General features: G+C 40.4%; 4 protein-coding genes and 3 long non-coding RNA genes across 8 annotated transcripts in view; all 7 read left to right on the forward strand.

Moving 5' to 3' along the window:
- The first annotated feature begins 13,439 nt into the window (after positions 1–13,439).
- LOC113568286 (uncharacterized) lies at positions 13,440–17,295 on the forward strand. Of its 2 annotated transcripts, XM_035530051.2 has the most exons (5): positions 13,440–13,754; positions 14,829–15,191; positions 16,391–16,515; positions 16,617–16,723; positions 16,824–17,295. In XM_035530051.2, the coding sequence occupies exons 1-5, from the start codon at positions 13,508–13,510 to the stop codon at positions 16,954–16,956; spliced, it is 975 nt and encodes a 324-aa protein (XP_035385944.2). In that variant the 5' UTR covers positions 13,440–13,507; the 3' UTR covers positions 16,957–17,295. The 2 variants fall into 2 exon arrangements, with proteins under 2 accessions (XP_035385944.2, XP_081570544.1); XM_081714418.1 differs by lacking the exon at positions 16,617–16,723 and having other exon boundaries at positions 16,824–16,936.
- Positions 17,296–19,949: 2,654 nt separating this feature from the next.
- Positions 19,950–20,991, forward strand: LOC118242018 (uncharacterized). The gene is made up of 3 exons (XR_004776500.2): positions 19,950–20,073; positions 20,586–20,796; positions 20,922–20,991. It is a non-coding gene; the product is annotated as an uncharacterized LOC118242018 (long non-coding RNA).
- A 374-nt stretch (positions 20,992–21,365) lies between these two features.
- Positions 21,366–22,226, forward strand: LOC145657890 (uncharacterized). The gene is made up of 2 exons (XR_014123820.1): positions 21,366–21,446; positions 22,126–22,226. It is a non-coding gene; the product is annotated as an uncharacterized LOC145657890 (long non-coding RNA).
- A 2,650-nt stretch (positions 22,227–24,876) lies between these two features.
- On the forward strand, positions 24,877–25,918 carry LOC145657889 (uncharacterized). The gene is made up of 3 exons (XR_014123819.1): positions 24,877–25,000; positions 25,513–25,723; positions 25,849–25,918. It is a non-coding gene; the product is annotated as an uncharacterized LOC145657889 (long non-coding RNA).
- A 270-nt stretch (positions 25,919–26,188) lies between these two features.
- Positions 26,189–27,153, forward strand: LOC145657975 (C-type lectin domain family 4 member K-like). Its single transcript, XM_081714851.1, has 3 exons — positions 26,189–26,204; positions 26,249–26,373; positions 26,475–27,153. Exons 1-3 carry the CDS (start codon positions 26,189–26,191, stop codon positions 26,583–26,585), a joined length of 252 nt encoding a protein of 83 aa, XP_081570977.1. The 3' UTR covers positions 26,586–27,153.
- A 2,605-nt stretch (positions 27,154–29,758) lies between these two features.
- LOC118242001 (CD209 antigen-like protein A) lies at positions 29,759–31,522 on the forward strand. Its single transcript, XM_081714852.1, is given in 5 exon segments — positions 29,759–29,951; positions 30,464–30,668; positions 31,200–31,324; positions 31,426–31,472; positions 31,474–31,522. Coding segments are annotated over 5 exon segments (486 nt in total). The 5' UTR covers positions 29,759–29,891.
- A 29,859-nt stretch (positions 31,523–61,381) lies between these two features.
- The window catches only part of LOC113589650 (uncharacterized), a 16,546-nt gene continuing 5,838 nt past the window's right edge, over positions 61,382–72,089 (forward strand). Inside the window, exons 1-7 of the mRNA XM_027029406.3 lie at positions 61,382–61,609; positions 64,642–64,983; positions 66,024–66,166; positions 66,235–66,341; positions 66,439–66,572; positions 71,218–71,427; positions 71,944–72,089. The exon at positions 71,944–72,089 is cut by the window's right edge and continues 64 nt beyond it. Of these exons, the coding sequence (XP_026885207.3) occupies positions 61,477–61,609; positions 64,642–64,983; positions 66,024–66,166; positions 66,235–66,341; positions 66,439–66,572; positions 71,218–71,427; positions 71,944–72,089 (1,215 nt within the window). The 5' untranslated portion in view covers positions 61,382–61,476. The remainder of the gene's footprint in view (positions 61,610–64,641; positions 64,984–66,023; positions 66,167–66,234; positions 66,342–66,438; positions 66,573–71,217; positions 71,428–71,943) is intronic.

Below are 72,089 nucleotides of genomic sequence, written 5' to 3' on the forward strand. Positions count from 1 at the left end.
CCTTGTGAAATTGAGTGGGAAAAGAATTCAATCTCTTATATCCAAGCTTCAGTATAAACCTGACTCCCTTTCACATACTTGTATTTTGAGGAGTTTATATAGGATTAGTTCTCTTGTTTAATAGTAGTCTATGGGATTAGTTGGTGTAGCTAAATTAAACCCCAGATGAGCAAACATCAAATTTATGTCCTAGGGTGCAAGTCCCTAAGGTAGTGCAGTCAAATTACTTATAGTAGATTGCAGACAGTTTGGAGCAACTGCTCCCTACAGTGTCCCCTCCTATAGTGTGAAATGCACAGACATGTGTACTTCAGGCTTATATTAGCTGAACATTCACATCAACATATCTTTACACTTACATAATCTTGTAATTATGACATTACAAAAAAGATGCGTACAAATATGTGGTGTGTGGACAGGATGTGCAATTTTAGTGCTGTCAGTTAAGGGCTTTGGGGAAGTTGTTCCAAATTGTCATGCGTGATAGGCAGAAGACATGTTGAGCACAGTTTGAGATGTTGAGGTTTAATGAAACCAATAAAGGGGAAATCCAGCGGCAGAGCCAGAAACAGGCTTAATCAACCAGGCAGTGAATGGGCAGGCAAAAGAGGTAAACAGAAGAAACCAGGTGTAACGTTGAGCGGTAAGGAGGCAGACGCATGTGCTGAGAGGAGTGAGATTTAATAGGGGCAAATCCAAAATCAGAGTCGTTTATATGGTCCAGGGTCATAGAGCCGACATGCAGAGTACGAGGAAACATAATTAAACAAAACCAACACACGAAGGCATACACACGGGGAACAGGCTAGGAACTAAGGCTAGGAAACACAAAGACTAAGATAAACACAAAGGCACGGAGTACAAAAAAAACAACAACCATAACACACTCAAACATTAATTCAAACAATGAAACCATGAAACACTGAAACAATGAACAGCCATGACCAAGGCACACAACAGGGTTTAAATACATGAAACAAGGCACAGGTGTAAGCAATCAAACCAGGTGAGGACAAAACAAAACTATGGAACGGAACTAAACACAAAACAGGGAAAACGTGGAACACGGAAGATGGAAGGGACTGATCGTGACACCAGGCATAGGATCAAAAACTGGAGAGCTGGGTGACTACAGTATAGAGCAGCTTCATAACAATAAGGTAGGGCAGAGTGAGACTTCACAAAGAAAGCTACAAATGAGTTTAATTACAGATTAGGCATAATGAGATGCAGGTGAAATCTATAGACTGGGGATGGGAAAGACACAGAAGGATCATGAGGAATGTAGTTATTGGGAGGCATGACCTTATATATATATATATATATATATACATTGACAATATATGCTATATGCAAAAGTTTTTTCCTGGTTGGTATTTGGTATAATTATGGTTAATTGTATTACATTTTGGTACAGAGCAAGCAAAGAATGAATGCAGCTTGAAAAAAAGTGTTTACTACACTCAAGTGGGTGAACTATGGAAAACAAACAAACTGAAAGCCAGGAAGAAAAAAAAACAGATTGGAAATAATAGAACAGTCACTTAGGAAGCTGGTATCTCTGGTGTCAAAACAAATGTGAAGCAATGAAGGTTCTTGTGGGCTTAAATAATATCAGCTTGGACAGGTGTACATAATTGGGGTAATAACAAGGTAGTTGGGGGTGAAGGGAGGTTGTGGGAGTGATTGTGATGTGTGGGAATGTGGGCGTAATAAATTATTTTGTTTATCAGAGAGAGATCCAAAATGATGTTAGTACAAATTCCTAAATTATTAACATACCTTCTAGTTCTGAATTAGCAACAAATAAGTTGTAAACAGAATCTATAACTCCATTCAGCCCTGCTAAAATAAGATTTTGTGCAGCTGTATGTTGAGATTTTATTACGATTTGTGTGGTTGTACTCCACCTCTGTGTTGGAGTCATGTCTTTTGGGGTGGGATAACAGAACTCCCTGTAGTCACAACACGTACAGTTCAGCAGAGAAAAAAAAATTGATTGTTCCATGTCCATGAAGCTCTGCGTGTGCAGCAGAGAAAGGCCAGAGGAGGCTCTGTCCTCTTACATTTTCTGTGGGTGTGTTATTCATTTACAGATTTTTTTTTTTTTTCTGGTGAATTAAATTTATGTCCAGTTGTTGAGGGTGATATTTAAGCATAGATGGAATGAGGGAGCTTTCTTGAATTCACACCTCATCTACACAGTGGTCCTCAGTCTATCTATCACCCTTTATGTGTACACACAGACACACACACCTAGTGTGAGTGAGTTTATGCACAAGCTAAAAAATATTAGTGGTTCTAGAAAACATAACTGGTGCTGTCATGCCCCGGACACTACCCAGTTAGGAAAACACACACAACCACACGCACATACCACACACCCACTCATACCACTTTCCTTTCCCAATAACTCACTTATTAAATCTTGCTTTCACCTGCCCCTTGCTTTCCTCACACCATTTAATCCCCACAGGTGCCGTCCTCCAGCCCTTTGCATTTGGCCTGCTACAGCCTAAAGTGCAAAGCCTGGATCCTTCCTTCCAAATTTTTTTTGGCAGACTTTGTTTCTTTTTATACTTTTATAAGCATTTTCCTTATTTGCCAAAATAAAACACTGCATCACTGGTGTCTCACCCTATGTTAAATGTCACAGCTGCATGTTTAATGTATAGAAAACGGTCTACCTGTGGCATTTTTTTTCTAGGTGGATTTTTTTTTATAAAACTGTATTTGGAAGAGTTTATGGTCTATTTGGTCTTAACTATAGCCTAAGTTTGGATTTCTCTATATAAAAACCCTAAAAAATACTTTGAACAGACTGAAGGTGTGGTGTCTCTTAATCACAGATCAGCACATTCTCACAATGTTCATAAATGGGCCTCTACATCCCTACCAAAAATGACATTTCTTTCAGGATTAATAAAGTATTATTACCTTATCTCTTATCTTAAATCAAGTTTAAGAGAATCATTGCAATCCACTATGCTCTTCTGAAGTATAACCCTCTGCTTGTATTTTTAATTTTAGAATGACAGCTTTCCCCTTTCACTCCTTGTGTCATTTGCTCATGACTTCAGAGGTACACTAATAACCAGCCATGTAATGAATATCTCACATATTTCAAATTATGGATGATCCTTTTTCAGTCTCTGAATCCAACTGAGATGGAACCTCCCCACCCTTCAGTTGGCATCTAGATGTGGCTCAGCCTCAATGCCACCTATACCTGGACCAGTCTCTTCCACCATGTCGTCTACCACCATGAAGTTGTTTGCCTCCCAGCCCACCTGTCCCTGGACCAGTCTCTACCACTCTTTCTAAGTTTTGGTTCCTCTTGAAGCCTCTTCCTCTCAGCCTCAGGAAGTTTTTCCTCACTACTGTCATCTTTGGCTTGCTCTATTGCAGCTTGGAGACATACATGTGTAAAGCTGCTTTGTGACAACAGCTATTGTAAAAAGTGCTAAATAAATAAACTTTGCTTTGTTTTGCTTTTTCACTGTTGTAGTAATGTCACCTTATGTATATGGTGATGCCCTGAATATGTAAGGCTGTTTTATCAGCAACCTACACAGACATTTATGTCATCATCTAACTTAATGTTTAATTTGTCTTTATTTCTGTCACGGTATGACCCCTCCTTCCATACATCTTCCTGTGTGTGTGTGTGTTCGCCCATATGGCCACGCCCTCCCCGTGTTCCACACCTGCTCCTCGTTTTGTATCATTATTGTGCATGTATAAGTCTCTTGTTTAATTGTAAATGCTGTCTGTGTTTAAACTTATGTGTGCCTAAGTGCTACGTTCTCTGTTTTTTGTAAATAAAGGTATCGATCTGTTTCCCACGACTCATCCCCGCATCCTGCTTAGCCTCCACGTGTCACAATTTCATTGTATGCAAATGAAAGAAGGTTTCTGGTTTGTTATTAGTTCAAAATATAGTACACAAAATTTGGCCTTTATACTTGGCCTATATGTGTGTATGCAAAATCGCAATATGTACAGATAATACATCTTTACAAATGAAAGTTCAAAGGGCCTGCATAAGTGAATACAATGCAACTGTTTTAACAAAAATATTCATATATATTCATTCATATATATAAGGTCATTCATATCTGAGGATCTATTAGCTATAATTGTGTGTCTGTGCTTACCTGAGGTCATAGTTCCCTTTTCACTTCTGGTCATGTAAGATTCCAGTACATCATCATTTATGTAGATGTCTTCATATACATTTTTACTGTCACTTGAATCAGATGATCTGTTATCCACCCTATTTCCAGAGTTTGCATAGACTTTGTTACTCATCTTTAAATCAGTTTTCGTCTTTGACAATGCTGAAACAATTAGAACAGTGAAAATGTTTTAAGGCTTAATCTGAACCAATTCTTTTTGAACTGTTTTCAGCTCCCAGAGTGACTCTTTGTATGTAGTCTGGTTAAATATATGCACTGCTCTCAGGACAGGAAGTTGTGGTGAGAGATCCCTTACATGAAACATGTACCACTTTCTGAAATGTGTCTCTAAATCTGCTTTCTTTGATGTATTGGTAGTTTTTTAGACCAGAATCTGGTCTCCTGTAAAATATCATTTTTCTCTAAAGGTCTCTGAGACTTTGTAAATTATTTTGTGAGCTTCACACTGTGCTGTTGTCCTATGTCTCTGTCATCTTTAATAAATATGTGTACTTGAAGATATCATCTCCCATCTCTCTCTCAAAGCCCTCTGACAGCCAGCCAGCAAATTCCTCTTATTCAATTCTTATAATTTCTGGTTTTTATTCCTTTTTATTTTTATCATTAACAGGTGTGTAGGGAGCAGACAAAACTCAAAACAGAAGACACACTTAAAGAGATATATATATATATATATATAAATAACATCTCATTTTAGTAAAGCAATTCCACTGTATATCTTCAGGCATTGTTTTTTCGATCATTGTTTTATGATCATTTTAAGAGATCTGATTTAACATTTTAGAATCATGTAGTTTTTAATTATCACATTCTCATATTTGACTCTTTTTTGCCTGTGTTCTCTTAGACTCTGTTAGACTTGAGGGTGGAGTTGGATTCTGCTCTGGGAGAATGGAGGTGAAGTTCTATCAGTCCTGGACCACAGTGTGTGAGACAGAGTAACTGTCAAGATGCAGAGGTAGTCTGCAGGGAACTGGACTATGGTACTCCAATAACTCTACAGGGGGCACTCTTTGAAGAAGGAAAACACCCATTTTGGAGCAAAGATGTCCAGTGTAAGTCCGGAAGACACAAACCCACCTGCATGCATGCATACACCACACATCTACACGCCAAACGCACACATATGCACCACACATACCCCTATACCACTCCTCCTTCCCAATCACTTCCTTATTGGATCATTGCTTTCACCTGCCCCTTGCTTTCCTCACACCATTTAATCCCCACAGGTGCCGTCCTCCAGCCCTTTGCATTTGGCCTGCTACAGCCTAAAGCGCAAAGCCTGGATCCTTCCTTCAAAGACTTTTCCTTATTTGCTGAAATAAAACTGCTCCTTTTTACCTCACTTGTGTCTCATTCCTGTGTAAAATGTCACAGGTGCCAGTTTAATGCATAGAAAACGGTCTACCTGTGGCAATTTTTCTAGGAGTTTTTTTATGATGTATACTGGGGAATTTATGGTCTGTTTGGTCTTAACTGTGGCTGGCTTTGCATTTCTCTCCATAAGAAAACAAAAAAAAAAATTTTGAGCAGCCTGAAGGTGTGCTGTATCTAAGCACAAGTCAGCACATTTTCACAATGTGAAAGTAAAGAAGGAAAAATGAAAATCCAGCAATACTGTGCACTACTGAGGTATAGTGCTCTGCTTGCATTTTCCTTTTAGAATGAAAGCTTTCCTCTTTCACGCCTTGTGTCATTTGTCCAAGACTTCTGAGGTACAACAATAAAGACCTATATAATACATTTCTCACATATATCAATCGAAGTATGGATGACCTTTTTTCATTGTTGTAATAAAATCACCTTATATATGTATATGGCAATGCTCTGAATACATGAGGTTGTACATCACAACCTACACAGACATAATTTAATTTAATGTTTAATTAATATTTAATTCATTGTATGTACATGAACGAAGGTTTCTGTTTTGTTCTTGGTTCAAAATGTTTGTCTATACCCAAAATATGGTCTTTATATTGAACTAGAGTATTGAAAATTTTGTTTTAACACAGGACATGTGCAGACATAATCTTTACAAGTGAATGTTCAAAGGGCCTGCATACACAAAAAGGTTAGAGAGGCTGTATAAGCTGTTTTAACAAAAATATATTACGGTCTTCATATCTAAGGAACTATTAGCTATAATTGTATGTATGTGGGTGTGTGTGGGGGCTGGTGTCTGTGTTTACCTGAGGTCATAGTTCCCCTTTCACTTCTTGTCACATAAGATTCCAATACAACATCGTTCACATAGATGTCTTCATATCAGTTTTCACTGGCACTTGACTCAGTTGATCTGTTATCCATCATATTTCCAAAGTTTACATTTTTTATTAATCTCTAAAATGGGTTTCCTCCGTTGATGAGCCCAGAACAATTAAATAGAACAGGAAAAATGTTTTAAGGCTTAATTTGAACCAATTCTGTTTTAACTGCAGATATTTGTTATCTACTGCTGTCTGCAGCTCTCAGAGCAACTCTGTGTATGTGGTCTTGTTAAATATTTGCACTGCTCTCAGGACAGGAAGTTGAGGTGAAAGAGCCTTTACACAAAACATGCATAGTTTTCTGAAATAAATCTCTATGTTTAGTTTCTTTGGTGTCTCTGTAGTTGTTGAGACCTGCATGTGTTGTCATGTAAAAATGTCATTTTTCTTTAAAGATCCTTGAGACTTTGTATATTAATTTGTATGTTTCACATTATGTTGTTGTCCTATGTATCTGTCATCTTTAACAAGTATATGAACAGTTAGATCTGGAACAGGTAAAGGTGGCTCTGCCTAATCAGGGGGTGATGGTTGGTTGATATGAACAGGCCCTGCAACAAATTCTCTCTCAGTTGCAGGCCCTGATGGACCACCTGACACTAATACCAGTGCCTCTGGCTGCCCCTAGTTAGGAGGCAGCAGCAGAGCCAGTCCAAATCCTACCCCACCTTGTGCTCAGAGCCATTGCTCCCTACCCCTGAGTGCTATGCTGGTGAGGTAGGGGGTTCCTTCTTCAGTGCTTGCTGGCTTTTGAGCAGCAGCCATCTTGGTTCCCCACAGAGTGAGAAAAGGTGGTGTACATCATCTTCCTTCTGACGGGGTGGGCTCTGGCTCCCCAGTCTGGGGGCACCAAACAGATGTATGTTTCACTGTGCTGGAGTTTACCACTGCCCTCAAGTGAACTTTTGACCATCCAGTCACTGGAGAGGAGACGATTTCCCATCTTCTTTTCCGTCTTCCCGTCAAGGGAAAAGAGCAGTGGCTGATTCCGCGATTGAGTTCCGCAATGTGGTGGCTGAGAGTGAATGGAACCCCACAGCGCTGTTGGCCACTTTTCACCAGGGCCTCAGCAAGGACCTTAAAGATGAACTGATCCACCGTGATACTCCCGCCTCTCTCAATGACCTGATCTGGTCTTGTGTATTGACAATCACGTGTGGTAGAGACGCAGAACACAGGGATCAGAGATCAGTCGAGGCTCCCGTGGAGCTCCGTGCCCCCTTAGCCCTGTTCATATGCATGACAAGCAGGGGGAGTCTGGATCCCAACCAATGCAGCTAGGACACACCCACCTTTCCTGGAGTGAACACAATACTCGGATGTGGGAGGGGGGGTGTCTGTACTGTGGAAGCTCAGGTCATCTCCCTCCAGCTTGTCCTGAGCTCCAGGGAAAAGACAGTGTCCGTAAGGGGAGGGAGGACTTCTGACGGACTTAACCAGTCCTCTCCAAGCCCAGGGGTTGTTCTTAAGTACCACAATTGTCTCCAGGCATTCGTGGACTCGGGAGCAGCAGGCAACTTTCTCGATGCTGGGTTAGCCAACAAGTTAGCCCTTCCACTAGTCCTACTGTATGAACCCTTACCCATTGCTGCCATCGATGGTCTGGTCTGGTCTGGTCTGGTCTGTCCCTGGAGCCAGGGGTTGTCAGCCATCAGGCTCATCCAGTCAACTTGCGAGTCAGCCAACACACTGAACAGATTGTGCCATATATTATCCATGCTCCTGACTTGCCACTGATTTTTGATGTGGACTGGCTGACCCGATCAGTGCTGTGTTGGGGTTTGTCATGTTGGAGCTCCTGCTTGCAGCTACCGAAGCCTCGGTCTGGGTCCAGTCATGGCTCCAGCTGTCCAGACCTGTCTCGAGTCCCGCAGAAATACTGGGTCCTCGGGGAAGCATTTAGCAAACAGAAGGCCCAACTATTGCCTCCCCACCGCCCATATGACATGGCCATAAACCTCCACACAGGCTCCAGTCCCCCTAGAGCCTGCCTATTCTCCCTTTCAGGGCCTGAACCTCAGGCAATGGACAAGTGTATATACAAGAGTCCTTGGCCCTAGGGTTCATCCAGCCATCTACTTCCCCGGCTGGCGCGGGGTTCTTTGTCGGGAAGAAAGATGGTGGGCTACACCCCTATATAGACTACCAGGGCCTTAACAGAATAACTGTCAAGTACCACTATCCATTGCCCCTCATGACCTCAGCAATCGGGACACTGCAGCAGGACTCCATTTTTACTAAACTGGACCTGTGCAGTGCCTACAACTTTCTGAGAATCCGGGAGGGTGATGAGTGGAAGATGGCATTCATCACCCCCTCTGAGCACTACGAATACCTCATCATGCCATTTGGGTTGATGAACGCACCCGCCGTCATCCAACGGTACATCAATGAGGTCTTAAGGGAAGCCCTTGACAGGTACGTGTTCGTCTACCTAGATGACATATTGATCTGTAGTCAAATGGTAGACGAACATATTACCCACGTTAGGCGTGTCCTCCAGCTCCTACTCGAGAACCACCACTTCGTCAAGCTGGAGAAGTCCACGTTCCATGCACAAACCATCTCCTTTTTGGGATTTATCGTCTCCCACAGCACGTTATGCATGGACCCAGCCAAGGTACGGGCTGTAGAAAGGTGGCCTAGACCCACCTCAGTGTGTCTGATCCAATGCTTCCTGGGCTTCACGAACTTTTACTGCAGGTTCGTGAAGAGCTTTAGCACGATTGCAGCCCCACTGACCGCATTGACCAGGAAAGCATCTGGTCGGTTCTGCTGGTCCACTGAAGCCTAGCAGGCGTTTGAAGAACTAAAGCACTGTTTAATCACAGCTCCTATTCTTTGGCGATGCAGAGCTTCCATTTATCGTTGAGGTAGATGCATCTGAGCTGGGTGTTGGTGCAGTTCTGTCCCAGCAATCAGGAGAGTCAGAAGACTGCATCCCTGTGCCTACTTCTCTCGGCATCTGTCCCCAGCAGAACTACGACGTGGGCGACAGTGAATTACTGGTGGTCAAGCTTGCACTCAAGGAGTGGAGACACTGGCTGGAGGGGGCAAAACACCCATTCCTGGTCTGGACAGACCACAAAAACTTGGCCTACATACAGCAGGCCAAGTAACTTAATCTATGCCAGGCCAGATGGGGACTGTTCTTTGTATGGTTTGATTTTACCTTATCATACAGGCCAGGCACTAAGAACATTTAAACCTGGTGCCCTCTCCCGCCAGTGGGAATCCTCGCCGCCCTCTGCTCTGCTCTCGACCATTGTCCCAAGGGCCCGCATCATGGCGCCAATCTAGTGGGGGGTTGAGAAGGCAGTACATCAGGCTCTCATGGCTGAACCAGACCCGGCTGGAGGCCCACCGGGACAGCTGTGTGTACCTAAGGCGGTTAGAGCTCAGCTCCTCGAGTGGGGACATGCATCCCCCTTTTCAATGCACCCAGGAGTCACACGGATGCTTGAGTTTCTCCATCGGCGGTTTTGGTGGCCACGCATGGAAGTCTGAGCATTTGTGAACTCCTGTCGCATCTGCACTCAGTGCAAAGACCCTAGGACAAGGCCTGCTGGTCTGTTGCACCCACTGGCTGTCCCTTCATGCCCTTGGTCCCATCTGTTGCTCGATTTTATCATGGGGCTGACCCCATCAAGGGGCAACACTGTGATTTTGGTGGTCGAAGACACGTTCTCCAAGGCCGACCACTTCGTTGCACTGCCAAAATTGCCATCTGCAAAAGAGACAGCTGAACTATTACTTACTCAAGTTGTCTGTATTCATGGGCTGCCTAGCGACATTGTGTCAGACTGTGGGCCTCAATTCACTAGCTGGTTCTGGGGTGCCTTTTGTTGGTTGTTGGGGGCAGAAGCAAACCTGTCCTCTGGCTTCCATCCCCAATCCAATGGCCAGACTGAGAGAGTTAACCAGGACCTGGAGCACACCCTCTGATGTCTGGCCTCTTCCTGCCCATTCTCTTGGTCTAAGCACCTATTTTGGGTGGAATTTGCCCACAACACCCTGTGGCACTCCTCCTTAGGCATGTCGCCATTCGAGTGCCAGTACGGTTATGCTCCACTCATGTTTGCCGACCAGAAGGCCAACATGGGTGTCCAGTCTGCTGAGCAGACAGTCAGGCACTGCTGCTTGGCTTGGCTTAGGGCACGCAGAGCTCTCTTATCTGCTACAGCTGCTCAAAAACGTTATGCCGACAAGGCGTTATGCCTCCTTTCACATCCTGGACCGTGAACTCATTCGGGCTTTTCAGTGGCATTGTGCAGCTGGCCTTGGGACGTCAGGAGCCGCCCCTGCCAGGGGGGTACTGTAAGGGTTGGCACCAGGCCAAGGCTCCCTCTGGCCACCAGAAGGAGGCCTCGAGTCAACCACGCCACTAATCAGGCTAAACATCCAAGGTCTGTGAACTCTCGTGCTACACCTCAATTCTGTGCTACAAGGGTGTCCATGTTTTTACACGTCCTCTCCTCTCTCCAGTTTTCCCTCTCGAGTCTGTTTCTCTCCAGAGGCTTCCCTTAGCCATTCAAGTCCTACTCATTTTCTGGTTTTGTTTGGGAAGTTTGTTTTCCCCAGTGCATCGGGGTTGCCATTTCTTCCTCTGGTGTCCTTTTTTCTCCCTTTTTTCCACACTCGGCATGGTGTTTAGTTTTTCCTTTTGTTTTACCTGACCCAAGCTCTAACTGTTCAGCACATGGGCCCACCATTGTTAGAGCGTGGTTGTTCACTCAGTAGACTGTTGGTATCATCACCCAGCTGACCCGGGTTTGAGACCACCTTACACTAGTCTCCATGCTCCTCATCATTTTCTTCAATATCAAAGATATAATTTGGTAAGTGGCGGCTGTGCCTGCCTTAAGTTGTCCTGTGCTGTGGCTAGGATCTTACCCATCGTTGGCTGTCCAGCCTACCTTTGGACTTGCCCCATGACTTAGTCACTCTGGAGGAAGCAGGAGCTGACATCATATGGCTGGCACAGCAAGGCAGGATACTAAAGCATTATATGAAAGCTCAACCCATAGCCCATCTGCTGAATTGTCAGCCTCTTGTCATACACCACCCCAAAATGGCATGTTATAACCATCCAAACATCCCCAGCACCACATTGAAGTGACTGAAGCCCTGTACAAATTAGACAACATCCATCAAAATATCAAAGCAGGTGGAGGAAGGGAGTAGCAAAACGTCATGGCAAATAAGTTGTGGCTCAGATGGTGAACTGCTGATATCCAACATACATTTGAGCTGACACTGATTTATTCACTATACATACAATCATACCCCTAATACAATGAATGAGACAACTCCCACAGAATGCTAGATAAACAATTCCTACTACTATGCTAGTTAAGACAGACATAATTATACCCTTCCATTTTCCAAACAAGCTATCAAACCATCCAGTGACACTTGTATCGAACCCAGCATTCCTGGTGACTTCATGTCTCAAAGAATTCAGTTTGGACAGTGGTATACCAATAGAACAATTTGGGACTGTTATGTGGAATGAATGTACAGCAGGATTCACCAAACAGAACACAAACACCTCCCTTTTCTGCTAATAACATATCCAATGCCACCCGATTCTGCCAGGTCATTAATGAAGTAGTCTGTAATTGTTCAGCCACAGCCGATAATGCATCATGAGTATAATTAATAAAACACTGCAGGTTATATGTAGTTTATCTAATCAACATTTTGTTTATAGTAACCCACCAAAGCATTAAGTCCCGAGTCCCACAGCAACCTGATTTCTAGCCTTAAATTAATTTTGAACCCCCCTAGGAACTCCAATAGCATCAAGGTGTACTTTGTCATCAAAACTTTCTGGTACTATAGCACATTTTTCAATGTGATGTATTTGTTGGGCATAATAAGTTTCCATTAATGCAGATTCTGGTACTAGAATAATAGAAAACGGCACTATTAGCATAACTCGGGCACATAAACCTGTCTATTTGACTGCTAGGGTCACATATTGTTCTTACTGACCAATTACTGCATTACTATAGCTAATCACTGATGGGCCTTTACCTAAACATATCGGTGTCATCTGAAACAGAGTGGTAGATTGGTTAATGTAAGTCATTCCTGCATGAAACCTCCCACTTTTTTTTAACACACTCCAGTTTTTGTTTTTTTTTATCAAGTTTCTAAAATTTCAATAGTACTACCTGCATGAAACCTGCCACTTTTACACTCTAGCTGTAACGGTGAGCAAACACAGAGTACACAAAAGCAAACAGGGGAATCAGGCTATAACGAAAGACTAGGGAAAACGCAGGGCTAAAGATAGGAGAACAAACTTAAACACAATGATTCAAATATGCATACACAGAGTCAAGAAACAAGCACAGCCACATAAACACATTCAAATGAACAACAAAAACACAGGGATCAAGACAGGGTTTAAATGAATGAACTAAATGAGGGACAGGTGTTGAAAATCAAACGAGGGGAGGAGAAAACGAAACTATGGAACTAAAAAACACAAGACAGAGAAAACACGGAACATGGAAGGGACTGATCGTGACACTAGCTGTCACAATCTCACATCTATAGCATACATCAGTATCTAACACAATTTATGTACTAGGCTATTTATTATTAGACATATACACTTTTGCATATATCTGCTTCAGCACAAGGCACCGCTGGCCATCTGAACACATATGATGGTACAGACCCTCTCCTGCACTGTTATTCATTCCAGTGCCCGCATACTTTTTACGTATGAAACTATAGTGTTTTCATCTTATCTTTAAACAGATAAACAGATATTTTCTGTAAAAAGACTAGCTAATATAAATACAACACAAGCATTTGGCTATACAGACCAGTCAATTGAAATTAGTAGGAATGTTTTTGTTTGCAAAAAAGCAGAACTAATCAGAAATAGCTCCCCTGTGATTTCCTGCTCTAAAGTGTCATAAAGAGGAAATCACACCCACAGAATCATTTTTACAGTTGGAGAGCGTTGTGAACTCACATTATTCAGAATAAGTACAACTGAAATTAAGATTAAGCAGAATGGAGATTAGGGAGACTATTTATGAAAATTCAGCAATTACTTCAGACAGCAGAACAGATTCAGATGACAGTGAGAATTCCTACGAAGACATTTATACAAATGAGGAAAATATGGAAATACTCAAGATCAGAAGTGCCAAGGAGGCTTTTAGTGAAATAGACTCAGAGAAAAACACACACATTCAAAACAAATATGTTCATTGTGAGAATACTGAGATGATACATACAACAGATCCTCAGTACAGAGGTAAGAGCATATTTTATGGGGGTTTTCCAATGAAAACTTACCGAATTACTATGTTTAATCACTGATATACCTAAACGTATCAGTGCAGGGGTCTTCAGCCAAGGAAATAGTTTTGATTGTGAGTCCCTGAAACAATGAAGTAAGTTTTTGTTTTGTTTTGTTTTTTTTCTGCTCTGTGAGAGTGTCTGTGTTTTTATACATCCCCTCCCTTCTCCAGTTTTCTCCTCAAGTGTGTCTCTCTCCCGAGGCTTCCCTTAGCCATTCAAGTTCTTCCCTGTTTTATGGTTTTGTTTGGGAAGTTTTAGTTTGGTTTTCCCCAGTGCATCGGGGTTGCCATTTCTTCCCGTGGCGTCCTTTGTTCTCCCTTTTTCCACACTTGACGTGGTGTTTAGTTTTTTCCATGTTTTACTTGATCCAAGCTTTAACTGTTCTGCACACAGGTCCACCATTGTTAGCGTGTGGTTGCTCACACTGTAGGCTATTGGTGTTGTCACCTAGCTGACCTGGGTTCAAGCCCACACCTTACACTGACAGTAGAATTGGTTGTGGTGAAAAACATGGTGACTTTGGCATAGACATACTATAAATTGATGCATTTTGGACAACATCTGCTCAGCCACAAAATAGTAGACAACAGTAAGCTGACCTGTGTAAAATTGTTCATCTTATGTTGTGTGACTCACTGCCACTGAACACATTGGCACAAGAGCTCTGCATCAGGAGTTTCATTATGGGTAGTAACCGACTTTCCTTTCTACTGTGATGCTGGTTGTACTGAGAATTTGAAGAAAGTACAGGTAACTCTTCTACACAGTTCTACCACAAAGGGAGTGTAATAAAGTATTAACATCAGTGCAGTTTAACCACACCTTATGTTATCAGATACCAGCAATCTTATTATTTTTGTTAACATTTGAACAAATGTAGTATCATATCAGGTTCTAGAGGGTCCCACACATTTACACACTGTTTGTGGTCTGAATTCCTTGTGAAGCTTTCACTACTCCTATCAGTTTAGCATGTGAAACACTGATATGTATTATTTTATTCTTAAAATTATGACTTATCTTCTAGCTTCAGGAATCGGCACTGCAGGGAGCAGATGCTCCAGACTGACTGTAGTGTGTCTGGGGCTGCTGTGTGTTCTCCTGCTGGCTGCCATCACAGTGCTGTGGGTCAAGTTACAGACTGGATACAACAGCCAGAATACAGAGAAAGACCAGTTACTGACTAATTACAACAATGTGACTGTAGAGAGAAACCATCTACTGACCATGTACAACAATCTGACTGTAGAGAAAGATCAGCTACAGACTAGGTACAACAGTCTGACTGTAGAGAGAGATCAGCTACAGACCAGATACAACAGCATGACAGCAGCACAAGACCAGTTACAGAAAGAGAGCGAAAGTCTCAAAAGAAAGTTTTGTGAATCAGGTGAGTGAATATTTGCAGGCTGTTACAGTACTGTACAATAGTCTTAAGCATCCAAGAAAATTGTGTATAAAGCTTTTAATGAAGGTTTTAAATGTATATTTACTTTGTGTCACCATGGCACCAAGCTGCAGCTTTTCTTTTTTTTTTCTATTCAAGTAATTATAAACAGTTATGTTGAGGGTGAGGCTCTGTGCTGCTCTTCCTGTATGCTCCTCATCATTTTCTTCAATATCAAAGACATAATTTGGTAAGTGGCGGCTGTGCCTGCCTTAAGTTGTCCTGTGCTGTGGCTAGGATCTTACCCATCGTTGGCTGTCCAGCCTACCTTTGGACTTGCCCCATGACTTAGTCACGCTGGAGGAAGCAGGAGCTGACATCATATGGCTGGCACAGCAAGGCAGGATACTAAAGCATTACATGAAAGCTCAACCCATAGCCCATCTGCTGAATTGTCAGCCTCTTGTCATACACCACCCCAAAATGGCATGTTATAACCATCCAAACATCCCCAGCACCACATTGAAGTGACTGAAGCCCTGTACAAATTAGACAACATCCATCAAAATATCAAAGCAGGTGGAGGAAGGGAGTAGCAAAACGTCATGGCAAATAAGTTGTGGCTCAGATGGTGAACTGCTGATATCCATCATACATTTGAGCTGACACTGATTTAATCACTATACACACAATCATACCCCTAATACAATGAATGAGACAACTCCCACAGAATGCTAGATAAACAATTCCTACCACTATACTAGTTAAGACAGACATAATTATACCCTTCCTGTTTTCAGTCAACACAGTTATGTTGAGGGTGAGGCTCTGTGCTGCTTTTCCTGTATGTGTACATATATAGACAGCAGGTGTGTCAGTGTGATTATCATAATCATGCTGAAAGATTTTTCAAAAGTCATTTAGGCTCATTGGAGGTGCAATAGACTCGAAGTTTCTATCTATACTTTCCACTTAAAAAAAAAAAAGAAAAATAGTCACATTTTATAGTAATAATATTTATTTGCAATAATGATTTAATAATGTTTATTAATGTTGTTATATAGTGTTTTACTAGCAAAATAAACAAGACTAGGGTTTTTGTACAGTGCTGTATATCAGATGCTAGCATATAGTTTTCAGAAATGTTTAGAAATGTGGGTCTTTCTTAAAGAAGTTTCCTGAGAAATAGTTTTCCACCTCAGGCTGGAGATGCTTCAGCTCCAGCATGTATTACATCTCTGCTGTGAAGAAGAGCTGGAGTGAGAGCAGACAGGACTGCAGAGAGAAAAGAGCAGACCTGGTGACCATAAACAGCAAAGAGGAACAGGTGAGGGAGGTAACAGAGAGGAAAAAGTGAGGGGGTGGTGGGGGCAAGTAGAGAGAGACTCTGTTTTGACTTTCTATCATACTGCGTTACCACAATGACAGGAGTTCATCAGCAAAACTCTTGGTAGTCTTTCTGCTTGGATTGGTTTGACTGATAGTGAAAGAGAGGGAACTTGGAAATGGGTGGATGGTACAGCACTGACCACTAAGTAAGAGACCACTGAACTAAATCTGATCATGATAAAGTTACTGACTCTTGGTCTTCATTAATTTAAGAAACACACGTGACCCTCTGATTCTCTCTTTCAGATACTGGGGAAGTGGGGAACCCAATAGTCATGCAGGGGATGAGGACTGTGTTATGCTTAATGACGGGAAATGGGCAGATTATCCTTGTAGTTCCTATTTCATTTGGATTTGTGAAGATAAAACTTTTAAATGAGTCTGTATCTTCACCGGTGCAGTAAAGGATTTTAAACAAGATTAAAGCAAATATCTTCACTCTTTTAATGACTTTCTGCCTTCTTGTATAAAGCTGGTATAATGAAATAATTGTGGAAGTGGAGCTACAATTAGCCTTTGCCTTGTCATGTCTATATAACATATAACATTGTCACTAGTAGACTGTGTCACAGACTACAAATTAGATTACAAATTCCTAATTAAAAATTTCTGTTTAGTCAGCAGGCCATGATGACACAAAATATAACAGTTATCAAGCTGACCTTAACTTTGCTCCTGGAAATTTGTAAAACATGAAATAAATAATCTCTATAGCTGATGACTCTGATTTTCTTTCCTTTTTCATTATTGTTTTAAATACCCTATGCATATGTGCATATGTGATTATAAACATACTGAATATATAAAGAAGTCCAGAAATCCCAATGTCTGAATAACTGCTCTATCAAAGTCCACCAAAAAACCTTTAGTATTTATGTGTCAAACCTTGTTCAAGGTGGGGGTAGACATGCTGTAATAAGGACACTGTAACGCGGATTGATTACGAGGCAGACACAAGTGCATAGAAGAGCAAGATTTTATTAACCGCAAATCCATAATCAGGGTCACGTACAGTAAACAGTCAAGAGTCATAGAACCAAGTTCAACAGAACTAGTGTCACAGTTAGTCCCTCCTGGCTTCCCTGTTCCATGGCTTCCCTGTCTTGTGTTTTGGTTCCATTCCATAGTTTCGGTTTTACTGCCCCGCGTTAGTTTTTCCACACCTGTTCCTCGTTTCTAGTCTTGTTAAGTTCATTTATTCAAATCCTCTCTTGTGCCCTGTGTCTTTGCTGTTCAATTAATGTCTGAAAGCCCATATATGTATGCCTGTAAGTCTGTACTCCGTGCCTCCAAGTCTGACTCTTTTTCCTAGCCTTTGTGTTTCTTAGCCTCTGAGCTCTTCCTAGCCTCTGTAATAGCTTGTTTCCCCTGTTTGCCTTTGTGTGTCTTTGTTTGTTTGTAGTCATGTGTTCTCAGAATGTTTATGTTGGTTCTATGAGCCTGGACTACCTTAACAACTCTGAATCTGGATTTGCCCCTAATAAATCTCGCTCTTTTCCACACATGCGTCCACCTTCATATTGTTTACTGATATAACCAAAAGGCATGACAAAAGAAAGAAACCAAAACACAAAGTAAACATGGGACAAATTAGCTAAAAGAAATAAAAGGGATAATGTCTGAAATTTCAGCAACATTGAAAGAACTTGTTAAACAAATGCATTGGGATCCAGTTATTCACAATTGACACATCACCTCCTCATGCAGTGTGGCAGCCTGAGGATTACCAGTGTCTGGTGGGTAGAGATATGGGTCTGTTTCAGGGTCACAGGGTTGTTGGTAAGGGATTAAAGGGGAAAACTATTCTGCTGTGCCATCTTGTGTAACACAGCACTTGCTCTCACAATCCAGCAGACTTTTTCTGGTCAATATAGCACATGAAGCACCTGATAGTCTCCCACTTGAGGCATCCAAATAACGCCACTGGCATTTTAGCACCTCAGTGCTGCATTCCACAACCGAACATGACAGAGGGTGTGTGTCATTGTAGCATCTCTACTCTGTGTTATGTGGGTTAGGCAATGGAGTAAGGTGCCAATGCTTGAGGGGGTAGCCACTGTCCCCTGCAGAAGTGGAAGCCATTAGTTTTAGACACTACTAAGCAAAATGTTGTTATTATGAGGGATAGGCCCCTTCATATGACCATTATATGTTATGCATGTAAAACATAAACTAATACTACAATAATAAGATTACATTTTGCTAAGTCTATGTCATATCAACCTAATCCATTCCTGAGGGGTCATAGTCTCTGTGCGAAGCTGGGGGCCAGCCCCGAGTGGCGTCATACGGATCCTCATGCATGGGCATTACCCAGACATGTTCCTCTTCTGTTCACACTTGTACAAGCTGATGGTTATTGGCCATTGCAGATTGTATCAGTTTATCTAGGAATGACTGCATGCAGGAGACTAAACATGGTCCAACTAGGTATATGGCTATCACAATGATTACTATAGGCATGATCATGGTCAGAATCCAATGTCCCCAACTCCCTAGGAGGTTCTGTAGCCACATGAACCAGGTGTCATCTGCGGTGGGAGGGACAATAATTATGTCGTGCATATGTTTGATTACAATGACAGTCATGTATAAAGAAACAGCATGATGTGTTCAACACTTTACAGACACCAGACAATCTGATTATATAGAGAGAAATCAATTACAGACCAGCTACATCTGACCACAAAGAGTGACCAGTTACTGAGGGAGAAAGAGGAATTTCTGAACTGGGTGAGTAAACAGAAATCAGACTGTAGTGTGCACATAAAATACAAATATGTGTCTTTCTTTAAACAAAATGGTTGAAGGTTTTTGGGGGTTTTTTTCCATTCTGCCAGAAGAGGAAGCCAACATAAAGGAATTGAAGAACTTCAAGTGTGTGTGCGTGTGTGTGTGTGTGTGTGTGTGTGTGTGTGTGTGTGTGTAAGTGAGAGCGTGAGAAAGCAAGAACCAGTCAAAGGTTGCCAGATTTCTACAGTGTCTCCATCCAAAACATGTTTCAAAATCCTCCAAAGTTCATGAAAAAACTGCTCAAAAATACTGACATTTCCAAAATATTCAACAGCATTTCAACAATGTTAAACTAGTTAAACCAACATGGCCTACTAATAAACTGCTGATGTTTTAAAATGTACAGATTAGTAATTATAAATTATAAAGAACCATATTTATGAAGGACCACCCCCCATATTTTTGACATCCAATCTGTTAGCTTGCAGAAATGTAGTAATAGCATCCACATTTCCATTAGCATTCACTTGCAGAAGTTCAACCAGACCCAGGTAAGTGCTCACAGTCAGACCTTTGACAAAGGATTGTGTTACAACCCCAGGTGGGTCATTTTGTTTGTGTGTTGTGTGTACTCTATTTCAGGTTGTCTCATCATCTGCGTCTCCATCGCCATGCCAGGTGCTGATGCTCCTCAGTGATTGCGATGTACCTTGGCCCAATTGGTTGTCCCACCTCACATATACATACCATCCGAGTAAGAAAGGTGACCGCAATACCTTCGTATACATTGAATTGTGATTGCTTTGTGCCTTTGTTAATAAATATATATATTGTGGTTGTGAGTATGCGAGAGTTTGTGTTTCCTTTGGTTACGTCTGTGTAATTCACGAGTGCGTGTTTTATTCTATAGCTCATGTTTTTGTTTGGACAGACCTTCGGTATTCTGACCTTGACTGTGTACCCCGTTCATGAATGTCGATTATGTCCCGTTTGGAATTGGTTGTCGATGTTAATAGTATATACAACAAAGGGAATGTAATAGAATATTAACGTCAGTGCAGTATAGGGACACCTTATGTGTATGTATTTAACATATAACAGCAATCATTTTTCTTTTGCTAGCATTTGAACAAGTGTAGCGTTATATCATGTTCTACAGATCTCACACATTTACACACTGTTTGTGGTCTGAATTCCTTGTGAAGCTTTCCCTGCTCCTCTCAGTTTAGCATGTGAAACACTGATATGTATTATTTTATTCTTAAATAATTCAAGAATCAACACTCCATTGAGCAAATACTCCAGTATTTGCAGTGTGCATTGTGTCTGGGGCTGCTGTATGTTCTCCTCCTGGCTACCATCACAGTGCTGTGGGTAAAGTTGAGAGAGAGAGACCAGTTACAGACCAGTTACAGCAACCTGACTGTAGAGATAGACCAGCTAAAGAAAGAGAGAGAAAGACTCCAAAGAATGTTTTCTTAACTAGGTAAGTGAGCATTTGCAGGACATTTGCAGTACTGCGCAAATGTCTTAATAATGTAAGAAAATTGTGTCTAAACTGTTCATATGGCTAGTAAGTGTCACCATGCTTCTTCTTTTACTCTTTTTCAGTCAAAACAGTTATGTTGAGGGTGAGGCTCTGTGCTGCTCTTCCTGATTGTGTACATATATAGACAGCAGGTTTGTCAATGTGATTATCATAATCATGCTGAAAGATTTTTCAAAAGTCATTTAGGCTCATTGGAGGTGCAACAGACTCGAAGTTTCTATCTATACTTTCCACTTTAAAAAAAAAGAAACATAGTCACATTTTATAGTAATAATATTTATTTGCAATAATGATTTAATAATGTTTATTAATGTTGTTATATAGTGTTTTACTAGCAAAATAAACAAGACTAAGGTTTTTGTACAGTGCTGTATATCAGATGCTAGCATATAGTTTTCAGAAATGTTTAGAAATGTGGGTCTTTCTTAAAGAAGTTTCCTGAGAAATAGTTTTCCACCTCAGGCTGGAGATGCTTCAGCTCCAGCATGTATTACATCTCTGCTGTGAAGAAGAGCTGGAGTGAGAGCAGACAGGACTGCAGAGAGAAAAGAGCAGACCTGGTGACCATAAACAGCAAAGAGGAACAGGTGAGGGAGGTAACAGAGAGGAAAAAGTGAGGGGGTGGTGGGGGCAAGTAGAGAGAGACTCTGTTTTGACTTTCTATCATACTGCGTTACCACAATGACAGGAGTTCATCAGCAAAACTCTTGGTAGTCTTTCTGCTTGGATTGGTTTGACTGATAGTGAAAGAGAGGGAACTTGGAAATGGGTGGATGGTACAGCACTGACCACTAAGTAAGAGACCACTGAACTGAATCTGATCATGATAAAGTTACTGACTCTTGGTCTTCATTAATTTAAGAAACACACGTGACCCTCTGATTCTCTCTTTCCGATACTGGGGAAGTGGGGAACCCAATAGTCATGCAGGGGATGAGGACTGTGTTATGCTTAATGACGGGAAATGGGCAGATTATCCTTGTAGTTCCTATTTCATTTGGATTTGTGAAGATAAAACTTTTAAATGAGTCTGTATCTTCACCGGTGCAGTAAAGGATTTTAAACAAGATTAAAGCAAATATCTTCACTCTTTTAATGACTTTCTGCCTTCTTGTATAAAGCTGGTATAATGAAATAATTGTGGAAGTGGAGCTACAATTAGCCTTTGCCTTGTCATGTCTATATAACATATAACATTGTCACTAGTAGACTGTGTCACAGACTACAAATTAGATTACAAATTCCTAATTAAAAATTTCTGTTTAGTCAGCAGGCCATGATGACACAAAATATAACAGTTATCAAGCTGACCTTAACTTTGCTCCTGGAAATTTGTAAAACATGAAATAAATAATCTCTATAGCTGATGACTCTGATTTTCTTTCCTTTTTCATTATTGTTTTAAATACCCTATGCATATGTGCATATGTGATTATAAACATACTGAATATATAAAGAAGTCCAGAAATCCCAATGTCTGAATAACTGCTCTATCAAAGTCCACCAAAAAACCTTTAGTATTTATGTGTCAAACCTTGTTCAAGGTGGGGGTAGACATGCTGTAATAAGGACACTGTAACACGGATTGATTACGAGGCAGACACAAGTGCATAGAAGAGCAAGATTTTATTAACCGCAAATCCATAATCAGGGTCACGTACAGTAAACAGTCAAGAGTCATAGAACCAAGTTCAACAGAACTAGTGTCACAGTTAGTCCCTCCTGGCTTCCCTGTTCCATGGCTTCCCTGTCTTGTGTTTTGGTTCCATTCCATAGTTTCGGTTTTACTGCCCCGCGTTAGTTTTTCCACACCTGTTCCTCGTTTCTAGTCTTGTTAAGTTCATTTATTCAAATCCTCTCTTGTGCCCTGTGTCTTTGCTGTTCAATTAATGTCTGAAAGCCCATATATGTATGCCTGTAAGTCTGTACTCCGTGCCTCCAAGTCTGACTCTTTTTCCTAGCCTTTGTGTTTCTTAGCCTCTGAGTTCTTCCTAGCCTCTGTAATAGCTTGTTTCCCCTGTTTGCCTTTGTGTGTCTTTGTTTGTTTGTAGTCATGTGTTCTCAGAATGTTTATGTTGGTTCTATGAGCCTGGACTACCTTAACAACTCTGAATCTGGATTTGCCCCTAATAAATCTCGCTCTTTTCCACACATGCGTCCACCTTCTTATTGTTTACTGATATAACCAAAAGGCATGACAAAAGAAAGAAACCAAAACACAAAGTAAACATGGGACAAATTAGCTAAAAGAAATAAAAGGGATAATGTCTGAAATTTCAGCAACATTGAAAGAACTTGTTAAACAAATGCATTGGGATCCAGTTATTCACAATTGACACATCACCTCCTCATGCAGTGTGGCAGCCTGAGGATTACCAGTGTCTGGTGGGTAGAGATATGGGTCTGTTTCAGGGTCACAGGGTTGTTGGTAAGGGATTAAAGGGGAAAACTATTCTGCTGTGCCATCTTGTGTAACACAGCACTTGCTCTCACAATCCAGCAGACTTTTTCTGGTCAATATAGCACATGAAGCACCTGATAGTCTCCCACTTGAGGCATCCAAATAACGCCACCGGCATTTTAGCACCTCAGTGCTGCATTCCACAACCGAACATGACAGAGGGTGTGTGTCATTGTAGCATCTCTACTCTGTGTTATGTGGGTTAGGCAATGGAGTAAGGTGCCAATGCTTGAGGGGGTAGCCACTGTCCCCTGCAGAAGTGGAAGCCATTAGTTTTAGACACTACTAAGCAAAATGTTGTTTTTATGAGGGATAGGCCCCTTCATATGACCATTATATGTTATGCATGTAAAACATAAACTAATACTACTATAATAAGATTACATTTTGCTAAGTCTATGTCATATCAACCTAATCCATTCCTGAGGGGTCATAGTCTCTGTGCGAAGCTGGGGGCCAGTCCCGAGTGGAGTCATACGGATCCTCATGCATGGGCATTACCCAGACATGTTCCTCTTCTGTTCACACTTGTACAAGCTGATGGTTATTGGCCATTGCAGATTGTATCAGTTTATCTAGGAATGACTGCATGCAGGAGACTAAACATGGTCCAACTAGGTATATGGCTATCACAATGATTACTATAGGCATGATCATGGTCAGAATCCAATGTCCCCAACTCCCTAGGAGGTTCTGTAGCCACATGAACCAGGTGTCATCTGCGGTGGGAGGGACAATAATTATGTCGTGCATATGTTTGATTACAATGACAGTCATGTATAAAGAAACAGCATGATGTGTTCAACACTTTACAGACACCAGACAATCTGATTATATAGAGAGAAATCAATTACAGACCAGCTACATCTGACCACAAAGAGTGACCAGTTACTGAGGGAGAAAGAGGAATTTCTGAACTGGGTGAGTAAACAGAAATCAGACTGTAGTGTGCACATAAAATACAAATATGTGTCTTTCTTTAAACAAAATGGTTGAAGGTTTTTGGGGGTTTTTTTCCATTCTGCCAGAAGAGGAAGCCAACATAAAGGAATTGAAGAACTTCAAGTGTGTGTGCGTGTGTGTGTGTGTGTGTGTGTGTGTGTGTGTGTGTAAGTGAGAGCGTGAGAAAGCAAGAACCAGTCAAAGGTTGCCAGATTTCTACAGTGTCTCCATCCAAAACATGTTTCAAAATCCTCCAAAGTTCATGAAAAAACTGCTCAAAAATACTGACATTTCCAAAATATTCAACAGCATTTCAACAATGTTAAACTAGTTAAACCAACATGGCCTACTAATAAACTGCTGATGTTTTAAAATGTACAGATTAGTAATTATAAATTATAAAGAACCATATTTATGAAGGACCACCCCCCATATTTTTGACATCCAATCTGTTAGCTTGCAGAAATGTAGTAATAGCATCCACATTTCCATTAGCATTCACTTGCAGAAGTTCAACCAGACCCAGGTAAGTGCTCACAGTCAGACCTTTGACAAAGGATTGTGTTACAACCCCAGGTGGGTCATTTTGTTTGTGTGTTGTGTGTACTCTATTTCAGGTTGTCTCATCATCTGCGTCTCCATCGCCATGCCAGGTGCTGATGCTCCTCAGTGATTGCGATGTACCTTGGCCCAATTGGTTGTCCCACCTCACATATACATACCATCCGAGTAAGAAAGGTGACCGCAATACCTTCATATACATTGAATTGTGATTGCTTTGTGCCTTTGTTAATAAATATATATATTGTAGTTGTGAGTATGCGAGAGTTTGTGTTTCCTTTGGTTACGTCTGTGTAATTCACGAGTGCGTGTTTTATTCTATAGCTCATGTTTTTGTTTGGACAGACCTTCGGTATTCTGACCTTGACTGTGTACCCCGTTCATGAATGTCGATTATGTCCCGTTTGGAATTGGTTGTCGATGTTAATAGTATATACAACAAAGGGAATGTAATAGAATATTAACGTCAGTGCAGTATAGGGACACCTTATGTGTATGTATTTAACATATAACAGCAATCATTTTTCTTTTGCTAGCATTTGAACAAGTGTAGCGTTATATCATGTTCTACAGATCTCACACATTTACACACTGTTTGTGGTCTGAATTCCTTGTGAAGCTTTCCCTGCTCCTCTCAGTTTAGCATGTGAAACACTGATATGTATTATTTTATTCTTAAATAATTCAAGAATCAACACTCCATTGAGCAAATACTCCAGTATTTGCAGTGTGCATTGTGTCTGGGGCTGCTGTATGTTCTCCTCCTGGCTACCATCACAGTGCTGTGGGTAAAGTTGAGAGAGAGAGACCAGTTACAGACCAGTTACAGCAACCTGACTGTAGAGATAGACCAGCTAAAGAAAGAGAGAGAAAGACTCCAAAGAATGTTTTCTTAACTAGGTAAGTGAGCATTTGCAGGACATTTGCAGTACTGCGCAAATGTCTTAATAATGTAAGAAAATTGTGTCTAAACTGTTCATATGGCTAGTAAGTGTCACCATGCTTCTTCTTTTACTCTTTTTCAGTCAAAACAGTTATGTTGAGGGTGAGGCTCTGTGCTGCTCTTCCTGATTGTGTACATATATAGACAGCAGGTTTGTCAATGTGATTATCATAATCATGCTGAAAGATTTTTCAAAAGTCATTTAGGCTCATTGGAGGTGCAACAGACTCGAAGTTTCTATCTATACTTTCCACTTTAAAAAAAAAGAAAAATAGTCACATTTTATAGTAATAATATTTATTTGCAATAATGATTTAATAATGTTTATTAATGTTGTTATATAGTGTTTTACTAGCAAAATAAACAAGACTAAGGTTTTTGTACAGTGCTGTATATCAGATGCTAGCATATAGTTTTCAGAAATGTTTAGAAATGTGGGTCTTTCTTAAAGAAGTTTCCTGAGAAATAGTTTTCCACCTCAGGCTGGAGATGCTTCAGCTCCAGCATGTATTACATCTCTGCTGTGAAGAAGAGCTGGAGTGAGAGCAGACAGGACTGCAGAGAGAAAAGAGCAGACCTGGTGACCATAAACAGCAAAGAGGAACAGGTGAGGGAGGTAACAGAGAGGAAAAAGTGAGGGGGTGGTGGGGGCAAGTAGAGAGAGACTCTGTTTTGACTTTCTATCATACTGCGTTACCACAATGACAGGAGTTCATCCGCAAAACTCTTGGTAGTCTTTCTGCTTGGATTGGTTTGACTGATAGTGAAAGAGAGGGAACTTGGAAATGGGTGGATGGTACAGCACTGACCACTAAGTAAGAGACCACTGAACTGAATCTGATCATGATAAAGTTACTGACTCTTGGTCTTCATTAATTTAAGAAACACACGTGACCCTCTGATTCTCTCTTTCCGATACTGGGGAAGTGGGGAACCCAATAGTCATGCAGGGGATGAGGACTGTGTTATGCTTAATGACGGGAAATGGGCAGATTATCCTTGTAGTTCCTATTTCATTTGGATTTGTGAAGATAAAACTTTTAAATGAGTCTGTATCTTCACCGGTGCAGTAAAGGATTTTAAACAAGATTAAAGCAAATATCTTCACTCTTTTAATGACTTTCTGCCTTCTTGTATAAAGCTGGTATAATGAAATAATTGTGGAAGTGGAGCTACAATTAGCCTTTGCCTTGTCATGTCTATATAACATATAACATTGTCACTAGTAGACTGTGTCACAGACTACAAATTAGATTACAAATTCCTAATTAAAAATTTCTGTTTAGTCAGCAGGCCATGATGACACAAAATATAACAGTTATCAAGCTGACCTTAACTTTGCTCCTGGAAATTTGTAAAACATGAAATAAATAATCTCTATAGCTGATGACTCTGATTTTCTTTCCTTTTTCATTATTGTTTTAAATACCCTATGCATATGTGCATATGTGATTATAAACATACTGAATATATAAAGAAGTCCAGAAATCCCAATGTCTGAATAACTGCTCTATCAAAGTCCACCAAAAAACCTTTAGTATTTATGTGTCAAACCTTGTTCAAGGTGGGGGTAGACATGCTGTAATAAGGACACTGTAACACGGATTGATTACGAGGCAGACACAAGTGCATAGAAGAGCAAGATTTTATTAACCGCAAATCCATAATCAGGGTCACGTACAGTAAACAGTCAAGAGTCATAGAACCAAGTTCAACAGAACTAGTGTCACAGTTAGTCCCTCCTGGCTTCCCTGTTCCATGGCTTCCCTGTCTTGTGTTTTGGTTCCATTCCATAGTTTCGGTTTTACTGCCCCGCGTTAGTTTTTCCACACCTGTTCCTCGTTTCTAGTCTTGTTAAGTTCATTTATTCAAATCCTCTCTTGTGCCCTGTGTCTTTGCTGTTCAATTAATGTCTGAAAGCCCATATATGTATGCCTGTAAGTCTGTACTCCGTGCCTCCAAGTCTGACTCTTTTTCCTAGCCTTTGTGTTTCTTAGCCTCTGAGTTCTTCCTAGCCTCTGTAATAGCTTGTTTCCCCTGTTTGCCTTTGTGTGTCTTTGTTTGTTTGTAGTCATGTGTTCTCAGAATGTTTATGTTGGTTCTATGAGCCTGGACTACCTTAACAACTCTGAATCTGGATTTGCCCCTAATAAATCTCGCTCTTTTCCACACATGCGTCCACCTTCTTATTGTTTACTGATATAACCAAAAGGCATGACAAAAGAAAGAAACCAAAACACAAAGTAAACATGGGACAAATTAGCTAAAAGAAATAAAAGGGATAATGTCTGAAATTTCAGCAACATTGAAAGAACTTGTTAAACAAATGCATTGGGATCCAGTTATTCACAATTGACACATCACCTCCTCATGCAGTGTGGCAGCCTGAGGATTACCAGTGTCTGGTGGGTAGAGATATGGGTCTGTTTCAGGGTCACAGGGTTGTTGGTAAGGGATTAAAGGGGAAAACTATTCTGCTGTGCCATCTTGTGTAACACAGCACTTGCTCTCACAATCCAGCAGACTTTTTCTGGTCAATATAGCACATGAAGCACCTGATAGTCTCCCACTTGAGGCATCCAAATAACGCCACCGGCATTTTAGCACCTCAGTGCTGCATTCCACAACCGAACATGACAGAGGGTGTGTGTCATTGTAGCATCTCTACTCTGTGTTATGTGGGTTAGGCAATGGAGTAAGGTGCCAATGCTTGAGGGGGTAGCCACTGTCCCCTGCAGAAGTGGAAGCCATTAGTTTTAGACACTACTAAGCAAAATGTTGTTTTTATGAGGGATAGGCCCCTTCATATGACCATTATATGTTATGCATGTAAAACATAAACTAATACTACTATAATAAGATTACATTTTGCTAAGTCTATGTCATATCAACCTAATCCATTCCTGAGGGGTCATAGTCTCTGTGCGAAGCTGGGGGCCAGTCCCGAGTGGAGTCATACGGATCCTCATGCATGGGCATTACCCAGACATGTTCCTCTTCTGTTCACACTTGTACAAGCTGATGGTTATTGGCCATTGCAGATTGTATCAGTTTATCTAGGAATGACTGCATGCAGGAGACTAAACATGGTCCAACTAGGTATATGGCTATCACAATGATTACTATAGGCATGATCATGGTCAGAATCCAATGTCCCCAACTCCCTAGGAGGTTCTGTAGCCACATGAACCAGGTGTCATCTGCGGTGGGAGGGACAATAATTATGTCGTGCATATGTTTGATTACAATGACAGTCATGTATAAAGAAACAGCATGATGTGTTCAACACTTTATAGACACCAGACAATCTGATTATATAGAGAGAAATCAATTACAGACCAGCTACATCTGACCACAAAGAGTGACCAGTTACTGAGGGAGAAAGAGGAATTTCTGAACTGGGTGAGTAAACAGAAATCAGACTGTAGTGTGCACATAAAATACAAATATGTGTCTTTCTTTAAACAAAATGGTTGAAGGTTTTTGGTTTTTTTTTTCCATTCTGCCAGAAGAGGAAGCCAACATAAAGGAATTGAAGAACTTCAAGTGTGTGTGTGTGTGTGTGTGTGTGTGTGTGTGTGTGTGTGTGTGTGTGTGTGTGTGTGTGTGTGTGTGTAAGTGAGAGCGTGAGAAAGCAAGAACCAGTCAAAGGTTGCCAGATTTCTACAGTGTCTCCATCCAAAACATGTTTCAAAATCCTCCAAAGTTCATGAAAAAACTGCTCAAAAATACTGACATTTCCAAAATATTCAACAGCATTTCAACAATGTTAAACTAGTTAAACCAACATGGCCTACTAATAAACTGCTGATGTCTTAAAATGTACAGATTAGTAATTATAAATTATAAAGAACCATATTTATGAAGGACCACCCCCCATATTTTTGACATCCAATCTGTTAGCTTGCAGAAATGTAGTAATAGCATCCACATTTCCATTAGCATTCACTTGCAGAAGTTCAACCAGACCCAGGTAAGTGCTCACAGTCAGACCTTTGACAAAGGATTGTGTTACAACCCCAGGTGGGTCATTTTGTTTGTGTGTTGTGTGTACTCTATTTCAGGTTGTCTCATCATCTGCGTCTCCATCGCCATGCCAGGTGCTGATGCTCCTCAGTGATTGCAATGTACCTTGGCCCAATTGGTTGTCCCACCTCACATATACATACCATCCGAGTAAGAAAGGTGACCGCAATACCTTCGTATACATTGAATTGTGATTGCTTTGTGCCTTTGTTAATAAATATATATATTGTGGTTGTGAGTATGCGAGAGTTTGTGTTTCCTTTGGTTACGTCTGTGTAATTCACGAGTGCGTGTTTTATTCTATAGCTCATGTTTTTGTTTGGACAGACCTTCGGTATTCTGACCTTGACTGTGTACCCCGTTCATGAATGTCGATTATGTCCCGTTTGGAATTGGTTGTCGATGTTAATAGTATATACAACAAAGGGAATGTAATAGAATATTAACGTCAGTGCAGTATAGGGACACCTTATGTGTATGTATTTAACATATAACAGCAATCATTTTTCTTTTGCTAGCATTTGAACAAGTGTAGCGTTATATCATGTTCTACAGATCTCACACATTTACACACTGTTTGTGGTCTGAATTCCTTGTGAAGCTTTCCCTGCTCCTCTCAGTTTAGCATGTGAAACACTGATATGTATTATTTTATTCTTAAATAATTCAAGAATCAACACTCCATTGAGCAAATACTCCAGTATTTGCAGTGTGCATTGTGTCTGGGGCTGCTGTATGTTCTCCTCCTGGCTACCATCACAGTGCTGTGGGTAAAGTTGAGAGAGAGAGACCAGTTACAGACCAGTTACAGCAACCTGACTGTAGAGATAGACCAGCTAAAGAAAGAGAGAGAAAGACTCCAAAGAATGTTTTCTTAACTAGGTAAGTGAGCATTTGCAGGACATTTGCAGTACTGCGCAAATGTCTTAATAATGTAAGAAAATTGTGTCTAAACTGTTCATATGGCTAGTAAGTGTCACCATGCTTCTTCTTTTACTCTTTTTCAGTCAAAACAGTTATGTTGAGGGTGAGGCTCTGTGCTGCTCTTCCTGATTGTGTACATATATAGACAGCAGGTTTGTCAGTGTGATTATCATAATCATGCTGAAAGATTTTTCAAAAGTCATTTAGGCTCATTGGAGGTGCAACAGACTCGAAGTTTCTATCTATACTTTCCACTTTAAAAAAAAAGAAAAATAGTCACATTTTATAGTAATAATATTTATTTGCAATAATGATTTAATAATGTTTATTAATGTTGTTATATAGTGTTTTAGTAGCAAAATAAACAAGACTAAGGTTTTTGTACAGTGCTGTATATCAGATGCTAGCATATAGTTTTCAGAAATGTTTAGAAATGTGGGTCTTTCTTAAAGAAGTTTCCTGAGAAATAGTTTTCCACCTCAGGCTGGAGATGCTTCAGCTCCAGTATGTATTACATCTCTACTGGAGAGAAGAGCTGGAGTGAGAGCAGACAGGACTGCAGAGAGAGAGGAGCAGACCTGGTGACCATAAACAGCAAAGAGGAACAGGTGAGGGAGGTAACAGAGAGGAAAAAGTGAGGGGGTGGTGGGGGCAAGTAGAGAGAGACTCTGTTTTGACTTTCTATCATACTGCGTTACCACAATGACAGGAGTTCATCAGCAAAACTCTTGGTAGTCTTTCTGCTTGGATTGGTTTGAGAGGGAACTTGGAAATGGGTGGATGGTACAGCACTGACCACTAAGTAAGAGACCACTGAACTGAATCTGATCATGATAAAGTTACTGACTCTTGGTCTTCATTAATTTAAGAAACACACGTGACCCTCTGATTCTCTCTTTCCGATACTGGGGAAGTGGGGAACCCAATAGTCGTGCAGGGGATGAGGACTGTGTTATGCTTAATGACGGGAAATGGGCAGATTATCCTTGTAGTTCCTATTTCATTTGGATTTGTGAAGATTTTTCAAAAGTCATTTGGGCATCATTAGAGGTCCAATAGGCTGGAAGTATCTACCAATACTTTCCATTAAAAAAAAAATAATAATAATTCTTACTATATTTTATTGTAATAATATTTATTTACAAAAATGGTTTAGTAATGTTGTTATATAGTTATATATATTAATATATATATATATATATATATATATATATATATATATATATATATATATATATAATTCTTTATATATATATTAATTATATATATTAATTAGATCAGATGTTAACACATTATAGTGCTTAGAAATGTGTACGCATGTGGGTCTTTCTTAAAGAACTGTTCCAACTCAGACTGGAGATGCTTCAGCTCCGGTATGTATTACATCTCTACTGGAAATCATCAGAACTGGAATGAGAGCAGACAGGACTGCAGAGAGACACCTGGTGGTCATAAACGTGAGAGAGAGAGAGAGAGAGAGAGAGAGAGAGAGAGAGAGAGAGAGAGAGAGAGAGAGAGAGAGAGCATCTGTCCAGTCACATAAAAGAGCATAGACTATAAGTCCTACTAGTGATATTATATTTAAAGCAAAATTCCTTTTGTCCATCATGTGGGTTACATTTTGAATGTAATTTTAACCAGGGCCACATTTTATTTTCCATAAACAACAGAAATTACATAGAAAACATACAGAAAACAGCAGTACATACATTCTGAGTATCTGGCATATATTCTGAGTGTGTCTGCTTGCCCTCTGCCCTCACCCCTTTGTCAATTTACTCTGTCACGTCCGCAGACCAGAGCATTCCCCGTTTCCCTGTCAACATAGTCACTTCTGGGTTTTTCAGTTTTTGTCTCTCCATAGTTCCCTGTCTCCTCCCCTTCGTCACCAGATGTTCTGAGTTTGTCTCTAATTGTATTCCTATGTAAACCCCGTTCCTGTGGCTCTGGTTTGTCGGTCATTACATTTGTGTTTTTGGTAATATGCGGTCATCCTAGCTCTTTGTCCTAGCTCCTCTGTGTTTGTTTAATTAGATCCTTAGTTTTCCTTCGCTCATATGTGTTTAGTATCTACCCGTTTGTTCTCGCCCCTCATTTCTATGTACTGTCTCCCCACGCTCCCTGTTTAGTTCTCTGCTGTTCCCTAGTTTATCATATTCTCTTCGCTCCATTTAGGTTTCCTTTCCCCGTTCATGTATGCACGTATTGTCTGGTTTCCTTTTTAGTTTTGTTACTTGTGTCTTCATCTTGGAAGTTTTATTTATCTTACCCTGGTTCTGTGTTTTCCCCACCTGTCCAAGTTTGAATGTTCATAGTTGTATTTATCATTGTTGTTCTTTGTTAGTCTTTCTTTAGTTTTTAGTTTCTTTGTTGCCTAAGTCTTGCGCTCACCCTATTAGCCTGTTAACCTGTTACTCTTATGTTGGTCTGTTTATTCTTGGTTCCATTCTGTATTGCGAGTCTGTCTTATTAAACATATTTAGTTATCCTTTTCCATCTGTCCCTTCTATTATGGCTTCCCTGAGTAATTCAGTTTCGTCCAGCACATCGACTCTTCGCAAATGTGTTTACTCACCACCCAACCCACTTTACGCTCCTGTTAAGCCTGCACATGGATCCTGATAACTTGCCTGCATTTACCTTGTTTCATTGTGCTTCTGTACACAGATGCTCAATCAACAATAAAACATTTAAACTATGTAGTACAGATTTTGATTCATGAAAAGTGCTTTTTATGTACATGCAGGAAGCCTCAGTATAAAAGTCTCCATTCACAGATCCCAACCACAGAGTGAACACACAATCTCACTCCATGAATAATCTCACTCCATGAATTTTCAATATCAGTTGTTGGTTCAACATTAAAGCCAGTTACAGCACAATCCTCATTTCCTCTATAGTCATTGGGTTGCCCTGCCCACCAGTACCTTAAAAGCACACAGGAACTCACTCAGTCCCTGTTTCTCATCTAGAGCTGATCATGCACTGTAGCTGTACACTGAAATTTACCTCACAAATGATTTCACAACAGGACATTTCTGAATGCTTAGTTATTAACTTTATTCACTTTGCAGTTTCTTTTTGTATGTTTGTAAATTGGCCCAGGAATTACAGTTCTGCTGGCTGTGGTGTCTGTGTGTTGCAGACAACCCACTGCCAGTGATTCAAGTATGTTTATAGTGTTGATGTACTCACATTATTCATGTGTTGCTAAGATGAAATTAATATTACACACATTGTGTGAGCAAACTACTAGTGAAGATATTCAGTGAATGTTCCCATATAGAGTGAACCTGTACCACAACAGAAGAGTCTACATGGATCTGTGCAGGAGTCCAAGTTGGATTGGATGCTGGGGCATCAGAATGACAATAAATTAATTTAGGAGGTCTAGAGAACTGGGCTCATCACAAGGAACAGTATACTGTTACTAAGAATTTATAATCTTCTTCTTTTGGCCTTTTCTAAAAGCTGTTTTTCTCTTTGCAGTTTTTTTACTTCCCTGTCCTACTATGTTGTTAAAAGAAATCATTTAATTCTGAGGAAAGCATATGGTGAAGATAGAGGAGTAGAGGCAAAACCAGAATATATAAAATAAATGTATTCCAGGGATGTCCTGGCCCCAGGTATGGGTGACGTTATGGCAAAATAGACGAGCTTCGACTCGCCCACCAGAGCTCCATACACCTCCCATTCATGTGTCAAACAGGTTTGCCCCACTAAGCAAGGCATCCTCTGAGAAGCCTGTTGAAAAAGCTCTGGTTACAGGGGACTATTTTGTGACACTATTCAGCTAGGCCACCAGCAGCAGCACTTAACTCTATACCAGGGGCCAGGGTGCTGGACACTGCAAGTAATCTTAATGTCTTAGGTAAGCAATATATACATACAGCCTTACCAGTCAGAGATTACTAAGAATAATATTGCAGAGGTGTGTCAATTGGCGAAGGCGATGTCCGATGCTGTAGTATGCTCTGGTCCCATCTCCAGAAAGCTGGTTATGATTTACTACATATGCACCACAGTATAGTGACCTCACCTCACTACCACACCAGACATGATCACCTCAGCCATTGCAGCTAGATTTATTACAAATCTCCCAGACTTATCATTTGTGACTAGGATGCCCTCAAATCCCACAGACCTTGATCAAATGACTGAAGGCTTAGAATCGGTATTTTGTTGCACACTCAGTGATGTTGCTCCATTTAAAAACAAAGATTTAGACAAAAAATTCTACCTTGATATAATGATCAAATTCGCAATTTAAAATAGAACACTAAAAAGACTGAACTTAAATAGCACCACACACTAAACTTGTACGCTTCCATCTTGCATGGAAGGTGTTCAAAAGGCCGTTGTTCTGACTGGTCGTGGTAGTCATGTGACGAATATGCAAGCTGTAGGACTCCTTTACGTTTCAACTTGATTTAGTTCCTGGTAGAATCGGAGTCGCTTGTGTTCGGATTAGATCATGTTTGTGTGCGTCCATTGAACAAGTGAGTAGATGAACAATGTATGTAATTCTAAGTTTATTGTAATTCTAGGCATTGTTAATTCCGGGTTTGTGAAGGGTTATGGATTTAAGTCTTTGTTCTAGTTATTCTGCTGACGCAACTGTTTTTTATGCAAGAATATTTTGATATAATATATATTGTATATCGTATATTGTATACTGTATATCGTTCATATGATGTCGAAGTATATTTCTTGCATGGTTTATAAGTGCAAGATGATAGATGCACATGGATTCACACTTGTAGAGGGTCACGCGTCAGTAAAACGGTTTAGCCGCTAGGTGGAGCCATTTAGCAAAGTATATTGATAATATATCTACTGTTTCTTTATATGTTCTGATTATGTTTGTTTGTATGTCTTAGGACCACACAAACATACACAACACACCTGTACACAGAAATCAGAGCCGATATGCCAGCAAGCAACTGTATATCACACACCTCTGTACCACCAAATAAACAGGAAATAAAATGTAAGATAATCTGGTATTTTATTCATTCTGATCAGATGACCTATGGTTTTCACAATTATACTCTGTAACCTCACTAATAGGAGAGCCCTCTCAAATATAAAAAGGCACTTATTACTGTTCAAACAGCTTCTCAACCCTAATACAACATAATTTCTATTTTGTACAATTGCACATCAAACTTGGAATAAAACTGACACCAATGCTCACATTACATCACATAGTAGTAGTGAGTTCATGAATTTTTTCAGTGAGAAAACTAAGCACATTAGAGATAACATTCAGAGTATTAATGTGAGATTGGAAAGTTACTTAGAGATCAGAACATCTAAACCAAATAAGAAACTAGAATCCTTTACTCCTGTCCAAGAGCCTATCCAACATCTCTGATCTCACACTCAAAATCCTCCACTTCCTTAAAGCATTCACTGCCCACACACTTTCTTAAAAAAAATTCTACATGAATTGATTGAACCTTTTTTAAATTCAATAAACTCCTCCTTGAACATTGTCTATGTATCTAAATAATTCAGATTAGCAGTAATCAGACCACTTTTCAAAAAATCTAACCTCGACCCATGTCAGATGTCAAACTACAGGCCAATCTCAAGCCTTCCCTTTATTTCCAAGATCCCGGAAAAAAAGCCGTAGCTCAGCAGTTAAGATCATACCTGAATCAGACATATGATACCATACCAGATGTATGAAGTCTTTCAGTCAGGGATTATGCCTCATCATAGTACAGAGACAGCACTGATTAAAGTAGTTAATGAACTGTTGATGGCTTCCAACCAAGGTTATGTCTCTTTCTTTATATTGCTATACCTACTCCTGATGTCATGTTGTTACTGAGCCCTGTTTCAGCTGCCATGGCTCGTTCCACCACCCCCAATGCTTCCCTGCTGTAGCCCACCACACCTCCACCCCAGCCAACTACTATGTTGCCATTGACAGAAATTCTCATGCAAGATGGGATTCGGACACACGTACACCATTGAAACCATGATGACAGCCCCATGTGATTTTGGTTAATGTTTCTGTTTTGTTACAGTACACAATTTCTCAGATTTTTTTTTAACTATCCCTTTTGTAAATAATTGTGCTAAAGGTGCAATTATTTGTAGAGTTATATGACCTCTGCAGAGGGTGGTGAAAATTGCACAGCACATCCCTGCAGCTGCTCTCCCATCCATTCAGGACGTCTCTGACCCCTCACACCCAAGCCACTCCCTGTTCCAACCCTACCATGTGGAAAAACGTACCGGAACATCAATTTCCTAATTTGTGTAAGAAAAACCATGCCTGCTAATTTGAATTAACAGCATTTCTTTCTCTTTCTCTCTTGCTCGCTCGCTTGCTCTCTCTCTCTCTCACACACACACACACACACACACACACACCTCATATTCATGTTAACTGGTCTCTCTACAAAAGAATGGTTGATACCTGTTTAAAGATAAGCTCAAAACACAGTGTGGTATTATTAAAAAAGTATGATGGCACTGAAATGAATAATGTTGCAGGCAAGGGTCTGTACCATCATGTGTTCAGATGGCCAGCAGTGCCTTGTGCTGATATGCAAATGTGTACATGTCTATTTCAAAGAGATTGTGTTAGAAAAAGAGATGTGAGATTGGGAAGAGTTTCAGAGTGGGAGGTTTCACGCAGGTATTACTTTTGACAGAGTTTGAAAAACTTGAGGAAAAAATATGAGAACGAGAAAGGGTTTGTGTAAAGAGTGAGTTACAATGATTTACCCAGTCCTTAGTGTTTGATAGTTAATTTCTATTTGTTGGTAAAGCTTTCCTGCATAGTCAGTTCTTGAATGAGAACTACAACAATCGTTTCTGATTGGCTGAGATTAATAATGTGATTATAAATAGCTGGGAGGAATAAATACTCTCTCTCTCTCCCCTAAATATTTTAAACCAGGAATGCAATCAATTTTTACCAGCACATAAAGAATTTTAATTGAAGTATTGTTCACACTATTAGCAAAAATGCAATTTAGCTAAAAATATGATGAGGTTCTAAAAGGAGTAAACACAACTAGTAGGGATGAAAAGGGCAAGGAATAGCAACAGTATTAGCAAAAATATGTTGTGTGTGTGTGTATATGTAATTCCAAGGTGATTCATTATAAATTAAGGGACAGTAACACTGTCATGATGACTGATTACTCTTCATCAAATATACATCATGACACCAGGACTTTCTTTAATCCAATATTAATAATAGATTATTGCATTCTGTAATGATGAAAACTGAGGGGAGTGGTGGTGATTACACATTAAATATACAACATACAATATGATTAAACTTTTATAATAAACAGTATCTGAAAATCAACACAAACAATAAAAAGGCAAAAACATAGCAGGGGGACAAAGGTTGTGGATGCAAGTGTAGAGTTCATGTGGAAATATCACTATCCAAAGGCATTAAATGAGTCCAAAATCATCCAAGTCATGATTATGAATCATCACAACAAGGCTATAATGAAAATATTTTAAAAACCTTTCCATAACCAAATCTGTTCAACAGAAACACAAGAGAAAATAACAGGACAATACAACCATTATAAACATGACACAAATTAATATGATCAAAAACAATTCTTAAGAAGTAACTTGATAATTCAGTAAAATTATTTCAAAGTTATTTATGATGGAAAAACAACTTCTAAGCAATGGACTGTATTAAGTGCTGTAAAAACGTTACTCTGATACCAGGGGGCAATCAAAGTCCAAGCACCATCTGATTTATAAGATTAATCGGTTTACCAGCAAGTGCTAAGGAACACTTTTCTCAGAGATCCACTTGTTTTTTTTAGAGCAGTTCCAGTCATTCCAGCCCTTCATATCTTTGTAATTCAAAATCTCACCCCAGTCCTTATAACCTACATTGTTTGGCTCCCCCTTAGCCCAGTACCTGAATTTCAGAGAATCAGATCCAAGCTCTAATCAATATTCTGTTAACATTCTGCTCAAACTTTGTAGCCTGTGTCCATGGAAATTCTTAGCTCTGAGAACCAGTGGGATTTTACTAAAAATGTCAGTCAGATAGTACAAAGTTACAGAGATGTCATTAGATCCCCATCAAATCACAAGAAATGGTATGACTGTAATTCCCAACACTATTAACCACTTTCCTTAAAATAAGCTTAACTATATGTAACTTTGCACTCAAACTGGGTCATACAAATTGTTACAAATTTACAATTAAAATCACATAGATTAATAGGTCTTCTGAGAAATTAGAATAGTAATACATTCAAATGCTTTTAGCCTGCTCACAGTTAAGAGTTCAATTGAGAATGAAATTTGAAAATAATGTTGCACTTTAATATTGCACTTTTTCTTACCCAGTGGCTGGAGGACTGGAACCATCCACCCATTGCCAGGCGCCCTCTGTATTTATGTTAGTCAGACCAATCCAAGCATTTCTGCCAAAAAGGTTGCTTTTATAAAGGAAATACTATGTGCTTCAGTGATTCACATACATTCAGCAGTATCCTGTTCCCTAGGAAAAATGTATATGTAAGCAAAGAACTTTAAGGGAGTGAGACAATAGATCCGATAAGCAGGAAAATGTCTCTCCTTTTATTGGCTGCAATTGCTTTATTGCTTGCAATTGTTTTATTGCCTGCAATTAAGGGATGACACTCAAGCAGATGGTTACCAGCCGGCCTGAAAGAGATAAGCAAGGCTTAAAGCTGATTGGTGTATGAGCCATAACAACAAGAGGCAGGAAGTCCGTGATTGGTCAAGGCATCCAGTTAGAATTGTATATCAAGCAATGCTCTGTATGACTCGGGGCTTCTCTTGGTAGTGAGCACCACACTCTGTGGAATCTTTCTTTTCTATTAAAACCTTTTTTACTTATTATCCACATATGACTCCCCGTTTCATTGAATTTCCACCACCCTTTAAAACTCCTGTTAATTTGTAAAAGAATATGAATGAAAATCTGGTAAACAAACACTCTCTCTTACCTTATCCTTTCTGCTGTTTATGATCACAAGATGTAATAAACACTGGATATGAAGTATAACCATCCCAGTCTGACATGATGTAAATACTACAAAATACTTTGAGCAGCTTGAAGGGGTGCTGTCTCTTAAGCACAGATCATCCCATTCTTACAATGTTCAAAATGGGCCTCTACAAGCCTTATCTCTTATATTAAATATTTGATCAACACCATTGCAATCTACTGTGCTCTTCTGATGTATAATCTTCTGCTTGAATTTTAAATGTTCATGTTGTCTGAGGTACAATAACACCCAGCCATATAATGAATATCTTGGGAGTATATCAGTGGGCGTGTGGATGATCATTTTTCAATCTCAAAATCCAACTGAGATTGAACCTCCCTACCCTTCAGATGGAAACCAACCATAGCAAATGAACAAAGATTTCTGGTTTGTTATTAGTTTGAAATGTTTGTCTGAACACAAAATCTGGTCTTTATACTTAATGCAAAATTATGAAAGTTCAAAGGGCCTGTACACATGAACACATTGCAGAGTTTGCATAAACTCTTTTAACAAAAATACATTAAGATCATTCATATCTGAAGATCTCTTATCTTATCTTTGTATTGGGGGTGGTGTCTGTGTTTACCTGAGGTCATAGTTCCCTTTTCACTTCTGGTCACATAAGATTCCAGTACATCATCATTTACATAAATGTCTTCATATATATTTTTACTGTCACTTGAATCAGTTGATCTATTATCCGCCATATTTCTAGAGTTTAAATAGACTTAAATCAGTTTTCCTTCTTCAGTGCTGGAAATGGGGGAAAAAATGTAAGGCTTAATTAGGAAAAATTGTGTTTTAACTGCAGATATTTGGTATATACTGCTGTTTTCAGCTCCCAGAATGACTCTGTGTATGTGGTCTGTGTAAATATATGCACTGCTGTCAGAACAGGAAGTTGAGGTGAGAGAGCCCTTACACGAAACATGCACAAAACACTTTCTGACATCCATCTCTATATCTGTTTTCTTTGGTGTCTCTGCAGTTGTTTAGACCTGTGTTCTCAAATAAAATGTAATTTTCCTCTAAAGGTCCTTGAGACTTATAAATTCATTTGTGAGTTTCAAACTGTGCTGTCCTATGTCTCTCTCATCTTTAACATGCATGTGCACTTTAAGATATCACCTTTTTTATTTTTATCATTAGCAGGTGTGCAGCAAACAAAAGGCACATGGCATGGTTGCTATGGGAACCCTAGTTGAGGGGGTGTTCTGGGCAGGTTCTTGTATTTATCCTTTGCTCTGCTGACACAATTCACAATCGTATTGAAACAATTGTAAATAAAAGCCAAAACCCACAGTATGTTCAGGGTATGTAGGTTACATACCCTGTGGTTTTGTGATGTGACAGCCCGATTGCCGCAGGGCAAGGAACAGGATGCACAGTCTCCCTTGACATTGTGAAACATTTATTAACATGAAACACAAATGACAACGGTGGCCCTCACACAAAAGAACAACAGCGAACGTGAACACACATAAATGTAACATGAACAAACATAAACATTAACACAGATTACATAAACCTCAATGATGGCTAATATACACCGACACTAACATTAACCTTGACAATGACAAACACCGAGGCATGCACTGATGGGGGTTTAAATAGTTGGACAAACACACGACGTTAAAACCCCATGCAGGTGCGTGCCATCATTGGGGGTGTGGCTACATACAAGGGTGAATCCCCCCCCTGCACGCATCCCATGACAGAACCCCATCCCAAGGGGCATGGCTCGCGATGTGTCATTTCCAGAACTGAGAGCCTCAGGCTGTCGTGTACACATACACAAACATTGTACGGCTTTGCCTGGTGCCCACCTAACATGAGGCGGGCTAGGAACCGAAAGCCCGGCAGACCTGTCAAATGGAGGGAGGATGGCAGAATCCCTGCCTCCCTCAGAGCAGTCCGGTACGCTGCTCGTTACATGCGGCGGGGAGGCATTCCCCGATGACGACCCCTCCCTAGGGGCGAAGATCCCGACACATCCCCTTCCAGGATAGCGAACTCCAGGCTGCCGTACACAGACACAGTACAGCCATGCCCAGTGCCCACCCAGCACAAGGCAGGCCAGGAACCTCCCACCTTGGAGACCTTCTTCAGCCAGGGAGAAAGGCAGAGTGCCTGCCTCTCTCGGATCAGTCCAACGCTCTCCCTGCGACATGATGTGCCTAAAAACACACACACAAGGCGAATATACATAAATAATAGTGCCACAAGTTAACACAGTAGTATGAGTCTTAATTCCAGATGTACTTAGTTGTGTATAATGTGTGAGTTCACAACACGCTTCAGCTCTAAAACTGACACTGTGGGTGTGATTTCAGCTTTAAGCCACTGACAGCAGGAAGCACTTTTTTAATTTACACAGGGGGACTTTTTAATTTACAGCATCTCTCTCTCTCTCTCATTCTCTCATTCTTTAAGTGGTCTGTACAGCCAAATACAGGGGTTGTATTTGTATTTGCTGGTCTCTCTACAGAAACTGGTTGATACATGTTTAAAGATGAGCTAAAAAGACAGTATAGTTTCATATTTAATAAGTATGTTGGCATTGAAATGAATATTCAATAGGTGAGGGTCTGTACTATCATGTGTTCAGATGGCCAGCAGTGCCTTGGGCTGAAGCTGATTTATGAAAATGTGCCCATGTGTAATAATAAAGAGCCTAGTCTAACTTAGAGAGATTGTGTAAAATACTGATTCATTCTGACATTTACATTTACATCATTTAGGAGACATTCTTAGCCAGAGCGACATACAAAATTTCTTTGTCATTTACTCATAGAATACATCCTAGCCAGTAGAGTAGGATAGAGTCCAATATACCAATGATCTAGAATACTATAGAAATACAGGGATCAATGCTGATGCCTAGAAGTACAAAATACATAATCTCTATCTTAGACTATGATAGGTTCAATAAACAATAAGTACTAGAGTTTGTTAGTCAACATCAGTGTAATAAACAATACCCTATAATAGGTTTTAGTTTCAGCAGGGTCAGTGGTCATTTAAATATTCCATGATTAGTTGGGTCTTCAATCTGCATTTGAAGAGTGCAAAGGATTCTGCTGTCTGGACAGCAAGCAGATGTTCATTCCACAATCTAAGAGCCAGGAGAGAGAATAGTCTCGAGGATTGTCTTCCATGAGATTTGAAGCATGGTATTTCAAGCCAAGCCATACTTGAGGTTCAAAGTACTCGAGGTATGGATCGAGCTTTGACCTCATGTATGGAGGGGCTGGTTCATTTTTGACTTTGTAAGCAAGCATCAAAGTTTTAAATCTGATGCATGCAGCTATTGGAAGCCAGTGACGTGGGAACTTTGGAAGATTGAAGATGAGTCATGCTTCTGCATTCTGGACAAGTTGTAGAGGTCCGATGGCTCTTAGAGGAAGAACAGCAAGTAGCAACTTGCAGTAGTCTATCTTTGAGATCACAAAAGACTGCAGAAGCACCTGAGCAGCTTCCTGCAAGAGAAAGGGCCAAATCCTTTGTATGTTACAAAGGAGAAATCTGCAAGACCAGCTTAGATTTGAAACCTGAGTTTAGTGTGACAACTGCTTGTCCAAAGTTATGGGCTATGGGCAGCTTCAGATGGTGATACCAGGTACTTCTTGAAAGAAACTGTGAGGTTGGGAGTACCTGGGATGTACTGAAGCGCGGTTTTACTGGGGTTGAGCTTCAAGTGTTAGGCTGTCATCCATGATGTCAGTCAAGCATGCTGGGATACTGTAGCCCACCACACCTCCACCCCAGCCAACTACTATGTTGCCATTGACAGAAATTCTCATGCAAGATGGGATTCGGACACACGTACACCATTGAAACCATGATGACAGCCCCATGTGATTTTGGTTAATGTTTCTGTTTTGTTACAGTACACAATTTCTCAGATTTTTTTTTAACTATCCCTTTTGTAAATAATTGTGCTAAAGGTGCAATTATTTGTAGAGTTATATGACCTCTGCAGAGGGTGGTGAAAATTGCACAGCACATCCCTGCAGCTGCTCTCCCATCCATTCAGGACGTCTCTGACCCCTCACACCCAAGCCACTCCCTGTTCCAACCCTACCATGTGGAAAAACGTACCGGAACATCAATTTCCTAATTTGTGTAAGAAAAACCATGCCTGCTAATTTGAATTAACAGCATTTCTTTCTCTTTCTCTCTTGCTCGCTCGCTTGCTCTCTCTCTCTCACACACACACACACACCTCATATTCATGTTAACTGGTCTCTCTACAAAAGAATGGTTGATACCTGTTTAAAGATAAGCTCAAAACACAGTGTGGTATTATTAAAAAAGTATGATGGCACTGAAATGAATAATGTTGCAGGCAAGGGTCTGTACCATCATGTGTTCAGATGGCCAGCAGTGCCTTGTGCTGATATGCAAATGTGTACATGTCTATTTCAAAGAGATTGTGTTAGAAAAAGAGATGTGAGATTGGGAAGAGTTTCAGAGTGGGAGGTTTCACGCAGGTATTACTTTTGACAGAGTTTGAAAAACTTGAGGAAAAAATATGAGAACGAGAAAGGGTTTGTGTAAAGAGTGAGTTACAATGATTTACCCAGTCCTTAGTGTTTGATAGTTAATTTCTATTTGTTGGTAAAGCTTTCCTGCATAGTCAGTTCTTGAATGAGAACTACAACAATCGTTTCTGATTGGCTGAGATTAATAATGTGATTATAAATAGCTGGGAGGAATAAATACTCTCTCTCTCTCCCCTAAATATTTTAAACCAGGAATGCAATCAATTTTTACCAGCACATAAAGAATTTTAATTGAAGTATTGTTCACACTATTAGCAAAAATGCAATTTAGCTAAAAATATGATGAGGTTCTAAAAGGAGTAAACACAACTAGTAGGGATGAAAAGGGCAAGGAATAGCAACAGTATTAGCAAAAATATGTTGTGTGTGTGTGTGTGTGTGTGTATATGTAATTCCAAGGTGATTCATTATAAATTAAGGGACAGTAACACTGTCATGATGACTGATTACTCTTCATCAAATATACATCATGACACCAGGACTTTCTTTAATCCAATATTAATAATAGATTATTGCATTCTGTAATGATGAAAACTGAGGGGAGTGGTGGTGATTACACATTAAATATACAACATACAATATGATTAAACTTTTATAATAAACAGTATCTGAAAATCAACACAAACAATAAAAAGGCAAAAACATAGCAGGGGGACAAAGGTTGTGGATGCAAGTGTAGAGTTCATGTGGAAATATCACTATCCAAAGGCATTAAATGAGTCCAAAATCATCCAAGTCATGATTATGAATCATCACAACAAGGCTATAATGAAAATATTTTAAAAATCTTTCCATAACCAAATCTGTTCAACAGAAACACAAGAGAAAATAACAGGACAATACAACCATTATAAACATGACACAAATTAATATGATCAAAAACAATTCTTAAGAAGTAACTTGATAATTCAGTAAAATTATTTCAAAGTTATTTATGATGGAAAAACAACTTCTAAGCAATGGACTGTATTAAGTGCTGTAAAAACGTTACTCTGATACCAGGGGGCAATCAAAGTCCAAGCACCATCTGATTTATAAGATTAATCGGTTTACCAGCAAGTGCTAAGGAACACTTTTCTCAGAGATCCACTTGTTTTTTTTAGAGCAGTTCCAGTCATTCCAGCCCTTCATATCTTTGTAATTCAAAATCTCACCCCAGTCCTTATAACCTACATTGTTTGGCTCCCCCTTAGCCCAGTACCTGAATTTCAGAGAATCAGATCCAAGCTCTAATCAATATTCTGTTAACATTCTGCTCAAACTTTGTAGCCTGTGTCCATGGAAATTCTTAGCTCTGAGAACCAGTGGGATTTTACTAAAAATGTCAGTCAGATAGTACAAAGTTACAGAGATGTCATTAGATCCCCATCAAATCACAAGAAATGGTATGACTGTAATTCCCAACACTATTAACCACTTTCCTTAAAATAAGCTTAACTATATGTAACTTTGCACTCAAACTGGGTCATACAAATTGTTACAAATTTACAATTAAAATCACATAGATTAATAGGTCTTCTGAGAAATTAGAATAGTAATACATTCAAATGCTTTTAGCCTGCTCACAGTTAAGAGTTCAATTGAGAATGAAATTTGAAAATAATGTTGCACTTTAATATTGCACTTTTTCTTACCCAGTGGCTGGAGGACTGGAACCATCCACCCATTGCCAGGCGCCCTCTGTATTTATGTTAGTCAGACCAATCCAAGTATTTCTGCCAAAAAGGTTGCTTTTGTAAAGGAAATACTATGTGCTTCAGTGATTCACATACATTCAGCAGTATCCTGTTCCCTAGGAAAAATGTATATGTAAGCAAAGAACTTTAAGGGAGTGAGACAATAGATCCGATAAGCAGGAAAATGTCTCTCCTTTTATTGGCTGCAATTGCTTTATTGCTTGCAATTGTTTTATTGCCTGCAATTAAGGGATGACACTCAAGCAGATGGTTACCAGCCGGCCTGAAAGAGATAAGCAAGGCTTAAAGCTGATTGGTGTATGAGCCATAACAACAAGAGGCAGGAAGTCCATGATTGGTCAAGGCATCCAGTTAGAATTGTATATCAAGCAATGCTCTGTATGACTCGGGGCTTCTCTTGGTAGTGAGCACCACACTCTGTGGAATCTTTCTTTTCTATTAAAACCTTTTTTACTTATTATCCACATATGACTCCCCGTTTCATTGAATTTCCACCACCCTTTAAAACTCCTGTTAATTTGTAAAAGAATATGAATGAAAATCTGGTAAACAAACACTCTCTCTTACCTTATCCTTTCTGCTGTTTATGATCACAAGATGTAATAAACACTGGATATGAAGTATAACCATCCCAGTCTGACATGATGTAAATACTACAAAATACTTTGAGCAGCTTGAAGGGGTGCTGTCTCTTAAGCACAGATCATCCCGTTCTTACAATGTTCAAAATGGGCCTCTACAAGCCTTATCTCTTATATTAAATATTTGATCAACACCATTGCAATCTACTGTGCTCTTCTGATGTATAATCTTCTGCTTGAATTTTAAATGTTCATGTTGTCTGAGGTACAATAACACCCAGCCATATAATGAATATCTTGGGAGTATATCAGTGGGCGTGTGGATGATCATTTTTCAATCTCAAAATCCAACTGAGATTGAACCTCCCTACCCTTCAGATGGAAACCAACCATAGCAAATGAACAAAGATTTCTGGTTTGTTATTAGTTTGAAATGTTTGTCTGAACACAAAATCTGGTCTTTATACTTAATGCAAAATTATGAAAGTTCAAAGGGCCTGTACACATGAACACATTGCAGAGTTTGCATAAACTCTTTTAACAAAAATACATTAAGATCATTCATATCTGAAGATCTCTTATCTTATCTTTGTATTGGGGGTGGTGTCTGTGTTTACCTGAGGTCATAGTTCCCTTTTCACTTCTGGTCACATAAGATTCCAGTACATCATCATTTACATAAATGTCTTCATATATATTTTTACTGTCACTTGAATCAGTTGATCTATTATCCGCCATATTTCTAGAGTTTAAATAGACTTAAATCAGTTTTCCTTCTTCAGTGCTGGAAATGGGGGAAAAAATGTAAGGCTTAATTAGGAAAAATTGTGTTTTAACTGCAGATATTTGGTATATACTGCTGTTTTCAGCTCCCAGAATGACTCTGTGTATGTGGTCTGTGTAAATATATGCACTGCTGTCAGAACAGGAAGTTGAGGTGAGAGAGCCCTTACACGAAACATGCACAAAACACTTTCTGACATCCATCTCTATATCTGTTTTCTTTGGTGTCTCTGCAGTTGTTTAGACCTGTGTTCTCAAATAAAATGTAATTTTCCTCTAAAGGTCCTTGAGACTTATAAATTCATTTGTGAGTTTCAAACTGTGCTGTCCTATGTCTCTCTCATCTTTAACATGCATGTGCACTTTAAGATATCACCTTTTTTATTTTTATCATTAGCAGGTGTGCAGCAAACAAAAGGCACATGGCATGGTTGCTATGGGAACCCTAGTTGAGGGGGTGTTCTGGGCAGGTTCTTGTATTTATCCTTTGCTCTGCTGACACAATTCACAATCGTATTGAAACAATTGTAAATAAAAGCCAAAACCCACAGTATGTTCAGGGTATGTAGGTTACATACCCTGTGGTTTTGTGATGTGACAGCCCGATTGCCGCAGGGCAAGGAACAGGATGCACAGTCTCCCTTGACATTGTGAAACATTTATTAACATGAAACACAAATGACAACGGTGGCCCTCACACAAAAGAACAACAGCGAACGTGAACACACATAAATGTAACATGAACAAACATAAACATTAACACAGATTACATAAACCTCAATGATGGCTAATATACACCGACACTAACATTAACCTTGACAATGACAAACACCGAGGCATGCACTGATGGGGGTTTAAATAGTTGGACAAACACACGACGTTAAAACCCCATGCAGGTGCGTGCCATCATTGGGGGTGTGGCTACATACAAGGGTGAATCCCCCCCCTGCACGCATCCCATGACAGAACCCCATCCCAAGGGGCATGGCTCGCGATGTGTCATTTCCAGAACTGAGAGCCTCAGGCTGTCGTGTACACATACACAAACATTGTACGGCTTTGCCTGGTGCCCACCTAACATGAGGCGGGCTAGGAACCGAAAGCCCGGCAGACCTGTCAAATGGAGGGAGGATGGCAGAATCCCTGCCTCCCTCAGAGCAGTCCGGTACGCTGCTCGTTACATGCGGCGGGGAGGCATTCCCCGATGACGACCCCTCCCTAGGGGCGAAGATCCCGACACATCCCCTTCCAGGATAGCGAACTCCAGGCTGCCGTACACAGACACAGTACAGCCATGCCCAGTGCCCACCCAGCACAAGGCAGGCCAGGAACCTCCCACCTTGGAGACCTTCTTCAGCCAGGGAGAAAGGCAGAGTGCCTGCCTCTCTCGGATCAGTCCAACGCTCTCCCTGCGACATGATGTGCCTAAAAACACACACACAAGGCGAATATACATAAATAATAGTGCCACAAGTTAACACAGTAGTATGAGTCTTAATTCCAGATGTACTTAGTTGTGTATAATGTGTGAGTTCACAACACGCTTCAGCTCTAAAACTGACACTGTGGGTGTGATTTCAGCTTTAAGCCACTGACAGCAGGAAGCACTTTTTTAATTTACACAGGGGGACTTTTTAATTTACAGCATCTCTCTCTCTCTCTCATTCTCTCATTCTTTAAGTGGTCTGTACAGCCAAATACAGGGGTTGTATTTGTATTTGCTGGTCTCTCTACAGAAACTGGTTGATACATGTTTAAAGATGAGCTAAAAAGACAGTATAGTTTCATATTTAATAAGTATGTTGGCATTGAAATGAATATTCAATAGGTGAGGGTCTGTACTATCATGTGTTCAGATGGCCAGCAGTGCCTTGGGCTGAAGCTGATTTATGAAAATGTGCCCATGTGTAATAATAAAGAGCCTAGTCTAACTTAGAGAGATTGTGTAAAATACTGATTCATTCTGACATTTACATTTACATCATTTAGGAGACATTCTTAGCCAGAGCGACATACAAAATTTCTTTGTCATTTACTCATAGAATACATCCTAGCCAGTAGAGTAGGATAGAGTCCAATATACCAATGATCTAGAATACTATAGAAATACAGGGATCAATGCTGATGCCTAGAAGTACAAAATACATAATCTCTATCTTAGACTATGATAGGTTCAATAAACAATAAGTACTAGAGTTTGTTAGTCAACATCAGTGTAATAAACAATACCCTATAATAGGTTTTAGTTTCAGCAGGGTCAGTGGTCATTTAAATATTCCATGATTAGTTGGGTCTTCAATCTGCATTTGAAGAGTGCAAAGGATTCTGCTGTCTGGACAGCAAGCAGATGTTCATTCCACAATCTAAGAGCCAGGAGAGAGAATAGTCTCGAGGATTGTCTTCCATGAGATTTGAAGCATGGTAATTCAAGCCAAGCCATACTTGAGGTTCAAAGTACTCGAGGTATGGATCGAGCTTTGACCTCATGTATGGAGGGGCTGGTTCATTTTTGACTTTGTAAGCAAGCATCAAAGTTTTAAATCTGATGCATGCAGCTATTGGAAGCCAGTGACGTGGGAACTTTGGAAGATTGAAGATGAGTCATGCTTCTGCATTCTGGACAAGTTGTAGAGGTCCGATGGCTCTTAGAGGAAGAACAGCAAGTAGCAACTTGCAGTAGTCTATCTTTGAGATCACAAAAGACTGCAGAAGCACCTGAGCAGCTTCCTGCAAGAGAAAGGGCCAAATCCTTTGTATGTTACAAAGGAGAAATCTGCAAGACCAGCTTAGATTTGAAACCTGAGTTTAGTGTGACAACTGCTTGTCCAAAGTTATGGGCTATGGGCAGCTTCAGATGGTGATACCAGGTACTTCTTGAAAGAAACTGTGAGGTTGGGAGTACCTGGGATGTACTGAAGCGCGGTTTTACTGGGGTTGAGCTTCAAGTGTTAGGCTGTCATCCATGATGTCAGTCAAGCATGCTGGGATACTGTAGCCCACCACACCTCCACCCCAGCCAACTACTATGTTGCCATTGACAGAAATTCTCATGCAAGATGGGATTCGGACACACGTACACCATTGAAACCATGATGACAGCCCCATGTGATTTTGGTTAATGTTTCTGTTTTGTTACAGTACACAATTTCTCAGATTTTTTTTTAACTATCCCTTTTGTAAATAATTGTGCTAAAGGTGCAATTATTTGTAGAGTTATATGACCTCTGCAGAGGGTGGTGAAAATTGCACAGCACATCCCTGCAGCTGTTCTCCCATCCATTCAGGACGTCTCTGACCCCTCACACCCAAGCCACTCCCTGTTCCAACCCTACCATGTGGAAAAACGTACCGGAACATCAATTTCCTAATTTGTGTAAGAAAAACCATGCCTGCTAATTTGAATTAACAGCATTTCTTTCTCTTTCTCTCTTGCTCGCTCGCTTGCTCTCTCTCTCTCACACACACACACACACCTCATATTCATGTTAACTGGTCTCTCTACAAAAGAATGGTTGATACCTGTTTAAAGATAAGCTCAAAACACAGTGTGGTATTATTAAAAAAGTATGATGGCACTGAAATGAATAATGTTGCAGGCAAGGGTCTGTACCATCATGTGTTCAGATGGCCAGCAGTGCCTTGTGCTGATATGCAAATGTGTACATGTCTATTTCAAAGAGATTGTGTTAGAAAAAGAGATGTGAGATTGGGAAGAGTTTCAGAGTGGGAGGTTTCACGCAGGTATTACTTTTGACAGAGTTTGAAAAACTTGAGGAAAAAATATGAGAACGAGAAAGGGTTTGTGTAAAGAGTGAGTTACAATGATTTACCCAGTCCTTAGTGTTTGATAGTTAATTTCTATTTGTTGGTAAAGCTTTCCTGCATAGTCAGTTCTTGAATGAGAACTACAACAATCGTTTCTGATTGGCTGAGATTAATAATGTGATTATAAATAGCTGGGAGGAATAAATACTCTCTCTCTCTCCCCTAAATATTTTAAACCAGGAATGCAATCAATTTTTACCAGCACATAAAGAATTTTAATTGAAGTATTGTTCACACTATTAGCAAAAATGCAATTTAGCTAAAAATATGATGAGGTTCTAAAAGGAGTAAACACAACTAGTAGGGATGAAAAGGGCAAGGAATAGCAACAGTATTAGCAAAAATATGTTGTGTGTGTGTGTATATGTAATTCCAAGGTGATTCATTATAAATTAAGGGACAGTAACACTGTCATGATGACTGATTACTCTTCATCAAATATACATCATGACACCAGGACTTTCTTTAATCCAATATTAATAATAGATTATTGCATTCTGTAATGATGAAAACTGAGGGGAGTGGTGGTGATTACACATTAAATATACAACATACAATATGATTAAACTTTTATAATAAACAGTATCTGAAAATCAACACAAACAATAAAAAGGCAAAAACATAGCAGGGGGACAAAGGTTGTGGATGCAAGTGTAGAGTTCATGTGGAAATATCACTATCCAAAGGCATTAAATGAGTCCAAAATCATCCAAGTCATGATTATGAATCATCACAACAAGGCTATAATGAAAATATTTTAAAAATCTTTCCATAACCAAATCTGTTCAACAGAAACACAAGAGAAAATAACAGGACAATACAACCATTATAAACATGACACAAATTAATATGATCAAAAACAATTCTTAAGAAGTAACTTGATAATTCAGTAAAATTATTTCAAAGTTATTTATGATGGAAAAACAACTTCTAAGCAATGGACTGTATTAAGTGCTGTAAAAACGTTACTCTGATACCAGGGGGCAATCAAAGTCCAAGCACCATCTGATTTATAAGATTAATCGGTTTACCAGCAAGTGCTAAGGAACACTTTTCTCAGAGATCCACTTGTTTTTTTTAGAGCAGTTCCAGTCATTCCAGCCCTTCATATCTTTGTAATTCAAAATCTCACCCCAGTCCTTATAACCTACATTGTTTGGCTCCCCCTTAGCCCAGTACCTGAATTTCAGAGAATCAGATCCAAGCTCTAATCAATATTCTGTTAACATTCTGCTCAAACTTTGTAGCCTGTGTCCATGGAAATTCTTAGCTCTGAGAACCAGTGGGATTTTACTAAAAATGTCAGTCAGATAGTACAAAGTTACAGAGATGTCATTAGATCCCCATCAAATCACAAGAAATGGTATGACTGTAATTCCCAACACTATTAACCACTTTCCTTAAAATAAGCTTAACTATATGTAACTTTGCACTCAAACTGGGTCATACAAATTGTTACAAATTTACAATTAAAATCACATAGATTAATAGGTCTTCTGAGAAATTAGAATAGTAATACATTCAAATGCTTTTAGCCTGCTCACAGTTAAGAGTTCAATTGAGAATGAAATTTGAAAATAATGTTGCACTTTAATATTGCACTTTTTCTTACCCAGTGGCTGGAGGACTGGAACCATCCACCCATTGCCAGGCGCCCTCTGTATTTATGTTAGTCAGACCAATCCAAGCATTTCTGCCAAAAAGGTTGCTTTTGTAAAGGAAATACTATGTGCTTCAGTGATTCACATACATTCAGCAGTATCCTGTTCCCTAGGAAAAATGTATATGTAAGCAAAGAACTTTAAGGGAGTGAGACAATAGATCCGATAAGCAGGAAAATGTCTCTCCTTTTATTGGCTGCAATTGCTTTATTGCTTGCAATTGTTTTATTGCCTGCAATTAAGGGATGACACTCAAGCAGATGGTTACCAGCCGGCCTGAAAGAGATAAGCAAGGCTTAAAGCTGATTGGTGTATGAGCCATAACAACAAGAGGCAGGAAGTCCGTGATTGGTCAAGGCATCCAGTTAGAATTGTATATCAAGCAATGCTCTGTATGACTCGGGGCTTCTCTTGGTAGTGAGCACCACACTCTGTGGAATCTTTCTTTTCTATTAAAACCTTTTTTACTTATTATCCACATATGACTCCCCGTTTCATTGAATTTCCACCACCCTTTAAAACTCCTGTTAATTTGTAAAAGAATATGAATGAAAATCTGGTAAACAAACACTCTCTCTTACCTTATCCTTTCTGCTGTTTATGATCACAAGATGTAATAAACACTGGATATGAAGTATAACCATCCCAGTCTGACATGATGTAAATACTACAAAATACTTTGAGCAGCTTGAAGGGGTGCTGTCTCTTAAGCACAGATCATCCCATTCTTACAATGTTCAAAATGGGCCTCTACAAGCCTTATCTCTTATATTAAATATTTGATCAACACCATTGCAATCTACTGTGCTCTTCTGATGTATAATCTTCTGCTTGAATTTTAAATGTTCATGTTGTCTGAGGTACAATAACACCCAGCCATATAATGAATATCTTGGGAGTATATCAGTGGGCGTGTGGATGATCATTTTTCAATCTCAAAATCCAACTGAGATTGAACCTCCCTACCCTTCAGATGGAAACCAACCATAGCAAATGAACAAAGATTTCTGGTTTGTTATTAGTTTGAAATGTTTGTCTGAACACAAAATCTGGTCTTTATACTTAATGCAAAATTATGAAAGTTCAAAGGGCCTGTACACATGAACACATTGCAGAGTTTGCATAAACTCTTTTAACAAAAATACATTAAGATCATTCATATCTGAAGATCTCTTATCTTATCTTTGTATTGGGGGTGGTGTCTGTGTTTACCTGAGGTCATAGTTCCCTTTTCACTTCTGGTCACATAAGATTCCAGTACATCATCATTTACATAAATGTCTTCATATATATTTTTACTGTCACTTGAATCAGTTGATCTATTATCCGCCATATTTCTAGAGTTTAAATAGACTTAAATCAGTTTTCCTTCTTCAGTGCTGGAAATGGGGGAAAAAATGTAAGGCTTAATTAGGAAAAATTGTGTTTTAACTGCAGATATTTGGTATATACTGCTGTTTTCAGCTCCCAGAATGACTCTGTGTATGTGGTCTGTGTAAATATATGCACTGCTGTCAGAACAGGAAGTTGAGGTGAGAGAGCCCTTACACGAAACATGCACAAAACACTTTCTGACATCCATCTCTATATCTGTTTTCTTTGGTGTCTCTGCAGTTGTTTAGACCTGTGTTCTCAAATAAAATGTAATTTTCCTCTAAAGGTCCTTGAGACTTATAAATTCATTTGTGAGTTTCAAACTGTGCTGTCCTATGTCTCTCTCATCTTTAACATGCATGTGCACTTTAAGATATCACCTTTTTTATTTTTATCATTAGCAGGTGTGCAGCAAACAAAAGGCACATGGCATGGTTGCTATGGGAACCCTAGTTGAGGGGGTGTTCTGGGCAGGTTCTTGTATTTATCCTTTGCTCTGCTGACACAATTCACAATCGTATTGAAACAATTGTAAATAAAAGCCAAAACCCACAGTATGTTCAGGGTATGTAGGTTACATACCCTGTGGTTTTGTGATGTGACAGCCCGATTGCCGCAGGGCAAGGAACAGGATGCACAGTCTCCCTTGACATTGTGAAACATTTATTAACATGAAACACAAATGACAACGGTGGCCCTCACACAAAAGAACAACAGCGAACGTGAACACACATAAATGTAACATGAACAAACATAAACATTAACACAGATTACATAAACCTCAATGATGGCTAATATACACCGACACTAACATTAACCTTGACAATGACAAACACCGAGGCATGCACTGATGGGGGTTTAAATAGTTGGACAAACACACGACGTTAAAACCCCATGCAGGTGCGTGCCATCATTGGGGGTGTGGCTACATACAAGGGTGAATCCCCCCCCTGCACGCATCCCATGACAGAACCCCATCCCAAGGGGCATGGCTCGCGATGTGTCATTTCCAGAACTGAGAGCCTCAGGCTGTCGTGTACACATACACAAACATTGTACGGCTTTGCCTGGTGCCCACCTAACATGAGGCGGGCTAGGAACCGAAAGCCCGGCAGACCTGTCAAATGGAGGGAGGATGGCAGAATCCCTGCCTCCCTCAGAGCAGTCCGGTACGCTGCTCGTTACATGCGGCGGGGAGGCATTCCCCGATGACGACCCCTCCCTAGGGGCGAAGATCCCGACACATCCCCTTCCAGGATAGCGAACTCCAGGCTGCCGTACACAGACACAGTACAGCCATGCCCAGTGCCCACCCAGCACAAGGCAGGCCAGGAACCTCCCACCTTGGAGACCTTCTTCAGCCAGGGAGAACGGCAGAGTGCCTGCCTCTCTCGGATCAGTCCAACGCTCTCCCTGCGACATGATGTGCCTAAAAACACACACACAAGGCGAATATACATAAATAATAGTGCCACAAGTTAACACAGTAGTATGAGTCTTAATTCCAGATGTACTTAGTTGTGTATAATGTGTGAGTTCACAACACGCTTCAGCTCTAAAACTGACACTGTGGGTGTGATTTCAGCTTTAAGCCACTGACAGCAGGAAGCACTTTTTTAATTTACACAGGGGGACTTTTTAATTTACAGCATCTCTCTCTCTCTCATTCTCTCATTCTTTAAGTGGTCTGTACAGCCAAATACAGGGGTTGTATTTGTATTTGCTGGTCTCGCTACAGAAACTGGTTGATATCTGTTTAAAGATGAGCTAAAAAGACAGTATAGTTTCATATTTAATAAGTATGTTGGCATTGAAATGAATATTCAATAGGTGAGGGTCTGTACCATCATGTGTTCAGATGGCCAGCAGTGCCTTGGGCTGAAGCTGATTTATGAAAATGTGCCCATGTGTAATAATAAAGAGCCTAGTCTAACTTAGAGAGATTGTGTAAAATACTGATTCATTCTGACATTTACATTTACATCATTTAGGAGACATTCTTAGCCAGAGCGACATACAAAATTTCTTTGTCATTTACTCATAGAATACATCCTAGCCAGTAGAGTAGGATAGAGTCCAATATACCAATGATCTAGAATACTATAGAAATACAGGGATCAATGCTGATGCCTAGAAGTACAAAATACATAATCTCTATCTTAGACTATGATAGGTTCAATAAACAATAAGTACTAGAGTTTGTTAGTCAACATCAGTGTAATAAACAATACCCTATAATAGGTTTTAGTTTCAGCAGGGTCAGTGGTCATTTAAATATTCCATGATTAGTTGGGTCTTCAATCTGCATTTGAAGAGTGCAAAGGATTCTGCTGTCTGGACAGCAAGCAGATGTTCATTCCACAATCTAAGAGCCAGGAGAGAGAATAGTCTCGAGGATTGTCTTCCATGAGATTTGAAGCATGGTATTTCAAGCCAAGCCATACTTGAGGTTCAAAGTACTCGAGGTATGGATCGAGCTTTGACCTCATGTATGGAGGGGCTGGTTCATTTTTGACTTTGTAAGCAAGCATCAAAGTTTTAAATCTGATGCATGCAGCTATTGGAAGCCAGTGACGTGGGAACTTTGGAAGATTGAAGATGAGTCATGCTTCTGCATTCTGGACAAGTTGTAGAGGTCCGATGGCTCTTAGAGGAAGAACAGCAAGTAGCAACTTGCAGTAGTCTATCTTTGAGATCACAAAAGACTGCAGAAGCACCTGAGCAGCTTCCTGCAAGAGAAAGGGCCAAATCCTTTGTATGTTACAAAGGAGAAATCTGCAAGACCAGCTTAGATTTGAAACCTGAGTTTAGCGTGACAACTGCTTGTCCAAAGTTATGGGCTATGGGTAGCTTCAGATGGTGATACCAGGTACTTCTTGAAAGAAACTGTGAGGTCATGGTAAGGGTTGGGAGTACCTGGGATGTACTGAAGCTCGATTTTACTGGAGTTGAGCTTCAAGTGTTAGGCTATCATCCATGATGTCAGTCAAGCATGCTGAGATACATCTGGAGACCTATATATCAGAGAGTGGAAAAGAAAGAAATTATTGAGTGTCATCAGCATAGCAGTGGTAGGAAAAACCATGAGAAGATATTACATCATCAAGAGAATGAGAATATAAAGAGAATAGGGCCCTCTGCAACACTAGTGGAAAGTCTACATGGTTTGGATGTGAATCCTCTCCATGGTACCTGGTAGGACTGTCCCTTCAGATAGGACTGAAACCAATTCTATACAGAGCCAATCACACCAAGCCTGGAGAGAACAGAGAGGAAAATGTTGTGGTTCACTGTGTCAAAGGCCGCCGAAAGGTCTAGAGGATAAGGAGTTTTTGATAATGACAGAGATGAAAGGAAGCAGATCTATTGAGATCATCAGGAACAGAGTGGAAGAAATGGGATCCAACGGACATGTACTCGGATTTCTGGAAATCAGGAGTAAAATAATTTTGTCTGAGGAGAGAGGAGAAAAAGAAGCCAGAGAGTTGGATGTTGGGGAATGCACACTGGTTGGAAAAGTGAGAACAGAGGAAAAGGATGAATGGATTGCTGCAACCTTCTCCTCAAAGTATATGATGAAGTCCTCAGGAGTAATGGATGAGGAAGGAGGGGGAGGTGGAGGATTAAGGAGAGAGGAAGAAATAGTGAAGAGCTTGTGTGGATCAGATGTTGATGATTTGAATTTTCCTCTGTAGTAGGAAGACTTTCTTACTTCCAGTGAGAACTTGGAAAGGAGAGACTGGTATGAGCTGAGGTCTGATTCTAGGTGAGTTTTCCTGCACTGCATCTCTGCAGTTCTTAGTTCTCTCCTGTGGCAGTGGAGTGTTTCTGTTAGTCAGGGGGGAGGTGGGGAAGACCTTGCAGGTCTAGGAGAGAGGAGAGGAGAGAGGGCACAGAAGATTCGTTTATGAGGATAGTGTAGAAATGAAAGTATTTGTAATTGTATCTAAAGAGAGAGAAGACAGAGAGTCAGGATGAGGAAGGCTGGACAAAATAGTAGAAGTAAGGGAAGATGGAGTTATGGAGTGCAGATTGTGACAGAAGGAGGAGAAACATGTTGGGGAGGACTGGATGGAAAGAGAAGGAAGGGAGAGAGAGAAGGATAGAAAATGATGGTCCAAGAGGTGGATGGGGGTGACTGCGATGTCAGATGTTGTGGTGGTCTGGGTGAAGATCAGGTCCAGAACATTGCCCGCTTTGTGAGTTGGGGGAGACTGGTTGAGGATGAGGCCGAATGCTGTCAACAGCGGAAGGATGCAGGAGGAATGTAGCTTGTCTGAAGGAAGATTGATGTCTCCAAGCAGAATGAGTGGATTTCCTTCAATGGTGAATTGACTCAGAAGGATGTCAAGCTCATCAATTAAGTTATCTAGGAAACCTGGAGGGTGGTAGATGGCAATGATGTGAAGTTTGGTAGGGAAGCACACTGTAATAGCATGAAATTCTAAAGAGCAGATGGAAAGAGCAGAGAAGGAAAGTGGAGTGAAACATCACTCTCGAGACAATAGTAAACCTCTACCATCACCCTTGCCGAGACGCCTCGGAGAATGTGTGAATGAAAAGGCAAAGGACAGGGCAGCCGGAGTCGCTGATTTCTCAGAGGAGATCCAAGTCTCTGTTAGAGCCAGGAAGAGTAGCGAGTGGAGGGATATTAGGGCTGATATGATGTCAGCCTTCTGGACAGCAGATTGGCAATTCCAGAGCCCTCCTGCCACCAGGATCTGTGATGGTGCCAAATGTTGTGAGTAAATGAGGTTGTCGGTTTTGATGTCTATGACAACAGTGTCGATGAGATCTGTGGGATATGTGGACAGAAATTGTGAGAAATTTCAGATTGGATGCTCGGTTTGTGGATGTATGAGATGAAAGATTGAGAAAGTAAGACAAAAACACACTTAGATGAGTTTGCGAATTCTGGTAGATGACATATAGAGAAGGAGCTGATTGAAAAGCACAACAAAGCCTTTTACAGGTGTTGATTACCGCTACAGACGTATACAGGCAAAACTACACCTGCAGTGAGTTAATTACAGCTAATAACCAACTAGGTTCAGAAAAGAAGCCTTGAATTTCACAGAATCTAAGGCAAAAGTAAATAAACTCAAAGCCTGCCTTAACCAGCCAGAGGATGACCCCAGAAAAAAAAAACAAAGCAAATCTATAGAAGATGACAGATAGGTTGGTTTTTTGTTGGAATTACTTTTGAGAGAGTTTCCTTTAAATATCTGTATAACGTTAACATGTTAAATATCTGTATAAAGTTAATATGTTTTTTGCCCAGTCCTTCAACATCCAGACCTTCCGTTGTGGATGGTGCATCTGATGTGGGATTGGTGTTTCATCTGTAATGTGAGCTTGAACCCAAGTCAGATGGGTGATGACACCAACAGCTTAATGGGCGAGCAACCACGCTCAAATGATGGCGGGCCCATGTGCAGAACAGTTTGATCTTGGATCAGGTAAAACAAGAGGAAAAACTAAACACCATGCCGAGTGTGGAAAAAGAGACAACAAAGGATGCCAGGGGGAAAATGGCAAGCCTGATGCACTGGGGAAAACCAAACTAAAACTTCCCAAACAAAACCAGAAAACAGGGAGGAACTTTAATGGCTAAGAGAAGCCTTGGGAGAGAGACAGACTCGAGAGGGAAAATTGGAGAGAGGGAGGGACCTCGGCCTGGTTCCAACCCTTACAGCATCAAACACCTTGTCACGATCAGTCCCTTCCATCTTTTGTGTTCCATTTTCCGTGTTTTCCCTGTAACCTGTTTACATTTACATGATGCACATTATGTTTGTGAGCTGTGGGAGCTTCAAGGGAGTCTGTGTTTTCTGCTCTTCATCCTGTGGTACTCGGGCCGTTACAATCAGATGTATGTGTGCTGCTGAGACTTCATTCATAAGGTGGGACTAGGCTGTAGTAGTTCCACACATACAACACAACAGAGAATCAAATTAGATTATGTATGTCATATGTGGGCAGTTTTGTTAAATTTTATTGAACCACCCTTTCCACCACCCTTAATATGCTCACATGCACACACACCAAGTCTGTGATTAACTGCACCAGCAAGCTAAGACAAACTTAAATGCTCGGATTATATTTTGTACATAGACACCGTTATAACATATATGATAAGTTCTTCATGACAGTAATAATGCCACTCTCAAAGGGGGAAGAGTCAAATTATCCTAGAAAAAAAGTGGGTCCTTTTACTGCTGGAGTTCAGCCCTTGAGTGTGACATGCACACATAGAGATGGTGATAGCTGCTACTTTGCTACTTTGAGTTCACACTCAACCATGACAGGCAATTTGCATGCTCATTATCTGTCACAATCTACAGTGTCAACATATGTATCATGGATCCTTTAAAGTAGACTAGGCCAGGAGTGTTAAAAAGCTGGTCCATGGCTTCCAAGTATTGACAAAAATAAGAGACTTATTCTCATCAAATTATATTCAAACTCAGGTTGTAATATTTGAGCTCTACATGCAGTCTGCTTTGAGTAATTTGATATGAGTAGAGTGTTTGAATGTGTCCAAGAGTTCAGGTTCTAGAAACTACAACACAGAATATACACAATTCATGTTTGACAGGCCCTTTATTAATAAACTCTATATATACAGAGTCCAGGCTATAAACAAAGAACTGGTACAAAGAGAGAGATGGGATTCCTGCATTTCACCATTAAGCACCATATCCTATGACCATGTCCATCTAAACAAGCACACAGTCTAAGAATTTGCAAAGAAACTGGAAGATGTGACTCTTGGCATGCACTGTTACACAGGGGAGAGTCTCCAAGAACATACCAGCTCACCCACAGCTACACAGCCACTGTGAGCTGGGAGAAGTCAAACAACTTCTGGGGTACATCTGCATAAGACTTGTATAACAGAAAATATAATGAAAAACAAAACAAACAAACAAAAACACATTTAGGTCCCATTTATGCCGCACACATGCATCTGACTCCAATATCAAATCAAGCTTTCTTTTTGTTTTTTGGAGCTTGCACAGGTCACATGCTCTTTGAATTATCACTTCATGTACCAGGTTCAGAAGATAATGTCATATATTTTGTGACGTGCAGAAGCCCATGAAGCAACATTATTAAAGCAGGAAATGAGAATCAGGCGTCAACACACATATATAGAGGGCGTTATTTCAGTTATCCACTTTTCTCTGTTTGACCATCGAAAGTCATTTGAGCTTCACCTGATTTAGACTTCATTGTGAGAGAAGAATGGAAATTACTGAAAATATATATGCAAATTCAGAAATGACTGAACACAAAAGGTTTGATTCGGAAGACAATGAGAATTCATATGAAGACATGAACGATGAACTGGAGGCTCACAAAAAAACTGAGAGCTCAGGCCAGTATACTCATAAGCTTTCTCTCTCTTTCATATTTATGTATTTTATTTATGTAACAAACTACACATCTAGGATGCTCTGTATATTACTTTAATATATCTGTATCTTTGAGATATCTTTCCATGTAATTATTTTTTTTAATTGGAATTCAGGACAATGTTTTTCATACTTAAAAAACATGCTTATGTAACATCGGAGAGGTGACAAGGTGCTGACACGCTGGATGTTATGTAACAAGGAACTAATAGGAGCCGCCATAACAAACTTGACAATAAATAAATAATAGGTTTAATAACAAACAAACAAACCACCAACAGAACCTAAGGACAGATAGCACTAACGGGTAAGACAGTGTAGACAAGAAACAGAGTGATAGTACTAACAATATCTAACTAAACACATAAGGACGAGGAAAACCAAGAACTAACTAAACACATATATGCAAGGAAACACAGAGAGCTAACTAAACACCTACGAGCTGGGAAACACCGAGAGCTAACCAAACACAGATCTTACAGAACCACAAATGTAATGACCGAAACAATGACCAGCAACCAAGAGACATAGGAACAGGGTTTACATAGGACTACAATTAGGGACAAACTTAGAACAACTGGAGACTAAGGGGAGGAGACAGGGAACCATAGAGATGAATGAAAACCTGGAATTGATTCAGTTGCTATGACAATGAGGGATGCTCAGGTCTGCGGACGTGATGGTACCCCCCCCCCCCCCCACTTAATGCGCAACTCCTGAAGTGCAGAACTAGCCAAATTGGAGAAGAAACCAGGAGCAGGAAGAGAAGGACACAGAACATTAACAGGAACCAAACAGGCTAGAAGAGGATCAGGGACAGGACCTAGATGAGACAAAGGAACAGATAAAGAACCAATAGACCCCAAAGAAGACAAAGAAACTGGGGCAACAGGAGAAGGCAGAGAAGTCAAAAGAGGTCCAGGGGGAGGTACAAGATCAGGGACAAGGCCAATGACAGACACAGGGGTAGGGGCAGAATGGGTAACCAAACATGGGGCATGATGGGACAAAGGAGTGGGACAGGAAACACATGCAGGACTGGATCTGGGCACAGAGACAAGAGAGGAAAGAAGAGGAGAACTGTTAGACTCAGGCATAGCTGCAGGAATGGGGACAGTTGCAGAGGCAAAGACTGGGGAGATGATTTGGATTACAACAGCTACAGGTACAGGAACAAAATGTATAAAAGCCATGGCTACAGAGACAGGAACAGGCAGGGTAACACTAATGCCACAAGGCAGGGTCACAGATCTCAGGGAGTTTACATAAACAGTCACAGACACTTGGACAGTTATGAGGATAAACATAGGCAAAAGAGCTGGCAAAACCTGAACTGGGGACATAGACGAAGGAGTCACCGGGGCCGAACTTGGGGTTGGCACAGCAGTCTCTGGGAGCAGAGGGGCCACCAAAGGAGTCTTGGGCACAGGAGAGTGAATAATAGAAACCCCAGGGACGGGTCTGGCATGAGCCATGGGGAGTTGCGGAGTGGCTTCTTTTATTCCAGGAACAGGCAGGCCCGGGGGTGCGGCTGCAGCCTTCAGCAGCGGTGGGTCTGGAGGGTGGCTGCACCGGTCAGCGGCACTGCAGTGAGGTCCGGGAGCGCAGCAGTCACCGGCAGGTCTGCGGGTGTGACAGCGGTGGCCAGTGGCATGGCCGGTGGCCTGTCCGAAGGTGCGGCTGCAGCCTTCAGCAAAGGCAGTTCCAGAGACGTGGCTGCGCCAGGCAGTAGCAGCGGGTCCGGAGGCGCAGCAGTCACCAGCGGGTCTGCAGGCGCGGCTGCGGCGGCTGGCAGCGTGTCTGGAGGTGTGGCTGCAGCATTCAGCAGCGGTGGGTCCAGAGGGCAGCTGCGCTGGTCAGCAGCACTGCAGCAAGGTGCAGGGGCACACCTGCAGGCAAATACTTAACACGGGACACAGGAACAGGTTGAGAGAACTCTTCGGCGACGAGAACAGGTCAGGCAGCCACCACTAGGCCGGGAACAAGCCAGGCAGCCATCACTAAGCTTGGAACAAGAACAGGACTGGTGGCATCCGGCAACTGTTGGGAACCGGACGGGCAGCGTCTCTCGTGGGTCTGGAAGAGCAACGTCTCTTGCGCTGGGGACTGGAATGGGAACTGAACTGATGGAGTCATCTCTTGCGCCAGGGACCGGATCTGGCTGGGTGTCCTTGTTGTCTCTCATGCTGGAGACTGGAACAGGCTCGGGATGGGTGGCCTCTTTCGCGCCGGGAGCAGGAACCGGATCAGGCTTGGCGGCATCTCTCACACCGGGAACAGGCTCAGGATCAGGATGGGTGGTGTCTCTCGCACCGGAGACTTGAACAGGCTCAGGACAGGTGGCATCTCTCACGCCGCAGGCGGGGACCAGATCAGGCTTGGCAGCGTCTCTTGTGTCAGGGACTGGAACAGGCTTAGGACCAGGATGGGCAGTGTCTGTCGCACCGGAGGCAGGGACTGGATCACGCTTGACAGCATCTCTCTTGCGCTGGAGGAAGGGACCAGATCAGGCTTGGTGGGGTCTCTCGCGCCGGAGATTGGAACAGGCTCGGAACAGGCGGCGTCTCTCGTGCTGGAGACTGGAACATACTTGACACCGTCTCTCGCGCTGAGGACTGGAACTGGCTGGGCAGTTGTAATGATGGGTGATGGAGTATGGAGATGGTCAGTGATGGCAGGAGATTTTGGCGGTCTTGACCTTGAAAATCTCTCCCTTAGTAGACCAAAAAACCCCTCTAACGTACCCATCTCTTCAGTTCTATGAATAATTAGAAGATTGACATCCGTGCAGTTTAGGGACACTTTACATATGTGTTACTAACAGATACCAGCAATCATATTACTTTTGTTCAAATTTGAATATAGAGTTACTCAAGCTTTACATGTCCCACACACTTACACACTGTTGCTGAAGCCTTCGCTGCTCCTCTCAGTTTAGCATATGAAACACTGCTATGTATTTTTTTAATTCTTAAAATTACAATTTATCTTTCAGCTTCAGGAACCAACACTGCAGGGAGCACATGCTACAGACCAGCTGCAGTGTGTCTGGGCCTGCTGTGTGCTCTCCTGCTAGCTGCCATTACAGTGCTGTGGGTCAGGTTTACTACAGAGAGAGACCAGTTACAGATTGATTACAACAACCTAACTACAGAGAGTAACCAGCTACAGAGCAGGTACAACAACCTGACTGCAGAGAGAGACCAGCTACAGAGCAGGTACAATGACCAGACTGCAGAGAGAGACCAGCTACAGAGCAGGTACAACAACCTGACTGTAGAGAGAGACCAGCTAAATAAAGAAAGAGAAGGACTCCAAAGAAAGCTTTCTGAAGTGGGTGAGTGAACATTTGCAGGTCATTACAATACTGTGTAAAAGTCTTAAGAACCAAAGAAAATAGTGTCTAAAGCTTTTTATATGGGTAGTAAATGCTGATTTGCTTAAAACATGTTACAATGGCACCAAGCTTCTTTTGCTTTGTTCTGTCCAAATAATTTAACATTTTTGGTGGTGAGGCTCTGTGCTGCTCTTCCTGTGTGTGTACATGTATAGACAGCAGGTGTGTCCATGTGATTATCATTCTAAAAGATTTTACAAGATTTTTACAAGATTTTTCATTTGGGCACCATTGGAGGCTGGAAGTATCTAGCTACCTATATTTTACATGACAAACAACACATCATTCTTGCTACATTTTATTGCAATAATGCTTAGTTATGTATTGTATAGTGTTTAACTAGCAAAATATACAAGACTAAGATGTTGCGGCTCGCGTATCGCAGGGCAAGGACCAGGATGCAGAAGCTTCTTATTAATATGAAACTATACACAGATAAACAAACATTAATGGCACTCACAAGTAACAAACCAAAGGAACATGATATAAACAATAAATAGTTACAGAAACATGAACAGTGAGTATGATAAGTGAAGCATGAACACTAACAATGACCGACAAAGGGTATTACTAACACAAGCGTATAAATACATATGTAAATGGCACAAAGAACAAGGTGTAGGTGTTACAAATGACAGCGTTAACAAGGGGGCATGCTTACAAATAAGAGTGCAGTCCCCGTAGAAACAGTTGACAAAGACGACTCTTGCAGCACGCGGCAGGCCGTACTGCATGATGTGTGAGTAGGGGAGCACACCATTACATAAGATTTTTTGCACAGTCCTGAATATCAGGCAGTACCACATCACAGTGCTTACAAATGTTTACAAATGTGGGCCTTTTTTTTAAGAATTGTTCTCAGAAATTAAAATAGAAATAGAAATCGGGCTGGACATGCTTCAGCTCCAGTATGTATTACATCTCTACTGGAAAATTGCATTGGCTCTGACTCATTTTGTGTGTTCAATCTGCATCATCAGATAAGGCCATTGAGCAGGGATGGAGGTACTTCAAATCCAGTCTTTACAACATCTCTCCTGAGAAGAAGACCTGGAGTGAGAGCAGACAGGACTGCAGAGATAGAGGAGCAGACCTGGTGATCATAAACAGCAGAGAGGAACAGGTGATTGGGGGGGGTGGAGGGGGGACTCTATTTTGAATTTCTATAATACTGTGTTACAACAATGACAGGAGTTCATCAGTAAAGTTATCAGCAGAATTTCTATTTGGATTGGCTTGACTGATGTCGAAAAACAGGGAACTTGGAAATGGGTGGATGGCACAACACTGACCACTGGGTAGGAGACCACTGAACTGAACTCTCCCCAAGATGTAGTTACTGACTCTCGCTCTTGATTACTCTAAGAAATATGTTAATCTGATTGTTTCTTTCAGCTACTGGAGATCTGGGGAACCCAATAACCCAAATGAGCATTGTGTCATAGCTGACTATGGGTCTCATATTGTGTTGAACTGGGCTGACTATCCTTGTACCCACAAGTTTGCTTCTATCTGTGAGAAAGGAGTTTTTATCTGAATCTGCTAACTGAATGATGGTGAACAGCAGCATTTGGACAACATGTGTCTTGAAGTTGAATTATTACTGTGCAAAAAGCAGCAAAATGTTTTTATTTTATTTATAAGCCCTATTGTCTCATGTTAAGTTCTCTTGATTGTATAAAGTATTGACATTGATTCAAAGTGATTTTATCTTTAAACATGCCTTCATTGTCAATGTCAATAAACTTTATTTTTAGAAGTAAATATTAAATCAAAATTATATCAGATGAGATGACCAAAGGAAAAGTTTTCTTGTGCTATTACCACCCCAAAGAAAATCTGAAACAGAGCATTAGCCACCTGTCTTGTGTTTACATTCACTGAAGGAAATGCCTCTGGATATCCCATTTCACCAGTATGAATTTGTCCCTGTCCTGCCATTTTCAAGGGGCCCTACAATGTCCATGCCCATTTTTCAAAAAGAGTTTCAGTGATAGATATTTCAGCTTCCAGATGTTAGCTGATATTCTCCTTCTAGTTAGATGCTTTTAAGTTCATGCCCCAGCACTGCCAAGTTACCACAACTATGTATTTATTTATTTGGAGTATGACTGACATAAGCAAAATGTACTTGAATTGTGATAATTACCTGGATAATTAGTAGTTTGGTAGTGAATAGATGGAAATCTGCAACAACTCACTGTCACTAAATTTCAAAGGTTTATTAATATATTATCAATCATATACAAATGCACATGTAAAATGTAGAAAGTGTATAAAAACAGAAGTGAACAAGTTCAAACACACAACACACAAGTGAACAAGTTTACATGTAACAACACACATACATAAATTATTTTACAACAAATATAACTTTTAATAGGGCTCTCCTCACAGCTTTTCTTGACACCGTGCCACGAATGGTATATTTTCCAATTAAATTTAATTGAATTGTGATTTTCATCCCATCTGCAATATATTTGATTTATTATGATTTACCAATAATCTATTTCTGTCTTTGTCTAAGGCCATACTACTGATCTTTAAGTCATAACCTTAGTAAGGGGGACCCAGATTTAGGCAGTGGCGGTGTTAGTTTCAACATATCTCCAACAAATTCAGAGTTCAAGTCTATTTTGGAGACCTTGGAACATCCCAGGTGCAGTATATTTGACACAACAAAAACAGACTTCAGTTGGGATCCCACGTGCAATATATTTGGCACCATTAAAATATACTAGTATTTGACACCATCCCACATGCAGGATATTTGACACAATGAAAATAAACTTCAATTGGGATCCCACATGCAATATATTTGACATAATTCAAATATACTTGAGGTGGGACTGTCAGAAAGTATAAGTGCACATGTTGGGGGTCAGCCTATGCCCAGCTTTTAACATAGACACTTCAAACTTGGGATACTTCATCTCTTAGATCTAGTATCTAGCTAGTGAGTTTGGGGCTCCTATGTTACACCACTGGTGTTTAGAGACCTAAAACATACACATCAAGGGTTAGGGTTATCATTTCAGGAACAGGACCACATAGGATCACGACATTTCATGGGTGGGATGTAGGATGTCTCTTGGATGACATATTGGGGCAGTGGCCCCCTATGTGATCAAAAACAACAAAAATCAACTGGTGTCCAAAACACGTATATGACATATGAATGGAAATATGCTTGGAGTGGGATCTTTACAAACAGTGTTTAGGGCGAGGCACAGACTTTGCTGCATTGAATGTTGGCTCATCCGGGTGCCCTGAATAACATATCAGAAAGTCGGGTTACTATGCCCTTCCCGAGTCTAGAAAAAAAATCAACAAATGTATTCTTGAAAAATGTTTTCTGCCTGCTCCTTTGTGTCTGTCTCCTTTCAAATCTGCACACAGTGCATGTAGAAATCTTCAGGGCTTTTGTAATAGAAAACAACACAATAGGGTATACTCCTTTCACACACTGTCTCATGGGTTGTCCATGATAAACGTAATGAATTTTTGGATCAATCTGACCTTTCTAAAGGGTGTCAAAAACAAGTACATGGCTTTTGAATGGAAATATGCTTGGAGTGGGATGTTTACAAACAGTGTTTAGAGAGGTGCCCAGACTTCACACCTTCGACTGGTGACTCATACAGATGCTCTGAATAACATATCTGAAGGCTGGGTTTCTATGTTTTACAGCTGCAGTTTAGGGCCATGAAATGTTAATGTGACCTCTCCTATTCATATGCATTGACTCTAAGAGCATATGTTAGGGTTCATCTTATGCCAATCTTTTAACCTAGAGACTTCAAACTCTCTTGGGGTTCTTATGTTTCACGGCTTCAGTTTAGGGCCCTAAAACATACACATCTAGGGTTAGGGTTACCATTTCAGGAACAGGACCACATAGGGTCACAAGACTTCATGGGTGGGATGTATGAGGCCTCATGGATGACATATTGGAGCAGTGGCCCCATAGATCATCAGAAACAACAAAAATCATCTGTTTTATAGGGTGTCCAAAAAATGTATATGACATATGAATTGAAATACACTTAGAGTGGGATGTTTACAAACAATGTTCAGGGAGGTGCCCGGACTTTGCCGCATCGACCAGTGGCTCATCTGGGTGCCCCTAATAACATATCAGAAGGTCGGGTTCCCCAGCTGAGAAAAAAAATCTACAAATTTATTCTTGAAAAATGTTTTCTGCCTGCTCCTGAGTGTCTGTGTCCTTTCAAATCTGCACACAATGCAGGGAGAAATCTTCTGGCCTTTTGTAAAAGAAATCTGCACACAATGCAAAGCATGCTTGACTGATATTGCGTCATGCATGACAGCCCAACGCTTGAAGCTAAACCCCAACAAAACTGAGCTTCTCTACATACCAGGTACTCCCAACCCTTACCATGACTTCATAGTTTCCTTCAAGAACACCCTGATATCACCATCTGAAGCTGTCCATAGCCTGGGCATAACTTTGGACCCACCAGATGCTGATAATCTTCAGGCTGCCACACTGCTTGAGGAGGTGATGTGTTGATTGTGAATAACTGGACCCCAATGCAAAGGTATATTTGTTTAAAGGTATGTTTGTTTAGTTCTTTTAATGTTGTTGAAATTTCAGACATTATCCCTTTTATTTCCTTTAGCTAATTTATCTTTTCAACTGCTGTAATTGTATTTATCCTGTTTTTTCATACATTCAGTATCACTGAAGTTAATGAAAGACAACAACTGAGTTGTTACATGTTTAACATTGCTTAACCATTATTAATGAGGTACTTCAGATGTTCATGGTATTAAATGCATTACTTAACTACTGAAGTTACAGGTTTACTTAATATTAGTTAATTATTGTAAATAATTGTATTGACATTTTGAAGATCCATTGACTGTCTACTGGCAAGTGAGCTCAGAGTGCTTAGAATGGTTTGTCTAACATGAAGTGAAAAACAGGAACTGAGATCAATAAGGCAAGAGGGAGAAACCACTGTTTCAACAGCAATGAGATCAAAAATAAAGATCAAGCATTTATACCTGATTTTGGAAACACGGTGATGATATAATTGCTATTTTGCCCTTTATGCGGTGGAGAAAGCACCAGAGTTCAATCCCCAAATACAATTACTGAAGTGAGGCAAGGGTTGTTGTACTAGGATGGAAAATGGCCCTTTCCTCAATAATCAGACAATCTACTGGATGTGCTCAGTGGAATAAATTGTAATGAAGTGGTTTGTGTAAGAAAGGAAACATCTTACAGTATTAATATATGGATTATCCCTACAGTAAAACTGAGAGTAGATCTTGTGATTTCTACATGCAATGTCATATTTCCTGTCTCCTCTTTACCAAGATCCTTCCATTTGTGATGTCAAAATACAGAAACCGCTGCCCCCAAACTCAAGATAAAGTTGTTGGTTTTTACATGACATTGCAAAGGATTTTGAAACCCCTAGTAGACAGACTCACCATAAGTGTATTGTGGACCACTGGTAGTTATGACAATTCTTCTAAGTCACTTCCTTTACAGACAGTACCACCACTTGGTTGTCACCAGTAACTGTGTCTTATCATGATGTGTTATTGACTGGTTATGAAAGGTCATGAAATTTTGTACATATTTTGTACATAGGTTACAATAAAGGCCAAGCACCATATCTCTAAGAAGAATCAATATATCTCTCTGCATGGAGAATCTGAAGAGAGAAGAGCTATTAGGAAGAGAAGTACAGGGTCTTGGGTCAGAGTTTCCAAATCAGAATCATTCAGGACTGTTTCGCAGTATTCAAATTATTGAGCAGTATTTGGCAGTAGTAAGAATTTGCTTTGGCTTGTTGGTGTTAGACATTTCCCTATAATGTGATTTAGCCCACATCTGACCTAATGTTTGACCCTCTGAGAGCACTAACAAATGGTATCTTTTTGTCCCAGACACAGTTTACACCTCATGCCTCAGCCTATTGTACAGGATTTTTTTTTCTTTACACAGGCCATATGCAGTATGGCTTCCACTCTCGGGTTATCCCTGTTTAAAGTGTCTGCGGTTTGTCAGCTACAACTCACCAACTTAGTGATCTAGAAAACGGGGAAGGAAAATGAATAAATAAGGAAGTAGGTATTCAGAATAAAGCACTGATCCTCACTTGGGAAGCTTTATTTCAGTCAGTCTCTCTCTATAAGTTCTGTGCACTTTGATAATTTGGTCATTTAAAAAATATTTAAAAGTAATCAGAATGGAAATGAGAAGCAATTTATATGCCAATTCAGAAGTTGCTGCAGGCAACAGGTCTTATTCGGAAGCCAGTGAGTACTCATATGAAGACGTTTATGTCAATGAGGACAACATGGATGCTCACAAGACCAGAAGTACCGAGAAACCTGCAAAAATAGGTACAACATACGCTTGTTCTCTCTCTCTTTTCAGTAAACCACATTTTAAAATATCTAAGGTTACCTCATATTAAATTAAATTATATGCCTATGATGTCAGAATTTTCTCTACACTTACAGTATCCATACGGATGTGTTGGTTCTCAGGGCAAATGTACTTTTATATTAGCAAAACTGGCAAACATGTGAGTAGAATTTACCTTCCCAAAATGTATTTAATATTTTCAGTTTTTCAATCTAACCTTTCAGTGTAGCCTAACATCTGTTCTAGAATGCAAAGTATTGTGTTCACATTCCTTTACAAATTCAATACACAATTACTTGTATGATTCAATTCTACAGTGTTTGGTTCATGATCACTTTGCAACTTAGTTTAGCATCTGAACAATTGATATTTAAAAACACTTTAAATATTTTACAGTGATATCTATATCAAGTACACACTGTATACACATGAGTTTCACATGTGTTTTATCATGTGAAACACTGATTTTAATTCTTAGAAATATCTTCTAGCTTCAGGAACCAATACTGCAGGGAGCACATGCCACAGACTGACTGCAGTGTGTCTGGGGCTGCTCTGTGTTCTCCTGCTGGCTGCCATCACAGTGCTGTGGGTAAAGTTCACTGCAGAGAGAAACCAGTTACAGACCAGATTGAAC

The sequence above is a fragment of the Electrophorus electricus genome, chromosome 5 (genome assembly GCF_041902795.1).
Source record: "Electrophorus electricus isolate QZ-2024a chromosome 5, ASM4190279v1, whole genome shotgun sequence".
NCBI lineage: Eukaryota > Metazoa > Chordata > Actinopteri > Gymnotiformes > Gymnotidae > Electrophorus > Electrophorus electricus.

What these genes read in the sequence shown, in the direction of transcription:
- LOC145657975 (XM_081714851.1), top strand. An exon ending in TAAACAGCAAAGAGGAACAG is followed by an intron (nt 26,374 to 26,474) that starts GTGAGGGAGGTA and finishes CCACAATGACAG; the next exon opens with GAGTTCATCCGCAAAACTCT.
- LOC113568286 (XM_035530051.2), top strand. Translation starts at nt 13,508, where the DNA reads ATGGAGATTAGGGAGACTATTTATGAAAATTCAGCAATTACTTCAGAC. An exon ending in TAAACAGCAAAGAGGAACAG is followed by an intron (nt 16,516 to 16,616) that starts GTGAGGGAGGTA and finishes CCACAATGACAG; the next exon opens with GAGTTCATCAGCAAAACTCT. An exon ending in GGTACAGCACTGACCACTAA is followed by an intron (nt 16,724 to 16,823) that starts GTAAGAGACCAC and finishes TCTCTCTTTCAG; the next exon opens with ATACTGGGGAAGTGGGGAAC.